Raw genomic sequence first — 72,089 nt, 5'->3', positions numbered from 1 at the left:
TTGCAGTGTTTTAACTAGAACATGTTTTTCCATTTTCCAGTTTTCCACAGTTCTTTCTCAATTTGGTTTTCTCAGTAAATTAGAAGAAAAACTAAAAATCAGTAATATATAGAATTTCATTATCTGTAGCAATTTAGTGATTTGAAGTAAATAAATTTAATTAATTTATATGTTTGAAAGTTCAATATAATTCATCTTAGTCTACAAATATCTGGACAGTTATAAACTTTAGAAGGCCTATATTTTTAAATTTTCTCCTAATTTTTTATTTCACTATATACTATTTATTTTTACCTACTGAGATAAGACCTTATCAAATTAATTCATACTAAAGAAGTAGCATTCATTTATTCCACAAATATTTATTAAATATCTGACATATGCCACACAATAACTAGACACTGGAATATGGTAGTAATATCTAGAAAGAAAGTTTGCCCTTACTAAATCTCTAATGATCCATCATAAACACAGACAAACAAGAAATCAAATAAAGAGTGCTATGTTAATGATAGAAGTGCTTATAAGGAGTACGTGTCAAAAACCATCTAAGTTTATGTGGGATCAGGAAAAGCATATAGAAGGTACATTCCACAAACATCTCCCTTCTGGGTATTTTTCAGTACCTAAAATTATTCATTTGTTTGTTTCCATGTTTATTGTCTTTCTGTTCCCAATAGTATGTAAACTTCTCAAGGACAGGGACTGTTTTTCTTATTCTATGTCTCTAGAGCCCACAATAGGCACTCAATAAGTATTTGCTGACTAAATGACTAATAATAAGAAATGATGCTGCGAAGATAAATGACAGCCTTCTAAGTTCATCAAATGTCATTTTCCAATCAGTGGAAAGCATGGAATGGTTTTCAGCACGGTACCAAACTAGCTCCTTGGGGAAAATGGATCAGGCAGGAAAAAAAGATGATGAACTTCAGTGAGAGGGTTATGCCCAGTGTGAGTTAAAACAGATGGTGGCCTAAAGTTCTTGATGGCAATGGGGTAGGAGAGAAGTGAAAAGATTCAGGAAACATTTAAGAAAGACAATCAACAGTGACTGGATGTGGTACAGGGACGGAGGGGATTAGTCAAGGAGTCTAGATCTGAATCCCTGGTTGGATGGATGATAGTGTTCATGAAGATAGGAAGCAAAGGAGCAAGAAGTTTTCTTAGAGAATACGAAGAATTCAGTTGTGAGCATGTGTACATGCTTTGAGGTGCCTGCATGATATCTAAGTAAAAATGTCTAATAGGTAATCAAACATGTGAGTCCAAAATAAAGAAGAGTGTCTGGACTAGAGATAGAAGTTCATAGAAGTTGAACTTCTAGTTCAACACAGACATTCAGTCGAATACCAAAACTTGTTAGGAAGTTGCAATCAGAGCAGAACACTTTTTCTTTCCATTTTCATGACACTTGGCATGCCACACTTGCTAAGCATTAGCTGTTGCTGGTGACAACTTCCTGGTGTCAGACTAGTCTTCAAGTTGAAGTGCTGAACTGAACTGACAGGGGCCTGGCCTAGTGCAATTTCAAAATTGCTTGGCAGCTGAAAGAGGTGAAAAACTCATTACCAAGCCATCTGTCCTAAGGTTCTGTCCTGATTTCTAGGCCAGAGAAATTTGAATAATTCTGAGAGAATTTAAATAGCACACACAGATCAGTAAATTCATTTGCTATCAGCTCCATACCCTAGTTTCTTGGGTTTTAATAAAAACCTCAGAAAGATGAGCAAGGTGGCAGTATTAGCAAGTTGATACTCTACAGGTAGCCTTCATTTCAGAAGATCACATTATTTAACAAAGGATGAGAGGTCTTTCAATCAGGTGTACTACATTTGTTACTAATGTTGTTTTTTCCTCCAATTTCTATTATCTGCTTTCAGTCCTATGTTATATTGGGGTATTCCTGTACATTAAAGGTAAAATATAGGTAGCACTAAAATTAAGGTAATGGTCAGCTTGAACCTCTTGCTTGTTGTAGAGAAACTTCTCTGGTTTCAGCTTTCCTCCTCCACTTCCTTCTAGTCCCTTCCTCTGCTTCTTTCCACTTTTCCTCACTGTCTCTCTTCTTCCTCCTTCCATTTCTTTCTTTCCTTGCATAATGAAAGAGCATGAGATTTTGAGTCAGATAGACATGGGTTTGAATCAGATCTCGACTTTTTTTAGTTAAATGTTCTGGAAGAGTTTTCTAAGTTTTAAATAATAATATTGATAATTTAGAATACCACGGGGTTACTATGAAGGCTAGATGAAAAAATATACATAAAATCCACTGTGTAAAGATGGCTCACAGTAGGTATTCCATACATATAGTTTGTATTCTCTTTCCATTTCTGTTTTCCTCCATTAAGAAGGTTACTGGACCTCAGCATAATGGAACTTGTTAAGAACTCTTAAATTAGATTCAGTGAGTGATGGAAGAGAAACCTGGATGATAATGGGTTCAGCAGTGAATGAAAAATAATGATTTATAGACAGTAAGTGACTTAGCCATTCTTTTAAAAGGTAGGTGAGGGCAAAGGGATATAGAACAATGAAGCAATACTATGAAAGAGAATCAGAATCAGGGAAAAAAATTTTTCGGTGATGGTTGGTTGTTTGATGGGAGGTTTGAGTATGCCTATAACAAGGGGAGGAGGGGACTGAGTGAGAGAAGGAAGATAAAAAAGAGAGATCAATAACAGAGAAAATACCCTAAGGGAATAGAATATAATAGAAGCACTGATAAAAGTTACTGTACCTATAAAAACAAATTGCCAAATGAACACAAACCCTTTTTGGAGAGTACTAGCAGGGCCTTTGGAGACCTGGGTTCACCATGACCTAGAACTTCAGTAACCTGTTATTATTAGCCAGCATGACCAAAGAGTTCAGTGTTCAAGGCTGAGGAATATTACAGGAGTGGCTTATATGTGGCTGTCTTTTCCTAATGCCTGAAATGACAATTACTCATTAGTTTGAATGTGAGCTCTGTAACATATTATTTATATAATCCTGGGAAAGTTTTAAAATTTCTCTGAGCCTTAGTTTCTTTAAAGTATAAGTAATTGCTCCCACCTATTATTGAAGACAATGTATGTCAAGTAATTAATAGTGATTAGCACACAGTAAACAATTTTCATTGTGGTATGTTAGAGTACCTGTAATTTTCCTATTTGCTTATTATTGAGTAATTTTTTGTTTTCTTTCCATAAAACATTAAGCACTTCTAAATATAATGTGCTTGCAGAGATTTGAGATGATATCATCATCAGCCGTGCTATCTTAGGGTTGTTGAATGAGATTCTCCCAGGATTCTGAACGTGGTCTGAGCCAATAGAACCATGACATTCCCCCAAAGAAACCCAAGCCTTTTATGCCACAGATTTGTGTAACACATAACGAATCCAACTATCTGGCTTCAAACAAAAGGAAATAAGGAAAATTTTCATTAAAACTTTTCAATGCTTAAAACATTATCCTCAGGAAGTTTACCTAAGACCTTGACATCTGTTCACCTATTTTCTTGAGATTTAAATCAAACTGATTCTTTCCCAATATGATGGCAATTATGACACCAATAAAAACACAAAATACAGAAATTCAGAGGTAAAAAGAATGTCTCGTTCTACTGTTTCATTTATGGACATTATTACTGTAATCATTATAATGTAATAAGTATTGTATTTATCCAGTAGTTTTAACTAGACCAATCCGTTAGGAATACACTTTTAAGGTAACAATCTCAGAATGTAAAAGACATAATTTATGAATAATCCAGTTTTTATATTGCCTTTCCTTAATCCTGAGTTCATATTCTACCTTGAAAAGGCAGAATCTAACATTAAGTCCCATCTACTACATAATTAAATTTAATAGTGAAGAATATTTAGAAGTGCTTGAAGTAATAGGGCAAAGGGTGGGGGCTAGAAAAGACCAAATAGAATGACTGTTTGATATAGTAAAGAAGTGCCTATCAAACTTTCATGTGGCTATAAGTCAGCCAGAGATCTTGTGCAGATTCTGTGCAGATTCTGATTCAGTAGACCTAGAATGGGAGCGGAGATTTTGCACTTCTAACAAACTTCCAGATGCCAAAGATGCTATTGTTCCCCCCACACACATACATTCTGAGTAGTAAGGAGGAAACTAGAATCCAGTAATTGAGTGGGGAGGGTTAATGGCTGCGTCTCTAGCTCAGCATCATAGAAAACATCTAAAAACTCAACTAGCAGCCATTTGCCATCTTGAATCTCTTAGCTTTTAAGATGACAACTCTCCAACATTCTGATGCTAATAACTGACTTATACCCATCCATAGGCAAAAGCCATAATCTCTGGAAATGTTTCTTTATCTGGAAACCTGATGGATATGGGTCAAATAGCCAGAGAAGTAACAATAAAGGTGACATCATCTCCTAAGTTGAAAGAGCAAAAACAAGACCAGGAACCTAATCAACTGCCTTTATCAGAATTGTGTCATTCCATATACCTAAAACTTTTATGTTTTATGTCAATCATATCTTGGTAAGGAAAAAAAATAACTGGGCCATTCTTCACAAACTCCAATGGCGATTCTAAATGTAGATCCTTTAGGAAAATTATAAAAAAATCTTTCTCTTTTTTTTTTTTTTAATGATGGACAGATCAGTATGAGTGGTTCCTCCCTTTCTCAGTATAAAACAATTTCAGATTCACATTCAATTTCAATAAGTTTTTAATTCTTTACTAAGTAATTTTATTTTAGAAGGGAGCACATGAGTAAAATACTTGAATATATGAAAACCTTAAAGACGTGGTATGCCCTACTTACTTTCAGAATTATTTGCTTCGCTGAACACAACACAAGAGTTATAGTGGAAATCAATACTCTGGTTTATCTCTTTTTAGAGTGTCTCTTTTCATTAGAATTTTTTGTTTTTAAAAGCAGACACCTTCTTTAGGAAATGAAGGCAGGCTTGTTGTACCCATTTACTTTTCAACTGTGGTCAGAGGCAGTGCACACTCTCTAGTGAACTCAGGAAAGATTTTCAAATGTGTACTGTCCATGAAGATGTTTACTCAGCAAGGAGCTATCAAACATATTTAAATGTTTTATCTTTAACAGCCAAAGAGAATATCAGAAGCCTCATTTCCTGGCTAGACAATAAGCATCCTGTCCTAAGTTAGCTGAGTACACAGCATATCATTTCAATTGTTGTGTGAAGGATGGCATAAGTATGACAGTTGATACCAACACTAAACCATATTCTTGGAAACAAGGCAGTTTATAAACTCAGGAAGATTTTGCTAGGTGGGTGTTTATATCTGTATTTGCCACCTGAGGCAAGTAATAGATTTATTTTGGAACATGTTGTATAAGTAGAGATATATCCTAAATTTTACAAAGGAGTAAGAGATGTTTTTGTTTTGTTTTGTTTTGCTCTGTTTTCAGTCATTGCAGTTTTGTTTACTGGGTGTCTTAATGTAAAATTACTCCCGAAAGAGTTTTGCAAATTTATCTGTATCTATCCTCTGGGCTAAAGAGTTGCTGCACTTGCTTCAGAAATGGAAACCCTGATTTCTATCTCACAGGTATTTTCGAAGGCACAGCAGCACAGTGGGAACCTATGTTCACTTGTCTTTGTTCCCCTGATAAGCAGGAAAGCATCCTGGAGGAGAAAGACAGGCACAGGGTGTCACTGAGAAGCTAAGGTTCATGTTCCCTGTGAGAACCATTCCTGTCACTAACATGATGCTTTACTTAAACTACCCAGACAAAAATAGATCTTCACTTGAGCTGGAAAAGCAGTGGGAAGTTAAATATAAAACTACAAGTTCAAATATTTCCACTCTGTCTATGAAAATGACTACCTGTTTGTTGGTAACCTTGATTAGATTAATTCACTTAAGCTGCCACAAATTGATCCACCCTTCCTGTCAATCAAGTGAACCTCTTAAATAATGAACGGAGTCAAAGAAAATGTAGCAGATTAACTTGAAGCTGACACAGTATCAGTTTGGGTCATCACTGATGACATTTAGACTGGAAACAAAACATTGAATTAAAATCACATTTACCTTTTTTTAAATAAATGATAAATTTCAAAACAAATAACCAATTTCAATAATAATGATTTAACTAAATCAATTAACTTTGTCCAAGATGTAGCTATTAAAATAAAAGCCACAATTTGACAATTACCTTTTTTTCATTAGTTTCCAGTTGTTTTAAAAGGGTTATGCTATCTTTTCAACTAGATTACAAACTCGTTAAGGGCAGCAATAATGTGTTTTTCATCCATGATTGAGGGCTAGCTACATCACAAGATCTCTGCACTGCTCATGAGCTCAACATGGATAGAGAGATGAGAAAGTATTCCAGGCTAGCCTCTAAGAAGACCCTGTTTGCATTAAGGGAATAAAATGTCCTCTGTGTCACCAAATTCCTAATTACTCTATGCCTTTGTGCCACAGCTAGATTAAGCTAGAAGTATAATGGAGATTTGGAGGCAGGGGGAGAAGGCTAGAACATTTCATAGACTTGTCTCACCTTACAGTTATGGCCCTAATGCTACAGTACCAACTCATTTGTCCTACTCCTCCTAAGAACTGATTAGAGTAAGTTTTACCTTCCCTGGAGTTTCAATTTCTATTCCTTTACTTTAATAAAATTGAAGTATCTCTATGCAGTGATTCTTGGTGCAGTGATTTATTTTGTAATCATAATATCACTAATATTTACCATTTATTGAGCATGTATTAAATGATGAGTACTCTACATAGATTATGTAATTAAATATATTCAAAAAGCCTATGAGGTAATTCTTGTTAGTCTCAAAATAGAGATAAGGAAGTTGAAGCCTGGAGAGCTTATCTAACCTCATACATCTGAAAGGGGAGGGAGGAAGTTTGAAACTGGGTCTGACTACAAAGTGGTGCTCCTAATGTGAGAGTCTTGACTTAGAAAATAAAGACAGCATCCCTATGTTTGTCAGGTTGTGTGGCTACTGAATACATGCTGTACAGTGGGATAGGGAAATAGATGAAGCCATTATTTGCTTCAGGCAGAGCTAAAACACTACCACAAAATCGTTTAATGAAAACTGAGATGCAGCTGAAAGCTCAGATGTAGCCACTACCTTCAATTGATAGAAAAATGACTCAAACTTGCTGGATGACAGACCCTGGATAACTTAGGAGACAAGAGATAGACTCGATTGAGAAAACTAAGTATTTTTTTCCCCTTCCCTCATGACTTTATCCATAATAGAAAGTAAAAGAACGGTTCATCAGACACCAAAAAGAGGGTGAAAAGAGAAGTCACAAATTGGGAGAAGAGACTTGTAATGCACATAACTCACAGAAAGAACTTCTGTAAGCTAATCAGAAAAAAAAAAAAAAAAAGAATCCAATAGAAAATGAACAAAAGGGTTGAACAGACTCTTCACAAAAGGTTAAATACAAATGGCCAATACAAAGAAAAAGATATACTGTATTATTAGAAATCAGGGAGATAAAAAAATCTCTGTGAACTACCATGTTACATATACGAGACTGAGAAAATACTGCAAGTCAGGTGAGAATATGAAGAAACTCGAGCACTTACACTAGTGTAGTGGGAGGATAAATATGACAACTTTGTAAGGCACATTGACATTATCTAGAAAGTTGTTTTATTCCTTGATATATGCCATAGGGACAATTTTGTCACATATACAGAGAGGAAGAAAGGATAGTAGCAACACTAGTTTAATAACTTTAAAAAAGGGGGGGTAAAAAGAGAAGCAACTCCAATATCAATCAACAGATCAACAATAAGTAGATACATAGATGATGGTATAGCTGTGTGATAGAATATTACATAACAGTGAAAATAAATACATGTACAGCTACATGGAATAATATGAATGGATCTTAGGAATTAAAGATTAAACAAAAAGCTGTTACAGAAATATACATGAAGTAAAATTCCATTTACAAAACTCTGACATGTGAGACTAAGTGATATAGCTAAGGAATGATAATGCAAAATTCAGGCCAGGACAGGGATACGCTATACAGAGAAAAGTGAGTTGACAGCAACATTAAATGTAGTGTTTTCTTCTTAACTTTAGTGGTGGGTGTCCAAGTGAACATTGCATAATTATACTTTTTCTAATTTTTTGGGGGGGGCTTTTTAAAAAAACTCTATATATAACACAAAATTGACCATTTTAACAATTTTAAGTGTTCAGTTCAGTGGCAATCATCCTTAGATAAAAAGAATTGTTCTTCTTATCTAATAATATTTGATTAAAAGAGTTTATAGCAATGCTTGGTGATAATTACATCACTTTCATATTGTTGGTGAATTTTAGCCAGTTCATGATTGTAAGAAAAAGTATCTCATTTTGGTAAGTTACCAAAGTCAAAAACTTGGTTTTCTTTGCTGAGAAAAGTACACTGAGTTAGTCTGGGGGAAATTAATATAATATGTAGAGGAAGATTAAGAAGTTTCTTGTCCTGAAGTAAATAAAAAATAGTGACATATTTACAATGGGATCTGAAGGTTCAATGACACCTCGAGTTAATCTGCCTCTTTGTAGGGTTGATTGTAAAACAAATTTTAAGTCATATAGTTGTTTTATTGCATTCATTAACTTTCAGTTCTCTTTCTAATTATTATTACTATTAATTATTACTAGCCCAGTAATAAAAAAGATTGACAGTTGCTTCTGGACACTTTCTAAGTATTACATAGTTAAAAGTAGTAAGTAATTATTTTATAATGCTTTCCATAATACCAACCATTCATGTGTTCTGTGAAGAGCAAGGATAAAACAGCAGGTATGAAACCCAATGGAATTATTTCAAATTTTCCATCGAGTCACACTTTTTTAAAAATTTTTTTTATTTTCAGCATAACAGTATTCCTTGTTTTTGTACCACACCCAGTGCTCCATGCAATCCGTGCCCTCTCTAATACCCACCACCTGGTTCCCCCAACCTCCCACCCCCCGAGGCTTCAAACCCCTCAGATTGTTTTTCAGAGTCCATAGTCTCTCATGCTTCACCTCCCCTTCCAATTTTCCCCAACTCCCTTCTCCTCTCTAACTCCTCTTGTCCTCCATGCTATTTGTTATGCTCCACAAATAAGTAAAACCATATGATAATTGACTCTCTCTGCTTGACTTATTTCACTCAGCATAATCTCTTCCAGTCCCATCCATGTTGCTACAAAAGTTGGGTATTCATCCTTTCTGATGGAGGCATAATTCGAGTCACACTTTTGAGCATTATTGATCTCATTTTTTTTCTCTAAAGCTAGGATTTCAGACCCAAGCTTAGCAATTTCTTGTTGTGGTTGTTCATTTATTTCTCATGCCTGTTGCAGCATGACTTAATCATTGTTTAAATGCATTTGTAACTCCAGAAACTGGCAAGGAAAAAGAAGGGGGGAGTAGGGCTGTATTAGGCAAGAATTCTGTTTTATAATAAAAGAAGCCATTGAGCACCAAAGCTGATTATGAAACAAACCCAATCACGGTCTGAAAATTCCACCAGAGAATGAAGCATGATGGGCATTTTCAAGTCCTAATTTCTTTTCTGCCTATAGGAGTTCTTCGTTAAAAGCAATGTATAAACCCATTTAAAAAAAATCTGGCAAGACTTAAAAAAAAAAGTAGTTTAATCTGCTACATTTTATGACATTCGTGTTTCAAAAAGTTCATTCACTTAATAATTACAATACATTATCTGATACATTTCCCTTTTATAAGCTAGTTTTTCTCATGAAGTATTATTTGTTCAGATTTTTTAAAATCTCAGTTTCTTTATGAGATAGTTCCATCAATATTCACAATGCATAATTTATGTTACACATTTATTATAAAGGACTTAGCCAACAATGTACCATGAAGAATAATGATAATACACTTTGCTGGTTCTGCTTCTTTAGGATTTAATTAAATGTAACCACATGGCACTGAGAAGATGGCATAGATGATTTGTGAGAAACAAGATGGCAAAGTAAATTAAAATTGTAAACAATTGTTTCATTGTACAAATAACTTAAGTTTCACTGCATTCTGAGAAGCAACAGTGCTCAATGGAATCAATTGGATGACAGATCCCAACTTGTACGTTCTCAATTGCAGAAAGAAATTAAACACTAAATGTACTATCTAAGCCTATTATAATTTGTTGGAAGCACTCACTTAAGCATTTTCTGGAAATTCATATCTAGGGTAATACATAAAGACCCAATTTGATAAGCTTGCACATGGTGAAGCTGCATTAAATGTCTGTAACTCTCAGATATTCTTTCCTTTAAAAAGTATAAATATGTGGGGGTGCCTGGGTGGCTCAGTGGGTTAAAGCCTCTGCCTTCAGCTCAGGTCATGATCTCAGGGTCCTGGGATCGAGCCCCACATCGGGCTCTCTGCCCAGCAGGGAGCCTGCTTCCTCCTCTCTCTCTGCCTGCCTGTCTGCCTGCTTGTGATCTCTGTCTGTCCAATAAGTGGATAAAATCTTTAAAAAAAAAAAAAGTATAAATATGTGTATATTACAAATATATGTATGTGTGTTTGCCCACTCCACCCATGCTCTAGGTGGTCCATTCTCAGTCAATGGAATCTAGCCAACATACCATATGGTACATATACTTCTGGCTAAAGGGCATTAGTGCACCACCATCACATTACAAAGACCCTCTGCCAAAGAGTACTCTACCTGATTTTCCTAAGTTAACTAGGTTCCAAAACATGTATTGTTTACTGTGTTGTAACTGCTCTTTCTACTATTTTTTATGGTGAAGTTTTGACCCATAATGAATGACAATAAATCAAAGAGTACAGAAGTAATATGTACACAAAGGTGGTGATGGGGGTAAGCAGGCCATTAAGTGTTTTCAGAGAAATGACTTAGGAACCAGAAAGTAAGATCATAAAGCAATATTAATTGTTGAAGGTCGTCCTTTGACCTTCATAAACATTGTGAGTATCACTGCAACCTGGAGAACTGATGAGCAAAGAGATTTTCCATGTTAATTGTCTGAAAAGCAACTCCAAAAGCTGTCCCCCAAAGAACCCATATGGAAATGAGCCTGTCATTTCTGGGAATTCATCCCCAGAATTAAACCAACTTTGCTATGTCCAGAAGTTTTCCAGAGACATGGTTTCCTTTGGAAAGTAATTTAAAAGATATGGCTTTTCATGGACTAACAGTATTCAAAAAACTAGCTGAATCACAGCAGGGACATTTCAGAGTGAAGAGATGGACCACATCTGGTGAAAGTGAAAGAATAAAAAGGAGGACAAAATATCATGAGAGAGAAAATAAATAACAAACTGATATAAATTTAAATGTCAAGTCCAACCTGGCACACTTAATACAAAATGGAAGCCACTCTTCTGAGGTTGTTGAGAGGCTTTCATTTCCACATCTCACAGATTGGGAGAGAAACTATGTGAACTCTTCCATACAACTCTTTCCTACCTTCTTCACCTTTCCCATATACACATAGATTCAGGGGAAAAGAAAAGTTAACAAGACATAAGAAAATCCTCTTTGCAGTAAATAAAACTGTTTAACCTCTATCAATTATTTTATCTACACCTACCAAATATTCAGATGTTCAAGGGGTGGGGTTGTGGGAGAAGAAGCAGATAATGTGGGAAGGACCCATAAAGCTCACTGACCCACTGGAGACACTACTGTCAATAAGATGCAGCTCCACTACCATGGAACTGTCATTCTAAAGATAGGAATGTGAACAAATAAATGGGCAATAATAAGTATAAAATTGGAAATTTTATGAAAGAAACAAATAAGGGCTAGAAGGTAGCAATGGCTGTTGTGTGTATTGATGATGGAGACCAGTTTTAGACAGCATATTCAAGGTCAAATGAGGAGTTGGACATAGGGACACGGGGAAGCATTTCCTGGGGAAAAACACCAACACTACTGCTCCTGAGGTAGAAAGAGTGTGAGGGCAGTAAGAAATTACGAACAAACACCCACAGTGACCAATTCCCTTTCTGCAAAGATTGTTCTGGTTGTCTTACAGAGAATGGACTGGAGGAGTCAAAAGCCAAAGTGGAAGGGTTGTTGCAGAAGTCTTGGTAAGAGAAGTGGCCATTAGGACCAAATAGGACCAAGGAAATGGAAAGAGTAAAGAGATGTGGCTTGCTGATGGAGTGGGTATGGCGACGCAAGGAAAGGAAGACTCAGCAGTGACTTCCAGGTTGCAGTCTTGAGCATTTGGGTGGCCGGGGGTGGGATGCTCTGACAAGAGTAAGAACAGACAATGGAAAACAGATCTGGGGGGAAGGACTGGTTGACTAAAGTTAAGAATTCTATTTAATGCTCTTTTTATGAATTGATTCTATAGATTTTTTCTGTCAGAAGTGGCAGAAATTCACTTACAAATAACGTCATCATTGATCATGTTTGAGCCACGAAATGTCTGCTTTATAAAATGAAATTACAAAACTAAATACTGTAATTCCTCTCAACCTGGTATAAAAAGTAACCATGTGAGAACTATAATGTGTCTCAGGACACAGCACATTTTGAGCTTCTCATAGGAAAGTACTGGTAATATGTGGAAGGGTCATTAATTTAGTATCCAGAAATACATTGTTGGATACCATAGTGCTAAAAATAAGAGTAGAGGTCTAAAAATACTAGCACAGTCTCCGCCCCCATAAATGCTTTCTCTAATGGCATTGCTCCTTTTCATGTATCCTGTCCTAGTTTAAGCCTGTGAGCTTTGAAACAAATAATTTGACAAACTCACAATCTGGAAAGGTACTAATGCAGTATTTCAAGTAGAGTCCATTATATTTAGAGAGGATATTCTCCCTGTTTTCCTTGGACTTCTGTGCTATTCAAGTTGAGGAGACTTCCAGAAGTTATACATGGGATTTCCCTATTTCAAATTCTTTTTTTTTAAATTTTATTTATTTTCAGTGTTTCAGAATTCATTGTTTATGCACCACACCCAGTGCTCCATGCAATACATGCCCTCCATAATACCCACCACCAGGCTCACCCAAACCCCCCATCTCCCTCCCCTCCAAAATCCTCAGTTTGTTTCTCAGTTCCCAGTCTCTCATGGTTTGTTTCCCCTTCCAATATTCCCCAACTCACTTTTCCTCTCCTTCTCCCAATGTCCTCCGTGTTATTCCATATGCTCCACAAATAAGTGAAACAATATTATAATTGACTCTCTCTGCTTGACTTAATTCACTCAGCATAATTTCTTCCAGACTCATCCATGCTGATACAAAAGTTGGGTATTCATCCTTTCTGATGGAGGCATAATACTCCATTGTATATATGGACCATATCTTCTTTTTCCATTCATCCATTGAAGGACATCTTGGCTCTTTCCACAGTTTGGCGACTGCGGCCGTTGCTGCCATGAACATTGGGGTACAGATGGCCTTTCTTTTCACTACACCAGTAGTTTTGGGGTAAATACCCCGTAGTGCAATTTTAGGGTCACAGGGTAGCTCTATTTTTAATTTCTTAAGAAATCTCCACACTGTTTTCCAAAGTGGCTGCACTAACTTGCATTCCCACCAACAGTGCAAGAGGGTTCCACTTTCTCCACATCCTCTCCAACACTTGTTGTTCACTGTCTTATTAATTTTGGCCATTCTAACTGGTGTAAGGTGGTATCTCAATGTGGTTTTGATTTGAATCTCCCTGATGGCTAATGATGATGAATATTTTTTCATGTGTTTGTTAGCCATTTGTATGTCTTTTTTGAAGAAGTGTCTGTTCATGTCTTCTGCCCATTTTTTGACATGATTATCTGTTTTGTGTGTGTTGAGTTTGAGGAGTTCTTCTTTATAGATCTTGGATATCAGCCCTTTGTCTGTAGTGTCATTTGTGAATATCTTCTCCCACTCCATGGGTTGCCTCTTTGTTTTGTTGACTGTTTCCTTTGCTGTGCAGAAGCTTTTGATTTTGATGAAGTCCCAAAAGTTCATTTTCGCTTTTGTTTCCTTTGCCTTTGGAGACATATCTTGAAAGAAGTTGCTGTGGCCAATGTCAAAGAGGTTACTGCCTATGTTCTCCTCTAGGATTTTGATAGATTCCTGCCTCACGTTGAGGTCTTTCAAATTCTTGACTAGAGGACTAATTACTAATTGTTTAAAATTACTCATAGAAAGCTAAATATGGGTCTTTATACCATATCAGTTGTTTTATTGCATTGATTTTTCAATGTTTGTATGAAATAGTGTATGCAATTACAGCTATTGCCTAAATTTCATTATCTTCTGAGGCATCCATGAGCCAACCTTCAGAGATCCAAAGTGTTGAGATATATAACTCATTCTTGAATGTTTCTAGAGAATTCCCAGGTGGACCAATTTAATAAACATTAAGAAAATGTGTACCATATGTCAGAAACTGCAAGAGGCTGAGGATACAAAGTCAGTATTTTTATAAACTGCCTCAAATCCCCATTTCTTTTTTTTAATAGTAGCTAATATTCATTGAGCTCTTAGTGTGTTCCAATAAATGTTTTAGATAGTTTCAAGGAATAACTCACTCAGTTTTTTTTCATACAAATTTTCTCACATTACAAGGAATAGGATGACCAATTTGTCCCAGTTTGCTTGGGACTGCCCCAGTTACTTTTTAAATTGAGGTGAAATTCACATCACTTAAAATTAACCATTTTAGATTGCATATTTGGTGGAATTTAATACATTCAAAATGTTGTGCTATCACAACCTCTATCTAGTTCCAAAACATTTTCATCATCCCAAAAGAAACTTCTTAACCCATTACAGAATCACCCACTATGCCTATCTCCCCCCAGCTCCTGGCAGTCATCAATCTGTCTTTTGTATTTATAGATTTACCTATTTTTGACATTCCATATAAATAGAATCATACAATATATGACCTTTTCTGTCTGGCTTCTTTGACTTAGCATGTTTTTGAGGTTCATCGATACTGCAGCATATGTCAACACTTTATTCTTTTTGTGGCTAAACAGTATTCCATTGTAAGTATATACCACATTTGTTCATTAATTGTCAGTGGTCAGATATTTGAGTTGTTTCCACCTTTTAGCTATGGTAAATAGTGCTTCCATGAACATCCATATACAAGTATTTGAGTACCTGTTCTCAAATCTTTTGGATAAATACCCAGGAATGGAATTGCAGAATCATATGGCAATTCTATGTTTAACTTTTTGGGAAATCACCCAACTATTTTCCACAGGGGCTGCACAAAAGTTCCAGTTTCTCCATATCCTTGTCAACACTCACACTTCTTATTCTCCATTTTATGTCTGTGCACATGTGTGTGTGTATGTTTAATTATAACGATCCTACTGAGTGTGAAGTGGCATCTCTGTGGTTTTAAGTTTCATTCTCTAATGCCTAATGATGCTGAACATCTTTTCAGGTGTTTATGACAATCTGTCTATCTTCTTTGGAGAAAAGTCTATCAAATACTTTGTATATGTTTTCCTTGGGTCGTTTGTCTTTTTGTTGTTGCGTTCTAAGAATTTGTATGTATTCTGAATATTTAACTCCTTATCAGATGTATAATTTGTAAATATTCTCTCCCATTGTGTAGGTTGTCTCATCACTTTCTTCATAACAAAAGTTTTAAATATGATGAAGCACAATTTCTCTATTTTTTCCTTTTCTCCTTTTGGTATCATGTCTAAGAACACATTGCCAAATCCAAGGTCACAAAGATTTAGGCCTACATTTGCTTCTAAGAGTTTTATAGTTGTAACTCATATATTAGGTCATTTCATTTTACATTAATTTTTATATATGGTATGATGTAGGGGTACAATTTCATTATTTTGCATGTGGATACCCGGTTGCTCTAGTACCATTTGTTAAGAGACATTTTTTTCCTACTTAATTGTCTTGGCACCCTTGATTTAATTGTCTATGTTTGGCAGTAATTTCTGTGACATTGGCTGTAGAAACATTTTTCTAGATGTGTCTCCTCAGGCAAGGGAATCCAAAGCAAAAATAAACCATTGAGACTACACCAAGATAAAAAGGTCTTACGCAGTGAAGGAAACCATCAACAAAACAAAAGACAACCTACTAAATGGGAGAAGATATTTGCAAATGATGTATCTGATAAGGGGTTAATATCCCAAAATATATAAAAAATATATACAACTCAACACCAAAAAAAAAAAAAAACAAAAAAACAATTAAAAATGGGCAGAGGACCTGAATAGACATTTTTCCAAAGAACATATACAGTTGGCCAACAGATACATGAATAAATGCTCAACATCATTCATCATCGGGGAAATGCTAATCAAAACCACAATGAGATATCACCTTATAGCTGTCAGAATGGCTAAAATCAAAAACACAAGAAATAACAAGTGTTGGCAAGAATGTGGAGAAAAAGAAACCCTCATGGGAATGCAAACTGGTGGGAATGCAAACTGGTACAGCCACTGTGAGAAACAGTATGGAGGTTCCTTAAAAAATTAAAAGTAGAATCACCATATGATCCAGTAATCTTCTACTGAGTATCACTCCAAAGAAAATGAAAGCACTAATTTAAAAAGATACATGCACCCCTATGTTTATTGCGGCATTATTTACAGTAACCAAGGTATTGAAGTAACCCAAGTTTCCATCAATAGGTGAATGGATAAAAGAATAAGTGATACACACACACACACACACACACACACACAATATATTACGTATTATATGGTATATGGTATATATGTAATTATATATATAATGAAATATTACTCAGCCATAAAAAAAGAATGATATCTTGCCATTTGCAACATGGATAGTTTTAGAGAGTATAATGCTATAAAATGAGTCAGTCAAGAAAGACAAACAGCATATGATTGCACTCATGTGGAATTTGAAAAACAAAACAAAGGAACAAACAAAGAAAAAGAAGATACAAATAAAAAGACTCAAATACAGAGAATAATCTGGTGGTTGCCAGAGGGAAGGTGGGTGGGGGGATGGGTGAAAGGGATAAAAAGAATGAAGAGTACACTTATCTTGATAAGCTCTCAGAATGTAGGAATTGTTGAGTCATTGTACCATATACATACACTAAAATAACACAGGATGTTAATTACTTCAGTAAAAACCCAAAATAAATTAAAAATAAAACAGTAAGGAGTTACATTAAATACAAATTCAGCACAGTGAGATTTCAGTGTGTGTTACACATACACATTTTGTAATGTTTGTACCAAATAGTTTAAGAACACTTCGTATAAGAAGAAGCTACATTAAAGACACAATAGTACAGTGTAATGGAACAGGTTCCTATTTTGTAATGCTTATATAGAACTGTTTTTTCAAAAAGACTTTAAAAAAGAAATTAGGAAAATCAATTGGCCATAGATGTTTGGGTTTATTTCTAAACTCAGTTTTATTCTGTTGGTCTATATGTCTCTCTTTATGTCAGGATTCAAACCCTCACTTCTTGAAGTGGAGGTGAGTAAAGCAGAGAGAGATTCATACCAAAAAACACATATATCTACAAAAATGTAAAATTTAGAGTTTCTGTCATTGAAGAGCTCACAGCCTAAATCAGGAATGTGCAATCCCTTGAAATTACACAAAATATTTTCATGAATGTATGGATCACATTTATCTAGGGAGAGGGATCAATAGTTTTCCTTAGATTCCCAGAAGTGTATATAAAACAAACACACGGGTAAAAATTAATTAAGAGAACAGTCATTCTCAATCCTAAGTATATATTTGAATCTCCCAGGAAGCTTTTAAAAACTACTAATTCTTGGAAGTCATACCTACAGTTTCAGATTCAATTACATGGAAGTGAAGTCCATGTATTAGTATGTTTTTTAAAGCTCCCAAGTTATTCTAATGTGTGGCCAGTATTGAGGACTCCCTGTCTAAAGGGAGAATCATTATTATCATATAATGATAAAATTTACTACACATTTTATAAATAATTGCAATATAATGTGATAAATATCAAATACAGATATCTATAATAACTATTCTCTTTTCCCTTAAGGTATCACAGATTATGATTGGGAAATTTCTGATATAATATAAAGACTGAGAAAAAATTTTAAGAGAATTTTTAACCCAAATCCTTATATATATTTTTATTTTCTCTATCTGTTTCTGGATGCTGCCTCAAAATATCCCACTGAGCCATCTTTGACTGCAACCTCATACCGGTTAAGCCACTCCTGGTTTCCTGACCCTCAGAAATTGGGTGGGACAATGTATATTTGTTGTCACAAATAGGAAAGTCTTGGGATTACTTGTTATTCACTAATAGAGGACAATGCAGAGGGCAAATAAATATTCAAACGCTCTATAAAATAAGCATGCTCTCCATGAGTGTTCCCATGTGTAGAAGAAAGACAATGGTTGGCTTTGTGGTAAGGCACCTAGGTTCCAGTTTAGCCTCATTGATTGCTCTGTGAAATGGGAATTACAACACTTACCTCCTTGGCCAGAATTGGATCACATGTCCATAGCTAAATCAGTTATGGCTCATCCCTTTTGGCTCAGGCTGGGGCTGTGACTGGTTAGAGGAAAGTAGATACATATACAACATTAGGGTCTACTCAGACAAGGGTTTAATTTTTTTTAATAAGAATAGAAACCATCTCCTACCATCATATATTAACACGATGACCTTAAACAAATAGCCTCCCCAAGCCTCCCAGAACAGAAGCACTGATGACAAGTCTTGAGTGTGTATAGTGGGATAAGTAAGAGAAACAAATAAATACAAAAGTTATAATTTTTTAAATGTTACATTGAAAAGAAGATTTGGAAAGATAATTTTGACATAACTGCCAAAAGTATTCTGTATTTATTGTATACAATTTAGACTTGAAAATTAGCCTTCCCTAAGGTAACCGACTATAGCATCGGTAGGAATGAACCATCATGTAATGTGATGGTAGTATTACAGGAAGTTAATAGTATCTAAAATATCTTCCAGTTAGTACAAAGGAAACATATTTTTCATAAGTTGCTTAGGATTTCTAAGAGTAATCTGGAGGTTTAATGAGGAGATTTTTTATTCTAGTTCATTGATAACATGGTACCAATAAAGAATGATTTCCTTATACCAACAGATGGACACAAATAAAAAACACAGAATGATAAAAATTTTACTTTCTTAAGCAAATGAACAAATAGCAAAACAGCAAAGCAGTTTCCTGTAGTCATAACTGAAAATAAATTATAGGAGAGTTTTATCAAGTACTTAAAATCTTCAATTTCTATAGATTTCCAAGTTTGTTGAATAAGTACAGGGGGCCCATATTTTTTTAGACTGCATTTTTTCTGTACCACAAATGATTTTCTATATATCTTTTTTCCAAAGCTAGTGAGCAATTTATTAAGGTTCACTGTCCCTTTGTATGACCTGTATTTTATAATATGGGTAAAGAAAACAACAATAACTCTTTATAGGCTTTATATGAAGTAGCGGAAAAGAGATCATCTGGGTAGTTATTATTTTACAGCTTCTCTTAGGTATTTGGTAGCTCCCCAAAGGCAATGAACCATGGAAGCAAGAGTTCGTTTTAACCTTTTATTGTAGTTTCCCCCTAGATCCTGGTTTGGACTTTCAAATCAGAGTTCACACTTGAACTCCTATAAAATGCCAGGTGAGGAGTTGGGAACACAACTTGGGTAGGTGAGACTCTTGTAAGTACCAAAATATCACAGTATTGGATTCTAGACATTTTAAATTCGAAGTTTTAAATGTTTTCTTGATATGCAAAAGTTAAATGATGTAGTTGAGTTACTTTCAGGTAAACTCCTCATTAAAAGAGTACTGTGGGGGTGCCTGGGTGGCTCAGTCAGTTAAGCATCCAACTCTTGATTTCTGCTCAGGTCATGATCTCAGGGTCCTGGGATCCAGCCCCACATTGTGCTCCCCACTCTGTGGAGAATCTGCTTGTCTCTTTCTCCCTATGCCTCTCCCCATCTTTCACTCTCTCTCAATAAATTAATCTTTTCTAAAAATTTAAAAATAAATAAGAGTACTAAGTTTCTACTATATAATATGTTCTGACTGCTTCTGCATATAGATAGCAACATAGATATTTTATTTTTAGTTTTTAGTTTGAGTTAGAATCTTTGGCTCACAACTCATTTATTATTTAACCACTTCATGCCTCAGTTTCCTTGCCGATAAGTACTTACTTGACCTCTGTAAAATGAGGATAATATCTACCTTGTAACTGATGTTGGTATTAGGATTAAATGAGTTAATACATGTCAATAGTTAGAACAATGCCAGGTACAAATATTAACATATTTTTAAGAAAAAAGTAAAACTGTATATATTTTTACTCATCTCTAACGCTTATGTGCAAAAGCTATTGTTTTTTATAGCAGTGGCTGCTGTGGTTTCTAATCTTATCATGGGCAGTTTATTTAGCTGGATGTAGGAAGTCCATGGATTTTTGGGGTTCTGATCCTTTTATACCCAGGCCTCTGGTTTACACTCTAACTTCTTATGACAATGACTCAAATCACTGCCATCCAACTTGCCTGGCAGCTTCTACAAAACGACTTCTCTGTGTCCAGCTCATGGGGAACAGATGTTAAAGTGAAAAAATAACACCATAACAATTTCCCCTAATTAGCACCTTTGTGAGTAAACTGAACAAGAAGACTGAACTGTCCTAGAAACTAAATTACCCTCTCATCTGTGGGAGAACCTTCCAGCTCAGCAGCATGAGTCACTACAGCAGAGATAACTCCTCTGTGCCTCTTCTGTGAACAAATGGGGCCTTCAGTCTTTCAGGTTATAAATCTGGCCATTTCTTCTTCTTCTTTTTTTTTTTTTTTTTAAGATTTTATTTATTTACTTGACAAACAGATCACAAGTAGGCAGAGGGGCAGGCAGAGAGAGAGCCGGGGAAGCAGGCTCTCACCAAGCAGAGAGCCCGATGCGGGGCTCAATCCCAGGACCCTGAGATCATGACCTGAGCCAAAGGCAGAGGCTCAACCCACTGAGCCACCCAGGTGCCCCTAAATCTGGCCATTTCTAAAAGCAATTTAATCATTCTCCATTTTTAAAAAGCCCATGTTTTTCTACTATCATCTCCTTCTTCTCCTTCTCCTCCTCCTCCTCCTCCTTCTTATTTTTGCTTCTCCTCATTCATAAACACAAAGACATTCATAAACACATTATGACTGACTCAGAAATTCCATTATTTTTATGACCTCCTATCAGGAGTAGCATAAAAATATTACCAAATTAAGAACTAGCAAGGCAACCTCTAGAAGGAAGGAAGGAAAGGAGGGAGAGAGGGAGGAAGGAAGGAAGGAAAAAAGGAAGGAAGGGAGGAAGGAAGGAAGGTAGGTGGGTGGGTTGGGGGGAGGGAGAAAACCCTATTTTGTCACAAGAAGCTCCCAATCAAAATCACATGATACCGAGTCAAGATGGCGGAGAAGTAGCAGGCTGAGACTACTTCAGGTAGCGGGAGATCAGCTAGATAGCTGATCTAAATATTGAAAACACCTACAAATCCAACGGGAGATCGAAGAGAAGAAGAACAGCAATTCTAGAAACAGAAAATCAACACGTTCTGAAAGGTAGGACTGGCAGAGAAGTGAATCCAAAGCGACGGGAAGATAGACCGCAGGGGTAGGGGCCGGCTCCCGGCAAGCGGCGGAGCAACGGAGCGCAAAATCAGGACTTTTAAAAGTCTGTTCCGCTGAGGGACATCGCTCCAGAGGCTTAACCGGTGTGAAGCCCATGCGGGGTCAGCGTGGCCTCAGGTCCCGCAGGGTCACAGAAGGATCGGGGGTGTCTGAGTGTCGCAGAGCTTACAGGTATTAGAACGGGGAAGCCGGCTACAGAGACAGAGCCGAGGAGTGAACTCTAAGCTCGGGGTTACCTTGAACCGGTCGCAGGCTCGGACACCTCGGAGCGCGGCCGGAGGCCAGCGTGACGGGAGTAATTGGGCGCTGTTTTACGAGGGCGCACTGAGGAGTGGGGCCCCGGGCTCTCGGCTCCTCCGGGCCGGAGACTGGGAGGCCGCCATCTTCATTCCCGTCCTCCGGAACTCTACGGAAAGCGCTCAGGGAACAAAAGCTCCCGAAAGCAAACCCGAGCGGATTACTCAGCCCGGCCCCTGGTAAGGGCGGTGCAACTCCACCTGGGGCAAAGACACTTGAGAATCACTACAACAGGCCCCTCCCCCAGAAAATCAACAAGAAACCCAGCCAGGACTAAGTTCACCTACCAAGGAGTGCAGTTTCAATACCTAGGAGACCAGCGGCATTCCAGAGGAGGAGAAAGCAAAGCACGGAACTCAAGGCTTTCTCCCCATGATTCTTTAGCCTTGCAGTTAATGTAATTTTTTTTTCTTTTTCAATTTTTTTTTCTCTTCTTCTGCTAAATTTTTTTAACTTTTACCCTTTTCTTTTTTAACGTTTTTTAACTAGTTTATCTAATATATATATATTTTTTTTCCTTTTTTATTTTTTCATTATTGGTTTTCTTTTTTTATTTGTTTCTTTTTTCTTTTTTCTTTTTTTTTTCTTTCTGAACCTCTTTATATCCCCTTTCCTCCCCCTCACGATTTGGGATCTCTTCTGATTTGGCTAAAGCATATTTTCCTGGGGTTGTTGCCACCCTTTTAGTATTTTACTTGCTGCTTCATATACTCTTATCTGGACAAAATGACAAGGCGGAAAGATTCACCACAAAAAAAAAAAAAAAAGAACAAGAGGCAGTACCAAAGGCTAGGGACCTAATCAATACAGACATTGGTAATATGTCAGATCTAGAGTTCAGAATGATGATTCTCAAGGTTCTAGCTGGGCTCGAAAAAGGCATGGAAGATATTAGAGAAACCCTCTCGGGAGATATAAAAGCCCTTTCTGGAGAAATAAAAGAACTAAAATCTAACCAAGTCGAAATCGAAAAAGCTATTAATGAGGTGCAATCAAAAATGGAGGCTCTCACTGCTAGGATAAATGTGGCAGAAGAAAGAATTAGCGATATAGAAGACCAAATGACAGAGAATAAAGAAGCTGAGCAAAAGAGGGACAAACAGCTACTGGACGACGAGGGGAGAATTCGAGAGATAAGTGACACCATAAGATGAAACAACATTAGAATAATTGGGATTCCAGAAGAAGAGGAAACAGAGAGGGGAGCAGAAGGTATATTGGAGAGAATTATTGGAGAGAATTTCCCCAATATGGCAAAGGGAACAAGCATCAAAATCCAGGAGGTTCAGAGAACCCCCCTCAAAATCAGTAAGAATAGGTCCACACCCCGTCACCTAATAGTAAAATTTACAAGTCTTAGTGACAAAGAGAAAATCCTGAAAGCAGCCCCCGGAAAAAGAAGTCTGTAACATACAATGGTAAAAATATTCCATTGGCAGCAGACTTATCCACAGAGACCTGGCAGGCCAGAAAGAGCTGGCATGATATATTCAGAGTACTAAATGAGAAAAACATGCAGCCAAGAATACTATATCCAGCTAGGCTATTATTGAAAATAGAAGGAGAGATTAAAGGCTTCCAGGACAAACAAAAACTGAAAGAATTCGCAAACACCAAACCAGCTCTACAGGAAATATTGAAAGGGGTCCTCTAAGCAAAGAGAGAGCCTAAAAGTAGTAGATCAGAAAGGAACAGAAACAATATACAATAACAGTCACCTTACAGGCAATACAATGGCACTAAATTCATATCTCTCAATAGTTACCCTGAATGTTAATGGGCTAAATGCCCCAATCAAAAGACACAGGGTATCACAATGGATAAAAATACAAAACCCATCTATATGTTGCCTACAAGAAACTCATTTTAAACCCGAAGACACCTTCAGATTTAAAGTGAGGGGGTGGAAAAGAATTTACCATGCTAATGGACATCAGAAGAAAGCAGGAGTGGCAATCCTTATATCAGATCAATTAGATTTTAAACCAAAGACTATAATAAGAGATGAGGAAGGACACTATATCATACTCAAAGGATCTGTCCAACAAGAAGATCTAACAATTGTAAATATCTATGCCCCTAACGTGGGAGCAGCCAACTATATAAACCAATTAATAACAAAATCAAAGAAACACATCGACAATCATACAATAATAGTAGGGGACTTTAACACTCCCCCACTGAAATGGACAGATCATCCAAGCAAAAGATCAACAAGGAAATAAAGGCCTTCAATGACACACTGGACCAGATGGATATCACAGATATATTCAGAACATTTCATCCCAAAGCAACAGAATACACATTCTTCTCTAGTGCCCATGGAACATTCTCCAGAATAGATCACATCCTCGGTTCTAAATCAGGTCTCAACCAGTATCAAAAGATTGGGATCATTCCCTGCATATTTTCAGACCACAATGCTCTGAAGCTAGAACTCAATCACAAGAGGAAATTTGGAAAGAATCCAAATATATGGAGACTAAACAGCATCCTACTAAAGAATGAATGGGTCAACCAGGAAATTAAAGAAGAATTGAAAAAATTCATGGAAACAAATGATAATGAAAATACAATGGTTCAAAATCTGTGGGACACAACAAAGGCAGTCCTAAGAGGAAAATATATTGCGGTACAAGCCTTTCTCAAGAAACAAGAAAGGTCTCAGGTACACAGCCTAACCCTACACCTAAAGGAGCTGGAGAAAGAACAAGAAAGAAACCCTAAACCCAGCAGGAGAAGAGAAATCATAAAGATCAGAGCAGAAATCAATGAAATAGAAACCAAAAAAACAATAGAACAAATCAACGAAACTAGGAGCTGGTTCTTTGAAAGAATTAATAAGATTGATAAACCCCTGGCCAGACTTATCAAAAAGAAAAGAGAAAGGACCCAAATCAATAAAATCATGAATGAAAGAGGAGAGATCACAACTAACACCAAAGAAATACAGACAATTATAAGAACATATTATGAGCAACTCTATGCCAACAAATTTGACAATCTGGAAGAAATGGATGCATTCCTAGAGACATATAAACAACCACAACTGAACCAGGAAGAAATAGAAAGTCTGAACAGACCCATAACCAGTAAGGAGATTAAAACAGTCATCAAAAATCTCCAAACAAAAGCCCAGGGCCAGACGGCTTCCCGGGGGAATTCTACCAAACATTTAAGGAAGATCTAATTCCTATTCTCCTGAAACTGTTCCAAAAAATAGAAATGGAAGGAAAACTTCCAAACTCATTTTATGAGGCCAGCATCACCTTGATCCCAAAACCAGACAAGGATCCCATCAAAAAAGAGAACTACAGACCAATATCCTTGATGAACACAGATGCAAAAATTCTCACCAAAATACTAGCCAATAGGATTCAACAGTACATTAAAAGGATTATTCACCACGACCAAGTGGGATTTATTCCAGGGCTGCAAGGTTGGTTCAACATCCGCAAATCAATCAATGTGATACAACACATTAATAAAAGAAAGAACAGGAACCATATGATACTCTCCATAGATGCTGAAAAAGCATTTGACAAAGTACAGCATCTCTTCCTGATCAAAACTCTTCAAAGTGTAGGGATAGAGGGCACATACCTCAATATTATCAAAGCCATCTATGAAAAACCCATCGCAAATATCATTCTCAATGGAGAAAAACTGAAAGCTTTTCCGCTAAGGTCAGGAACACGGCAGGGATGTCCGTTATCACCACTGCTATTCAACGTAGTACTAGAAGTCCTAGCCTCAGCAATCAGACAACAAAAAGAAATTAAAGGCATCCAAATCGGCAAAGAAGAAGTCAAACTATCACTCTTCACAGATGATATGATACTATATGTGGAAAACCCAAAGGACTCCACTCCAAAACTGCTAGAACTGGTACAGGAATTCAGTAAAGTGTCAGGATATAAAATCAATGCACAGAAATCAGTCGCATTTCTCTACACGAACAACAAGACAGAAGAAAGAGAAATTAAGGAGTCCATCCCATTTACAATTGCACCCAAAACTATAAGATACCTAGGAATAAACCTAACCAAAGAGACTAAGAATCTATACACAGAAAACTATAAAGTACTCATGAAAGAAATTGAGGAAGACACAAAGAAATGGAAAAATGTTCCATGCTCCTGGATTGGAAGAATAAATATTGTGAAAATGTCTATGCTACCTAAAGCAATCTACACATTTAATGCAATTCCTATCAAAGTACCATCCATTTTTTTTTAAAGAAATGGAACAAATAATCCTAAAATTTATATGGAACCAGAAAAGACCGCGAATAGCCAAAGGAATATTGAAAAAGAAAGCCAAAGTTGGTGGCATCACAATTCCGGACTTCAAGCTCTACTACAAAGCTGTCATCATCAAGACAGCATGGTACTGGCACAAAAACAGACACATAGATCTATGGAACAGTATAGAGAGCCCACAAATAGACCCTCAACTCTATGGTCAACTAATCTTCGACAAAGCAGGAAAGAATGTCCAATGGAAAAAAGACAGCCTCTTCAATAAATGGTGTTGGGAAAATTGGACAGCCACATGCAGAATAATGAAATTGGATCATTTCCTTACACCACACACGAAAATAGACTCAAAATGGATGAAGGACCTCAATGTGAGAAAGGAATCCATCAAAATCCTTGAGGAGAACATAGGCAGCAACCTCTTCAACCTCAGCCGCAGCAACATCTTCCTAGGAACATCGCCAAAGGCAAGGGATGCAAGGGCAAAAATGAACTATTGGGATTTTATCAAGATCAAAAGCTTTTGCACAGCAAAGGAAACAGTTCACAAAACCAAAAGACAACTGACAGAATGGGAGAAGATATTTGCAAACGACATATCAGATAAAGGGCTAGTGTCCAGAATCTATAAAGAACTTATCAAACTCAACACCCAAAGAACAAAGAATCCAATCAAGAAATGGGCAGAAGACATGAACAGACATTTCTGCAAAGAAGACATCCAGATGGCCAACAGACACATGAAAAAGTGCTCCATATCACTCGGCATCAGGGAAATACAAATCAAAACCACAATGAGATACCACCTCACACCAGTCAGAATGGCTAAAATTAACAAGTCAGGAAATGACAGATGCTGGCGAGGATGCGGAGAAAGTGGAACCCTCCTACACTGTTGGTGGGAATGCAAGCTGATGCAACCACTCTGGAAAACAGCATGGAGGTTCCTCAAAATGTTGAAAATAGAACTACCCTATGACCCAGCAATTGCACTGCTGTGTATTTACCCTAAAGATACAAACGTAGTGATCCGAAGGGGCACGTGCACCCGAATGTTTATAGCAGCAATGTCTACAATAGCCAAACTATGGAAAGAACCTAGATGTCCATCAACAGACGAATGGATAAAGAAGATGTGGTATATATACACAATGGAATACTATGCAGCCATCAAAAGAAATGAAATCTTGCCATTTGCGATGATGTGGATGGAACTAGAGGGTATCATGCTTAGCGAAATAAGTCAATCGGAGAAAGACAACTATCATATGATCTCCCTGATATGAGGGAGAGGAGATGAAGCATGGGGGTTAAGGGGGTAGGAGAAGAGTAAATGAAGCAAGATGGGATTGGGAGGGAGATAAACCATAAGTGACTCTTAATCTCACAAAACAAACTGAGGGTTGCTGGGGGGAGGGGGGTTGGGGGGTGGGATTATTATGGACATTGGGGAGGGTATGTGCTATGTGAGTGCTGTGAAGTGTGTAAACCTGGCGATTCACAGACCTGTACCCCTGGGGAAAAAAATATATGTTTATAAAAAATAAAATTAAAAAAAAATCACATGATACCAAATGATGATTTTTGATGTTCTAACATGAAATCCAACATTCACTTGAGAATATTTTCTCCTGACTTAACATGCAGCATCCTCTGATAGCATTAGTTTTAATATCACAAGAGGAAACTCTAGCATCTCAACTCCTTCATTTGCATACTATAATTTCTATATGATTCAGTTCCATTATCAATTTGAAGCCCAGGAGCCCAAAATAAATGTATCATTATCACCAAATTACAGCATTTTTCTCTCCTTATGAAAATAAATTTATTCTGAAATTTATTCTAATCCAGCTCAAAATATCCAGCCACTATCACAGGGGTCTATTCTGAAGGCTAAAAGAAGAGTTAAAGAGTCCTCTGGTCTAAGGCCACTTTTAGAATCCATCAGTGAGAGAGGTTTCAAACCCCATCTTAAGGGTCCTAAAGGAAAGAAATTTTATAACATCTCCCAATAAATTCTTCTGAAGCTTTGGCTACACAGGGTGTGACAATACAGGAAAAAAAAATTCATAAATCATTCTTGAAAATCTTTCCTTTCATAGTCATATTCTACAAAGTGAATTTCTCAGGTCACCTGACTAACATCTTACTTTTTGCACAGTATACAAGTTGTTAGGATGAAATTTTTAATGTGTTGTCTTTTATTCAGCCTCTTATTTTCTCTTACCTTTAGTATATTTTAATAAGTGATGTAATCCTTACTAAAAAATCTTTATTTTGACTTAAGAAATTTATTGTTACATTGTCTTTCTGATAATCTTTAATCATTATAGATAATGTTGCTGTCTATGATTTCCATATTTATTATCTAATGTAACAGAAATAAGGGAAAAAGAAAGAGAGAGAAAGAAGGAACAGACAAATACACATTAGTGATTGGTCATGGATAACTTTGGAATATTTTTGCTTCAAGAATACAAACCAAATCAGTCCCTTTAAGCATTAAGTACAAATGCAAGTTTATGAAAGTCTATCAGTTTTTATAGCTTATAAGATTGAACGTTCCCTTTTCAAAAGGACTCATAAATGTTTTTGTTTCACAAGCAATGTTTATCTTCCTGAGTTCCTTTCATATGTTCCTAAAGAGCAATGTGGTTTTGTTTAGTAGGTATTTATTAAGACCCACTATCGACCAGACACTGTGTTCAAGGATGGGAAAACAAAGATGAGCAAAACCAGGTTCATAGCTGTGGAGTCTGAAGTCTTGCAGGAACTACCAACACATAAAACACATTATTTCCATGCAAGAGGCAACTACCATGAGGAAAGCTTCTACTGGATTACAGGAGGCCGAAGGGATATGAAGTCAGGGAAGGCTTCCTAGAGGAGTGGCTGTAACTAGAAAATTTCTAATTTAATTTTTAAGAAAATAGTCTGTATAATAGAAAGTTAAAAAAATACTCAGTATTTATGGCATAGACTCTGGGATGGCACGTATTAGAAGATGAGAGTGAGTAGGAGGCAAAGTATAAATCAACTGTGTCACAGACAAAAAAAAAAAATTTCTTCTAAAATGCTTAAGCAGAGTTGGTGAACATTCACAGATACGCTTCTAAAATTCTGACACAATTCCAATCTGTGTGTCTGTGTGTGTGTGTTTTCCACACCAAGCAATTCTCTGACATTGGCTGAATGTCCTACAATTTAACTCAATTCTGATACCATCTGTCTGGAGATAGCATCAGATTCCACAGGTTAAAGGCTCAGTGCCACAAAAACGCCCCTCCACCCCTCCAACACACACACACACACACACACACACACACACACACACACATACACCTCAAATCCAAGTTGTCATTTGTGTTTCTGACCAACCAGCTATAAACTGGAGATTCCCAAGACTCCCTCCTTGGATTTGGTTAATTTGCTAAAGCAGCTCACAGAACTCAGAAACATTTGCTTATACTTGACAGTCCATTACAAAGGGATATAACTCAGGTATAACCAGATGGAAGAGATTTATAGGACAAGATATAGGAAGGGGCATACAGCTTCCATGGTGTGAGTGTGACACTCTGCTCGAACCTCCATATGTTCACCTACCCAGAAGCTCCTAAACCCCTTCTTTTGGGTTTTTATAAAGGTTTCATTACATTGGCATGATTAATTAAATCATTGACCATTGGTGACTGAACTCAATTTCTAGCCCCTCTTCTCTCGTGGAAGGAGGTCCTCCTGGCAACCAGCTCTCATCTTCAGGTGTTATCCAAAAAACACATAACATAAACTCGGGTGTGGCTGAAATGTGTTTTTTATGGCTATCAAGACACTTTTATCACTCTTATTGCTAAGGAAATTTTAAGAGTTTTAGTAGCTCCCTGCCAAATATGGGAGTTAGAGCAAGTGCATATTTGTTATAAATCACAGTATCACTGCCCCAACCCTGATCTTCAAACATAAATCCCTAATAGCAAAATAATCATAAAAATCAAAAGATATTGGCATATTACTAGAATCTCATTCAGTCATTAATAACTATCCAGGACATTGTCATCATATCATGCGAGAATGTCTCCTAAGCTGAGGCCACTCAGGTGTTTAGGCTTCCATCCCATCTTGTCAGGTTCCAAAAAACACTAGCAGTGTCAGCAATATATGGCTTCACCTTAGCAAGAGACATATCATTTCTTGCTCTGAGCCTTTTCTGAGGTGTTAATGTAATATTGGATTTCCTTCATTACATAACCCATTTATTCATTCTTTTCCCACAGCTACTAATTTTCCTTCTCTCCATTTATACCCAGACTTCCACCTTGGGAAGGGACATTAGGTTTGGTTGCTGTTCTGGTGTAGATTGCAGGCAGCAAGCAGTCCTGGTCTAGTACGTGCCTGCCCCTCCATCCACACTCATTCAGATAGGTAAGGTTACACAAATGCTGACCTAGTGGATTTTCATGACCATCAACCAATTCCCTGTTAATCCCAATTTTGCCAGATGGGGTAAAGGCACACCCCACCCCACCATGCCCTTAGGTATTCTAACATAAATATTTAAAACATAGTTACAGTTTCTTGCTTAGAAATCATCCCTGATTCCAGTCCCTGTAGTTTCAGCCCTATGACCATTACAACAAGTAGCTCTATTTACTGTTTTGCTCAAACCAGACCGTGGGTTATTATCACTTGGATGCTTTAAACAGACAAATATATCTGAAGCCACATGTCTGGAGAAGAAGGCATGGAGAGCCTCTCTGGATCTATTTTTAATATAATAACCCTAGGTAATTTTCTCATAATAAACTTCCCTCTATCCCTTGGGTGGACCAGTATTTGGGAATTACCTTCTAAAGAAATGATGCTCAAGTTTTGATATAGTTAAGAATAAGTGGGGTCAGGGCAACTGACTTCTGCCCAGGTCATGATCTCAGGGTCCTGGGATCCAGCTCTGAGTCCATCTCCCAGTCACCAGGAAGTCTACTTGTCCCTCCGGCCCTCCTCCCTGCTCATGCTCCCGCTCTCTATCTCTCTCCCAAATAAATAAAATATTAAAAAAAAATAAGTGGGGTCTCTGGTTTTTGTGTTTGGAGCCATTTTCCTATGAGATTCTAACACCTACCTAATGTAAGAAACCCTGGCCAAGACAAAATGTGATTGGTTTGCGTTTGGTTTCTTTAGGTAACCTGCACATGCTGTATAAGAAACTGGGCTTTTTAGACAAAATAGTAATACTAGTGAAATACTCCCATGTTTGGTGAAACTTTTAACACACAGCAGACATTGGTCAGTGCCCACCCTTAAACCCGTACTCCTCTACCGGCGGCCGATATTATATCTCTGGCCTGAGATGTAAATCTCAAACCTGAGGGCCAAAGGGCCTACATAAGTAACAAAATGGAAGAGCTAGGATGAGCAATCTCAGAGGCAGCCCTCAGCCAACATCTCTCAAGGACTCAGGTATAAATGCCCCAGCTCCCTCTCTCTTTGGCAGGGTAATTCCAAGGTATGTGTTTGCCGCAAGAGTAAGCCCTACTAACTCATTGTGGCTGGCTTAATAATGCATATTTTATGGGCTGCCTTCCCTTCCCCGTATTCCCGCCCTGCTCCCTTATTAGTGTTCCCTGCACCTCTAAATTACAGCAAATCTTTATCTCAAGGTCTGCTTCCAAGGATTAAATCAAGGGGACATGTCCCATTAAGTACAATGATATCTTCAGGTTCGAAGAATATCTTATAAATACCCCAAAATAAAGCCAAAACTGCAAAGATAATGAACAAGACAGGCCAGTTTAACAATAATGTTTTATAAAGCATATTAGAAAACAGACATTTGTTCATGATTTTGGTACCAGGAACATAACATGGCTTGCACACACATGGAAGAAAATCACAGTAAGGCGTATCACCAAGTAAGGACACGTCAGTTATCATTCTAGGTACACGGCCAAACAATGGTAGAGATGGCAAGGGAGGTGTCAGGTGGAAACCTGAAGAGAGGTATCAGTTTTTTTATAAGAATGTAAGTGTAAGCATACATACTGAAAAATCCTGGGAGACTTCAAACCCACTGCTTCTCCAGCTGACTCTGATCTGAACAGTATAATTAATAAATCATGACACACTGATGTGCTGAGGCTGGCTCAGACCAGCTCATGAAAGCCTGAAAGCTGATTGTTAATTTCAGGAATTTTGCAAGCCGGATTACTTCATATAATAGTTTGAAATAGGCCATAGTGGGGGTATTTATACCACAGAAATAGCCAAACACTATAAATTAGGCTTCCTTCTTTCCCAAGAGCCCCAAGTTTGAAATAGGCCATAGTGGGGGTATTTATACCACAGAAATGGCCAAACATTATAAATTAGGCTTCCTTCCTTCCCCAAGAGCCAATTGTTAAACATTTACCATCATAGCACTGAATCATGATGTTGTCATTATTCACCTGCTCTATTAATTAGTCAGTCTTACTGCAACAGGTAGACCAAGGACTGGCAATAGATCAAGATTCACTTCAAGGAATGCCTTGTAAAATTCTACTCAATTGTAGGAGATCAAAAAAGATATTGTCCAAGTAGGTAGTCTTTACATTGAGCTTTGCTTGGGGGTTTACATATAAAAATAGTTTTAGGGGATTAAATTTTCAAATCTTCAACTTTCATATATGCTCTTTCCAAAAACTAATTTGCCTGAGAATGAGGCTACTTCTCTCCATGGTCCTTCTCCCATTTTATAGAAAAAAAGGTATGCCTTCACACACACACAAACACCAAATCTCACTACTGGGCATTACTATGTGTAAAAGTTTCCAAGGCCCCAAACAAAGGCATACAGGAAAAGACTGGTTTGGAAGAAGACTCTTTCCATGATTAATCAAGGCTTCTTAAATACACAGAAGCTGCTGTCTTCTCCTGTTTTACAGATATGTATAAAATACATATTTTATTTTATTAAAATATTTCAGAATATTAATGTTTATATATTTTATAATATATACATATTATAAATGAATATAAATATATATAAATATATGTTAAGATGAAGTTTGCATTAAAAACAAAAATATTTTGACCGGTTTTTAAATTTTTCTGAATTTAGAACAATTGAGGAAATATAGATCAATAACGCTGATTCTTTTTGTTGTAACTTGGAGTGCTTTACAGGACTACCTAAAAACTTAAGATACTTTGAAAATCCCATAGCTATAAATTTCTCATGCCTGCTTTCCTATTCAGGGTGCTTTATCCAGTAACGTAATAAAAACACATTTAATCAAATCATATCATGAAATATTTATCCAATTACAGTCATTTCATTTTATAAGACATTCAATATTTTCTACTTCCTAATAACAAAAACCTGAATTTACTTAAAATTACAATTAAAGTAAATTTAGATGTCAAGTCAAAACTGACCGAAAGGGCGCATAGTTTTTAGGAAAATTCCTTTCCCAGGCACAGGAGCAAAGAAGTTTGGCATTTCAAGCTGAGGTTACTTTCACAGCCCTTACTATTAGCCTGGGAAGTCCCGTCTCTCCACAGGTGGACTGGATGGGGGCAAATAAATGCCCATCCAGAACATCCAAAAGAAAAGAGAGGGAAAAAAATTCCTTTGAAGAATTTACTCACTGCAAGTGTTCATTATAGGTGCTATTTAACATAGAAAGTACCATCACTGATGTGTGGGGGGGAAAAAGTTTCTGAAAGGAATCTAGAAGACAGTATTTTTAAAGCATTGTGATCTTTGAAAAAAATTAAATGTGTGAGTGTATTCAAATATATACATGTGCTCACGTCAGTGAGCACATATACTCAAATATACACATGTGAATGTTGACTTTTGCCATTTCATTTAAGTAGAGTGGTGAGCAGAAAAAAGGAAAAACCTCTGATTCCTATGAAGAGTCACTAATCCCCAGCCAAGAGTATATCTCATTGCTTTATTTTTTCAAGTGTACCAAAATGTTGGCTTTTTTTAGATCCTGTGATCTAAGTGTGCCTGATGTAAGTTCTACTGTTGAGTCACACCAGATAGTAAATGTCTGTTATTCATAGTATCAAAGTAGTAAATGCGCTCCTGATATAGGCTAAGCCTGGGCATTTATGAGGCACCTGCACTTTTAAGAGTTCATATTGGCAGAACACACTGAATCGTTTCTTCTAAAACCATCTACTAAAAACAACCCTCTTTTCCCTCTTTATTAAGCATTCCAGAAGTTACAGTATCCCATAAAATCGAAATCATGTGGGAGTAAAATTTATATTCTTCCACAAAGTTCCTCCCAGCATTACAAATGATGTATTTGTGGCCCTTCAAACTGGTGTGGCAGCCATCTATGGTGACTGTTCTAATAAAATTCTCAATTTAAGGGTAACTTGTTTTGGCAACTAGACAATTTCATTTAGCCAGTTTGGAAGTGTGGAAGCAGATAAAAACCTTATTGATCAAGAAAAGAGAAAGTTTGTGGATGTGTATTTTATGAAAAAACAATTTTGGGGCACTTGGGTGGCTCAGCTTGCTGGTTTCCGCTCAGGTCAAGACCTCAGGGTTGTGAATCAAGCACCCACCTGCTCCTGCTCAGCTGAGTCCACCTGAGAGTCTCTCCACCTCCCTCTGCCACTCCCCCACTCTCCTACGCATCAACGCCCATGTATACTCTCTCTAAGTCAATCAATCCGGCAAATCTTAAGGAAAAAAAAAACAAACAAACAAAACTCAGTGGCCACTTTTGTTCAACCAACTGCAGATACTGCCTTGCCTTTTTTTTTTTTTTTTTGGCATATACTGTATAAAGAATGGCAAGAAATAAACTCTATTTTAATGAAGAAAATCTATACCTATTTTGTTTTCTAGAAATGGGACAAATAATCTATCCTGGCAGTTCATCCATTTGTGTTCATTGGGAAACTTACTTAAAAACTCTCTTCTTTTGCAAATGTGTTCAGTAGTATTGATTTAAGCTTCAGCTTCTCACATTCAAGATATGAAATGAAATGATTACTTATGTGCTTGAAAGGAAATAAAAGACAGAAAATGATTACTGTTAAAAGATATATATTATATATTGTTAATATACATATATTATATTAACATATTAATATGTCATTAATATGTATTAATATATTAATATAATAGAAATATATATCTTTTTTTAAGCCAAAGGTACCACATTTTAGAGAGCAAGAGAAAGGGAATAAAGATAATCAAAGATTTCATTGTGTATATATACAATGGAATACTATGCAGCCATCAAAAGAAATGAAATCTTGCCATTTGCGACGACGTGGATGGAACTAGAGGGTATCATGCTTAGCGAAATAAGTCAATTGGAGAAAGACAACTATCATATGATCTCCCTGATATGAGGAAGTGGAGATGCAACATGGGGGGTTAAAGGGGTAGGAGAAGAATAAATGAAACAAAATGGGATTGGGAGGGAGACAAACCATAAGTGACTCTTAATCTCACAAAACAAACTGAGGGTTGCTAGGGGGAGGGGGGTTGGGAGAGGGGGGTGGAGTTACGGACATTGGGGAGGGTATGTGCTATGGTGAGTGCTGTGAAGTGTGTAAACCTGGCGATTCACAGACCTGTACTCCTGGGGATAAAAATATATTATACATTTATTTAAAAATAAATTAATTAATTAAAACTAAAAAAAAAAGATAATAAAAGATTTCAATGGTGAAAAGAACTAGGCATGTTCAATCCAGAGTAAGACACATATGGTTAAATGACAATTATGAAAGGGAGCAGCCATTGGTTTTACTTACAGTTGAACAATTAGATGAAGTGCAGCAGAATTAAGAATTCCCCTCTTCACTCAGGCCCCATCGAGGGCAGTTCCCCCGGCCCATTATGAAGTCTTCCACAGCCCTCAATTGGGTAGAAACAGATAAAGGCCTCTATTCCCTGCTTCCCTCCTCCCACCTATTTCCTTTTCTTCTTTTTGCTTGTCTCTCTCCTTTCTTGACAGCACCCAGCTTAGCTGGTGCAGTGTTTTTGACCATCTTGAGTCTGTCCAGTTATATTTGCCCCAGTCTATTGAGGAGCTTCAATTTGTTCTGTGTGTAAACAAAAACGTCTTATTTCTTCCAATAAATAACAGCATCCAAATATTTCTGTCAATGCTCCCCTTTTCTCCTTGCTGATTAATGCCCTTAAAAATACGTTTAGCTGGGATGCCTGGGTGGCTCAGTCAGTTAAGCATCTGCCTTTGGCTCAGGTCATGATCCCAGGGTCCTGGGATGGAGTCCCACATCAGGCTCCTTGCTCAGCAGGGAGCCTACTTCTCCCTCTGCCTGCCACTCCCCCTGCTTGTGCTCTATCTCCAACAAATAAATATATAAAATATTTAAAATTTTTTTCAACCACTTTTACTTATTACAACAGTCTAATTCCAGTGTTTAAGACACAGTACTATTTGTTTTGAGACTTTAAGTTGCTATATTGAAATTATTTTTCCTTTTCTTTCTAGCTCAGGCTGAGAGTATGTGAATGTGTGTGGTAGGGACAAGATACGGTTCTTAGGGACAGGTGTTTCTGACCTGCTCTAGCAGGACTCACCTCGTCCTCTTTTTGGTGCTGGCTCCTCCAGCATTGGAGCAGTGAGAAATGAAGGAATGGGGCCAATGCCTCCTTACTTGACAGAGCAAGCTTGCAGTTCTGACTGCTGTCAATTCTGTTTCTCCAACCTAGAACAGCTGGCTTTGTTTCTGTTTGTGTGTCTCGGGGCAAAATGCCGGTCTGGAAAACATGGGGTTCTTTGAAGGACCAGCCTTCCTCCTGCAAGGTTTCCAATTTGGGAGCAGGGCTCTGGCCAGACTACCCATCCACTGCTAGTTCCCACCCCTAGCCATCAGCCCCACAGCCTCTTGCTTCAGAGAACTCCTCTTCCAGGAAACAGCCTATCCTCATCCCCTATCCCACTCAACTTTCATGTCACTTTCAGCCTAAGTGAAAAAAGTAACACTGTGTCTCTGCAACCGGCTCTCCCAGCATATTTCTTTGCAGACCTTTCTCTACTTGTCCCTGGAACAACGAGTACTCAGCAGGTCAAATGGGTCTCAGATTTCAATGAAGAGATCCCTAGTTTCTGACTCTGTGAAGGTGGGGAGGGCAGAAGAGTTCAGGCACCCTGTTCCCCACCGTCTACCATCTACTCACACCCAGCATGGACCCACCCCGCCCACCCCAGCCCCTCAAACTCTCTTGGCAATTATTTTGAGGTCTCTCTTTGGTCTTGGGAAGGGATAATGTATATATATGGAAAGAATAACTTCTTTCTACAAAGACAGCACCTTTTTAGGGGCAGCATTTTCTCTCCAACTACTCCCACCAACCCCACGCCACCACCCCCCACCCCTGGCCCCACACAGATACATGCAGTTTACTAGAGGACCTTATCTGGGAAGGGAAGGCAGGGACGATGGTTGGTTTTAGGGCTGGTTCTCAGCACCAGCCCCCCTCACTATACCCTGGTATCACACTAGTTGTAGAATGTATGGCACTTGGTGCCTTTAATCTCTCAGTAATACAAAAGGAATAACTGCATTTCACATTCCACTATGCATGGACTGATCTAGGTAAGTCACTGAAGCAACTTCCTGACCTTAGATCCACTTAGAGTCCTGGACTCCTGCTCCCACCTTGTTGGATGTTCAATCTTCCTTACTGATTTCTGGTACCTGTCAGGCAGCTCAGTTGTCCTAATCAGCCCCAGAATAGTACCTGGTATATGGGACATTTCTTCTTCTAATTACAAGATACAGACCAAAACCTCTCATTAACTAAGGTACCCCAATAACATAAAAATATACAACAAACCAAGTGAAGGTTAAGACCTAGGAGCAGAATGTCTATTGTCAGCTAAGCTCCTCTTATCATTTTCCCAAGACATGTGCATGTATCCTAGCTCACCTCTGCCAGAAACAGCCTTCTCTGTGTACCCATTTTATACTATCAATCAGAATATTCTTGAATTATTCCACATCCTTTCCCAACCCTGAGGGAAAGAACATCCCACATTCCCTTGGGTTATGGTTACTTTCATGCTTATCTAAAAGATGTATGCTTTTCCCCAGGTGATAGAGTCTTTTTGATTTCACTGACTGTGCCATATTATCCAAATCCCACCACCTCAAAGCAGAAGTCCACTGGCAAAGTTTTAGCAGAATCATTCTAAGTTGCACCCAAGTTAAATGTGTAGAACTATCATTTTTACAAAAATCAAAATGTATATGTTAATGCAAGGTCAACCTATGGCAAATTGCAAGGCAACTGCCCAAGGCTCCGGTGGTTTGGGAACCAAAGAAAACAGATGCCTGTGTGGCAACTGAGATGGTATCTATTGGAGGAAAAGCAACAGCTGAGTAGTTGGTGAAAGAGAAAAACCACAAGTGTCTTCAATACACAACTAACCTATAATTTCTAACAGTATCACCAAGGAAAAGGGATAAAATTGCCCCTTCCCTAAGACACAATCTGCAAGAAGTCCCTAAGACTTCTTTTCCCTACAATGCTTACAACAGCCTTGCCCTTTTAGAGGTTTTAGAGGTTTTATACTCTGCCTGTTTCTGAATGTGGATGAAGGAAGGAAAACAGATGAGGCATATATGTGGATGGAAGCAACTTCAAAATTCTGAAACTATGGAGCTGTTAATAAATGAACTTCTAAGTGGATATGACTCCAAAATTATTTTTCAACTCTTTGAATCTATAGGCATGAAATTTATTTTTCCATGGCCACAGATAAACAACTGGAAATGAAAGTGAGCTTTAACACATGTTTCCATGTTTTTTTTTTCTCTAGGGATTTATGTCATGAATGAGTAAGGGGGAAAAGAAACTATCTAGGAAATCCAATGCATGGTTCCACCTTCTTTCTAAATATCACAAATACAACATTATACCATTCCTTAATTATATCCTTACATCCAAGACACACAGAAGATTTATAATTGATTTCTTAATTTACCTGTCTTGATAACAAATTTAGATAGTTATGACTCATTGTATTATACAGTGATAATTTCTAATTTGGTTTCCTGGTAGACTACAAGAATTAATCTGTCCTTCCCCAGTTGAATGTGTCAGTAACTCCTTGGAAGTAAATTGCTCTTCATAGGAATATTTAGAGAGAAAACAATCTTATTCCCTAGGAATTTTTCCTTCCTTCCTTCCTTCCTTCCTTCCTTCCTTCCTTCCTTTCTCTTTCTCTCTTTCCTGCTTTCTTCTCTTTCTCTCTTTCCTGCTTTCTCTCTCACTCTCTCTTTCCTTTCCTAATACCTAGGAATTTGAAGCACAAGTTCAAGCAAGTCACTTTGCTTGAATCTTAATGTCATCATTCATTTAATGAAGATGATGATGATGATGTATTATAACCCAAAAGCTCTGTTGTAATAATTGTTGTAGAAGACTTTATAAACTATGAGATCTGATGTAGACATTAGTTACCTACAAAATCCCTCTATAGGGTTCTGTACTTCTCCACATCACCCTATTTTATAATCAAGAGTAACTGACATTTGGATGTGTATTCCCAAATATATAATTATGTATGCAGATTGTCACAAGTTTATCAAGATTATTTCTAAACACTGCCCTTAAAGTAGTATGTAAAATGTGTGGCACATTTTAACTAAGTTAACCACCCTCCAGCTTTAATGGGTTCTATAACTCCTGTACTGCTCAGCCATTGCTAACTGCAAAATATAAGATCTGAATCTTATACTGCAAAAGCCATATTAGGAATTAACCAGCAAGTTCCAAGCACACAATCCTGTGTCTTCTCCAGAGAAATGAGAAGTTAAAATAACATCAATAAGCGGCTCACCAGAGCCCTTACAATGCTGGGTACAATGCTAAAGTCTTCTCATACATTTCCCACTTAATTTTTGTGGCAACCCTATGAGGTAAGAATTATTTTCCCCCATTTTAGAGATGTGAAAATTCTTATTTTCTAATAAGAAAAGTGCATGGACTGGACTTTTGATTGCTTCAATTTGGCTCACCCAGTAAACAGGGGTTGTTGGACCCTGAGAAGCAGAGGTAAGGGCAACATCAACCTATTAGTTGATCAGGCCCCAAGAAAAAGATTTTGCTTGGGCTTTTGCCTCTTTTTTACACATATGACTAGGAAAGAAAGAAAATAAAACATAAGGCAGGTCCCTAGAAATTTTTTTCTGCTCTACATCAAGTTTTTGAAAGGTTTGATTAGGGGTCCTTCACGGTCTCAGTTCTAAAGGGAAGATGGGACAACCTTCTAGATTTAGTTTGCTTTGACTCTCCTTAACACTAGGATGTATGCAAATTGAAAGATCCCTCATGAATATGTAAGCAGCACATATTCTCCCAAACACAAGTGTCCAAGTGCATTAATAGCTAAGGCTGCATTCCCTAGGAATCTTTTGAAAATCTGCCTGATGTTAGAAAGGTTTTTTCTTTTTCCTTCTGCAACACCCCAATTTTAACAGTCTGTGATGTATTTTTGTTTTTACCTTTTCTTTCATAAATGAGAAGAATTTCAGGGAGTGAGTGACAGGAAAATCTCAACTAGTCAGGGGTGATTTCCCTGCACAGGGCATCTGGTGAACATGACTTCTGCATTCATAGAGCTAAATCCTGCACCAGCTGTACACAATTAAGTGTAACATCATTCATTCCAAGCTGTCAGAGAGGAACACACAGAGGTCTCCTCATACTCCTGTGCCCCACAAAGTAGAATGTATGCTAATAAACCAATGTGATATAAGATGAAGCCACAGGATCATGGACATTTAGAATGAATGCCTAGACAAGGTTTATTCCATCACTCAGGCAGGAGTCTCATTTGCCTAGACGTAACAGCTAACATTTATCTATTGCTGTGTGACAAACTGCCACCAACTAGCAACTTAAAACAGTGCCCATTTATTATTTCATAGTTCCATAGGTCAAAAAGTCTGGTGGTCTTGGCTGGATCCTACAAGGCCAAAGACGGAGTATCAGCTGGGCTGAGCTCTCATGCAGATGCTCTGGAGAGGAATCTACTCCCAAGTGCATTCAAACAGTTGGCAGAACACAGCTCCTTGTTACCGTGGGACAGGGGCTCCATCTCCTTGATGGCTGTCAGCCCAACACTCCTCTCAGTGTCTCAGGTTCCTGGAGCCAACCATAGCGCATGAAATCCTTCTTGTGTCTTGAATCTCTTTGTCTTCCTCTTCCGCCACTAGCAGGAAAAAGCTTGCTGCTTTTTGTGTCCATGTGATTAGATTAGATTAGATTAGATTATATAATCTATCTTTTAAAAGGTTAACTCTGCCATATAATACACAACTTTCAGAGGTTCTTTGGATTCTTGGGAGGCCATTTGAGAATTCTGCCTACCACGCCTAGCAAGTAGAACTAATAAAAATATTGTCAGCCTTGTCCTATCCTCAAAAGGTCAAGACATTATAAGTATAGGTGAAGCTGGTGGAAATAACATCGAGAATCATGTTTAAATTTTGGGACATGAAGTTTCAAAGTTTAAAACTTAGACTGAAATGGTAAAGAGTCAATGTCCTTTGAAGAAAGTTGCAACATTACTTTAGCAACCAATTTTCCTTAATACATAGTTTTAGAAGACACTAAACTATCTGAACTTGCCTTACAAAAAATAAGAAACCCTAGCTGTCCTGCTGACTATGTACCTTTAATTCAGCAATCCCTTGATATCCTCTCCTTCATTCACAGCTGATGTCTTTAAATTAGCCTCGAGTCATACTGCCCTCCATCCCCTGACCTGCTCCCCTCAGTTTCTGAGCCCTTAGCACAGCCCTTGATTCCTGTTTACTGCCTTCTATCCCCCATCAGGCTCCACTGGAGCAAACTGCTGTAGCTCTTGCCTAAGGTGGTCTGTACTGCTTCTGGCCATTCTATAAGCAACTTCTCAGGAGCCATCTCTCTCTGCCAAGCCAAAGGGCCCCTGTGATTGACTTCTCCCAGCATCATATCACCTGCCAAGGAAACCTGCTCTATCCTCAAAGAATAACTAGTTCTTTCCTGGCTAAACTTATAACTCTTGAATTCCTTTTGTTTGTCATCCTGTTTTTATGCACTTTGTTCTTCCATTTACACATGATAAAAATATATCACCTATTATTTATTTTACTCAATTGCTTGTTTAGAATGACTTGTGTCTCCTTCACATTTAGGTCAATATTCACTCTTGGATTAGGCATGCTTGCAGATGGGCAAGATATGAGCAAATGTTAAAATGCTTTGTGATGAATTTGCCCAGGGATGATGATGTTCATGAGGTTGAGATGTTCTGGGTAGCCATCCCCAATTTAATGCCTGTGTATCACCCAAATGCCAAAACCTAAAAGGTTACGATGAGCCCAGGTTTATAAATGGTAAACTGCCAACCACACTTTTGGAAGCTGAGAGGTTAACAGAAGTTAAGAATTTTGAAATGCCTTTTCCTATTTAACTGGAACAAAAGTTGTTCCAGAGAGTTTCCTGGTTAAGTACATTCCCTGGTCCCTGCAAACTCAGAGGCCAATGTCAGAAATCTTTTTGCTGGCTATTAAACATGCATTTTTTTATCTTGATTTTTACTAATAATTGATATATTCATGAAAGTAAAATAAAGTATTTTTCCTTAGTCACTGCATTCAATTTAACATGTGTTGGACCTATCATGGTTTCCTAAGCTAAAATGCAAGTTGTGAAATTCCTATTTTTTTTTTAAATGAGTAAACTTCATCCAAAGCAGAAAACTTTGCTTTGAAAATAAATTTTGGGAATCTAAATGTAAGTATAATTTTATTAATTTCTAAAAATATAAATATTCTAAGTATTCTTGGCCCCAGGTTAAAAATTATTTTTTAACATCATTAAAAATGTTTTATTTCTTTTCCCTCTGTGCCATTAGGCAAGTCGTCCCTGATTCCAGATAACAAAGATGAAGCAGTATAACAAATAAGGGAATCAATTCCTGATAATATTTCCCAGATGATCACAATCAAATTGGGTGGATAGCAGCCATGTGCAAGCCCTCGGGGGTGGGAGAGAAGGGTTTTCACTCAGCAGCGATGTCATTACCATGGACTTTTTTTGCCATGGACTTCACCCTGCAGAATCCCTGTCAGGTCTTTTTCCTGCCTACTGGATCCAAAATAAAGCTTTGCAGCCAAAATATTCAGTGACAGATGGCTCATTTCATTGCTGTAATGTCACCCTTTGGGTCTCTGAGGGGGTGATTCCAGGAATAGAAAGCAGGGCAAATACAGAAATGGACTTAGAATCTAACAAAATCAGGGTTTCTCCAGTTACTGATGGAATAAAGAACTTCTAAATTCTTTTCATCTAACATGAGAGGCCCCTCTTCTCTCAATAAATGGTAATTAGTGCACAGAGTGTAGTATGGGTTCATCCCTCCTTTGACCCTGACAAGTTCAATGATTTTGAGTCTGTTCCTCAGTTTCCTCATAAGTAAAATGAGTATCATAACAGTACTTACCAAAGGCAACAAAAGCAAAAATAAACATGTGAGACTACATCAAATTAAAAGGTTTCTGCACAGCAAAGAAAGCCATCAACAAAATGAAAAGGCAACCTACTGAATAAGAAAATGTTTGCAAACCATATATCTAATAAGGGGTAACTATTGAAGATACATAAAAAACTTATACAACTCAACATAAAAAAAATAATAATCTTAGCCTTAGCTAAGAACCCAATAAATGGTGACTAACATATTCTTCCTTCTCTTTGATGAATTTGATTTTGTATAAAAAACAATACATAATAGAACATAAAACAAGAGGCACAACATAGGAAACCTATTAACAGAAACGATATTTTGTTAATATTCTTAATTCAGAATGGACTTAGACTAAATAATACCAAAATCAAATTGTGTTATTCTAAAATGGGGATGGGAGGTTGCTCCCCCTGAAACAGTCCATAAGAGACAATTAGTATTCTTTCCATTGTTGAGATCTCTAAGGCTATGGGAGATTATGACTTATTTCTAGTCACAGCTAGGTTCCCTTGATAAAATTTCTTACAGTCTCACTAGAATTGGTTCTAGATTTCATTTTTTAGCCACTTCCCTTTTTGAGAAAAGGTATGAACTTTTTCCATCATACACATTTACAAAGTTATAATTCACAAAGATTCTGGGCAGGTTTTTTGTTCTGTTTTTCATTTTTTCCCAAACTTGGCACATCCTAGTCTTTTCCCTAAGGTCTGTATCTGTACTACTATTTTCCAGTTTGTCTTGGTATCACTGCTTCACCATTTGGCCTCTGAGTCAACATAGTTTCACCACCATTATCTACACAGCACCACCTCCTCTGAATGGACTCACAAATGTCCTTCTCTGTTGCCTGCCTTCGCTGGGTCTGCTTTCCCATGACGTTACCTGTTACCCATCTGTCTACTCCTAAAGAATGCCATGAGGGAGTGACAGTGCTTCAGACAGAGTCTTAAGAATCTTGACACTCATTTGAATTTAGTGTCACTGTGTATCACTGAATTCCTAACCTCCTTTCTTCAAGACTTTTTCCAAACTGAAAGTGAACCAAGTTAATCAGATTCATATTTTCTAAAGCTCACAAGCTTTCTCTCTAATTATGATTAATTTGGTCTTGATGGCATTTATAGTTAATCACTGGGTACCAGAATCTTTATATATTTTACTTTTAATTATGAGTCTTTATATGTTTTACTTTTAATTATGGATATAATTAATTATATCCATTAAACATACTCATGTGTTAACAAGTGCTATTGTCCCCATTTTATAGGTGTGGAAACCAAGAATCAGGAAATATAAGCAACTTCCCCAAGAGCCTACAATATGAGGCTGCATTTCCCACCAAGCAAGATGTCCAAGAGTCCTTTGGAGGACACAGCAATTATTCTCAAGTGCATGTATGTATAAAAGTTATCTGACATGTTTATTAAAAGTGTATCCCATAGTCCATCACCCAAATTCCAGGCTCCAACCTCCAGATTCTGCTTCAGTCGGTGGATCTAGGCTTTGCCTTTCAACAAACTCTCTGGGAGATTTTGATGCAGGCCTTCTGCACAGCACACCCAGTTCAGGAGAGACCCAAACTGACCACATTACCAGCCATGTCCCACATGAAGAGACCCAAACTGACCGCATTACCAGCTATGTCCCATATGAAGCACCATATTTCCTGCTTTGCTTCTCCTTAAAGCCATAAATTAACCAAGTGCTGAGGTTTACTTTTATAACAAAACTTAGGCTGAATGGGATTTTCCAGAATTCAGGTTTTGTTGGGAGGCAGAATTATAGCCTGAGGATCAATAAAACTGGATTGTCTTTTTCCTTTACTGGCTTCTTGCCTGTCATTTGATAAAATAACCATATTGTGTCTCATTCTTCTCAATGGAATGTGAAAATTCGTGTCTGCTACTCACTGAAAAGACCTCTAAAGAGGAAAACGGACCATGGGAGGACCATGAAAAGCTCCAGGCAAAGAACACTGTGTGAGTCCTCAAGACTCAAATACTCTCTTATCTACATGGGGCATACTGATTTTATTATGGCTTTGATTTATTGCACAAAACATAAGGGATGACATATTCAGTTGGCATCTATGAGACTGGCAGGTAGAGACTTTACAATGTGCAGGTTTTGTGTTCTTGGAAAAGTTGTTTTAAGTCCTTGCACCTCCTTTTCTTCATGTGAGACGGGAAGACATACTATCAACTTCATGGGGTGCTGAGTTGTCACTTCATGATTTGCATAACTGAGCTTTGATGCATTATTCAGCCCAAATATTTTCATTCTCAACAGCTTACCTTCAAGCTGTTGTTAATATCAGTATATTCACTCTTATGTTCCTCTCTGTTTTATAGAAAACAAATATGACACTGGCCCTGCTCTTAGGAAAGTTACTCTCAAGCAGGTGAGACAATCTAATGTGATACCTAAAACCAGAAATTTGGTAGGATTTTCACAAATGGGGAAAAAGGGAGGAAAGCCAGGAAAGTGTATATAATGTGTTTTTAAAACATATTAGTTTTTAAAAACTAGTTTTTAAAACAATTTTAAAACAATTACAAATTTTTAAAACAATTTTAAAACAATTACCTAGTTTTTAAAAACAATTTTAAAACAATTACCAATTTCTCTATAGTTTTATATATATCCATTCAACATACCCACATAAAACATCTGTATACATATTTACATAACATGTAATTTACTAAAGATAAAATATACATATATATATCATTAATATGAGACATTTTGGAGAGAGAATAAAGAAAAGAAAGGAAACAAAAAAGAAATATAAGTAAATAATGTGTTTTTAAAAATACATGGATGATTGGGTGGCTCAGTGGGTTAAGCCTCTGCCTTCGGCTCAGGTCATGATCCCAGGGTCCTGGGATCGAGCCCCGCATCCGGTTCTCTGCTCAGCAGGGAGCCTGCTTCCTCCTCTCTCTCTGCCTGCTTCTCTGCCTACTTGTGATCTCTGTCTGTCAAATAAATAAAAATCTTTTAAAAAAGGGGGGGGCACCTGGGTGGCTCAGTGGGTTAAAAATACATGGATGTCCCATGATAAAAAGAGCATATGTGATATGACCTCAGCTAAGTAAATGTGCATTTGTGGGTGTATATGTGTCTGAGATATGTGAAAACATAAACAAAACACTAACAGGGGCTAGTTCAAGGTAGTGAGACTTAAGAGATTATTACTCTTTTTCTGTATTGTTAGACTATTTTTTATAATGTCATGTTATTTATAACTGGAAACATTATTCAAAGGATAGACTGTGTCAAAATATTTATTATTGTACATGATGTATTGTTTTATTTTGTCTTTTCAAGTGGTCTCTAAAAGGTATGAATTATTTTGAAATGAGAAAAATTATATTCTTTGAAGAGGTATTCTCAGTAGTAACAAAATGCAGTGGAAGAAAGATATTCTTAATAGAAGGCTATGGTTGCTTTAAGGACCCAAGTAAAGCACAGTGCACAATGAGCTGGTTTGCCAGAGCAAACTCACTGAACTCTTCTTTTTCTTCTTTCTTTTCTTTCTGTAGATGTTTTGAATTATGAAAATCTCAGATTTGTTGAAAGAATGTATTTTTTTTATCTTTACAGAATGGTTTTACTTATGTTTTTCCAATTCATTATCATTTTCTACAACTCAGCATGTCCCAAGCTGAATTTGGGATTTCTTTTCTGCCTCAACTTACTTCTCTTCCTGTCTCCTTTTTAAAGAGGTATGTCACCACCTTCAGCTGAGTCACCCAAACTGAATTTCAGGGATCCACCCTGGATTCCTCCCTCTGTACCCAGGGAGTCAATCATTTCTATACATACTATATCCATCAGCTTTCTCCTTATCACTTCTCTTCTCCATAGCCACTGTCCTCATTGGTCCTACCCAGATTGCAGCAATTATCTTTAAATTGGTCCCCTTATCTCCACTTAGAAAATTTGATAAAGCAGGAGAATGTCTAAACTTCTTTACATGTTTTGCAAACAAATGTGAGTTGCTTGCTTATCTTCTTTCCTTTAATGAACAGTCTCTCCCAAAACATGCTGTTTTGGGGGCTGTCAATCACAATATTCCCATGCCCCTTGATATTATAAGCTAGACAGTGAGAGCTTCATCCCCAGAGGCTCAATAAGTGGTTCAGGGATGGGCTTATGATAAGTAGGGGTAGACATTCTGTCCCAGGACTCCTCTGCTAGACATAGAAGAAAAATTCTTTCTTGCTTTTTTGGCAAGTCCCAGATTAATTAAGCAAACTCTTCTGTTAGACTTACTTCCTTGCAACTTTCTAGCAGGCCATATTCAAATAGTATAGACATAGAGCAAGTCAATTCTTTTAGTTGTCCCGTAAATAGGCAAATATTTTCATCTGGCTTGGGAACTAACTCCAGTTCTAAAAAGGTAATCAAATCAGTGGTGATTTATGATGATTTCTACTTTATTATCAGTGTGGTGGGTCCAAAAATTAATTAATTCCAATTTCTAATTCCAACTAGGCTATAAATGTCTTTTTTTTATTATCTCACATTAGGGGATTGTCATAGCAATTATCTATTTCTTATTCTTTTTATTGATTAATATATGCATAAAGAGTACACAAATTATATAGCTTAATAAGTTTTTACAATAGAATACAACTTTGCTACTACATATTTTTATGCACATAAATAAATTTTAAGATGTCCAAGGTCAGGACCATGCTTTCATTTTTCTCAACACCTGGTTCAATTCCAGGCTCAATGATAATGACCACTATTGATGTCACTGTACTTCACCTGCCAGACATTTTATGCTTGAAAGTCATCAGGTAAGACTATAGGAAGGCTACTGCAAAGCATTCATTTAACAATAATTCTGCCAGTATCTAAAAATTATTAAATGCTTATGGATACTATTATTATTTCAGTTTTACAGATTAGGAAACTGTGGTAGATGGAAATTTAAAAAGTGTCTGAGATCAAATAGCCAATAAGTGGAAGAGTAAGACTCCAAGAAAAAATTAAATTTCCAAAATATAATTTAAGCAATTCAGTCCTTCCACTGTGATAATAACCTTTTCCACTGAGATAAGAAAAACTTAACAATCTTTCTAAAGACCAAGAGACAACACACTTTTCTTTAGTAAACACTAGCAATGATTCGGTCTTGGAGGAAGAAAACAGTTGAATGAATTATAATAGCATTTAAAATTCTGCAAAAAAGACAAATAAGAGCGCATGTTATAATTAGAGACTTACTTTTTTATTACAGGCATTTTCCATTTCTTCTTGGATCCAGATCACCTCTGCCACACTGGCTTCTTCTTCATATTATTGGTTGTTTGGAATCTCTGGAATCCTTAATTTGGGTTCTCTTCCTATGGTGTGGGGTGATGCTTCTGAGTGGGCAGCCTGTTGCTCAACTTGTGAAATGCCCTGTACATTTTATTATAAGAGAATAAATGAAAAGGTCAGATTGTCCTTGAGGCCATTGAGAAAATCCCAACCAAAAAACCCAGCAAATCACATTTATTCAAATTGGTTAAGGTAAGAAATTCTTCAGATTCCTTAAGATACGTTAGAAATAGAGAGTGTGGTCCAAGATGATAACATAAAAAGATGGTAACATAAAAAGAACCTGAAGTTACTTAGTCCTATGAACACACCAAATCTACAATGACATATGGATTAATTCCCACTTGAAAACAAGAAAACTAGCTGAACAGTTTCCTCTACAACAAGGGATAAAAGGGCTGGAGAGGGTTAGGGAGAAGGAGGTATAAGAGAGGAAGAAGTCTTACCAAAACCTACACATGCCAGCACAAACCAGGGAGAGATCTCATAGACCAGAACCTCTCCTTGAAAAGTGAAGGGTTTATACCCGACACTGGGCACCCTAACCCTTGGAACCTGCACCAGAGAGGAGGCATGAAAAATGTCTGGATTTCAAAATCAATGGGGCTCACATCCAAGGGACCCAAGGAGTTGTGGGAATCTGAGATACTCCTTTTGAGGGGCTCCTGTGTAAGCTCACTCATTCCAAGAATCAGGACAAAGGCAGCAGTTTGAGAGGGGACTGGATTATTTGTGAGGGTGAGTTATTTTTAAAAGCATCTGCCAAAGGTGCATTAATTAGTTGGGATTTTCCTTGGGGGCAAAGGCACTGGAGAGTGACATTTTTTGCACTCCCCCTCTGCCTTGCTAACGCAACACAGGCAGGCACTCATGGACACAACTTAATAAAGCCACAGGCTTGCCTTGCCCCCCACGGAGCACATCCCAGTCCTCACTAAAGACATCAGCATGCTGTACTCCTAGAGCTCTTCTCTGGCATCACTAAAGCTGTAGGCATGCCTGCACCCAATGCTCTCTCCTGGACTCAATAAAGCCACAGGCAACTACAGCCTCACTGAAGCTGGTGGGGAGTACAATCCACACAGAAAAGTCCTCTTGGTTGTCTGGCTCTGGTGGTCAAAGGGGCTTGTGCTTCTGGACTCCAGGGTCTGTAACAATCAGAAAGACAATTCTTGGCAGCAGACAGCACACTGAAACAACACCCCCAGTCTGTACATGAAAAAGTCCCACTTAAATGTCCTGGAGTTTCAACCTGAGGGACGGGATTCAAATTTGCCACACATTTAAGGCTACAGAGCTGTTCTTAGGGAATATAGGTAAGGACATAACATCTGTGCACCCTCCCTTGACCTCACCAGAGCTCACTGGTACCTCCCAGAAAGGTGCTTAAACACTTTTCTGAAGCCTCAGGTCTTGCAAATGTTTCTCAGGGAACACCTCCAGATCCTGTTTAGGGTTCAGCAGGATCTATGATTGTGATCCCACAGGACTGTATATATTTGCACACTTTAAAAGTTGTTTCCTGGGGCACCTGCGTGGCTCAGTGGTATAAAACCTCGGTCTTTGGCTCAGGTCATGATCCCAGGGTCCTGGGATTGAGCCCCGAACCCCACATCAGTCTCTCTACTCAGCAGGGAGCCTGTTTCCTCCTCTCTCTCTGTCTCCCTTTCTGCCTACTTGTGATCTCTGCATACTTGTGATCAAATAAATAAATAAAATCTTAAATAAATAAATAAATAAATAAATAAATAAATAAATAAATAAAAGTTGTTTCCTGAGGATCTGGCTTCTAATCAGCCTGCATCTAGGTACTGACTGAAATAACTCCCTTTGGAACACTGTTGGCACACAACAACTGATACCTATAAAGAACAAATTAGGCTACTCAGATAATCACAAAGGTTTGGAGGACAACCAAGAGCCAGGGGAAGGTTAAAAGATAAGGTTCATCTACTACACAAGGACACTCCTTCCAGGAGGAGAGGTAGCTGTTTCACCTAATATATAGAAACAAACATAGAGAGTCAAGCAAAATGAAAAACTCAGGAATATGTTCCAAATAAAAGAGCAATAAACATTGGAAAAAGACTTTAATGAAATAGGGATAAATGGTCTACTTTATAAAGACTCTAAAGTAATGGTCATAAAAATGCTCACCAAATTCAAGAGAAGAAAGAATAAATATCATAAGAACTTCAACAAGAGACAGAAAAATGAGAAAGTACCAAACAGAAGTCACAGAGCTGAAGAATACAATAACTGAACTGAAAAAATTCACTAGAGGTGTTCAACAGCAAGCAGATTAGGTGATGGAGAAAAAGGGATCAGTGACCTAGAAGACAGCACTGTGGAACCTACCCAAATAGAGCAACAGCAAGAACAAAAAGGAATTCAAAAAGTGAAGATAGTTTAAAAGAACTATGAAACAATAAAGCAGAATAACATTTGCATCACAGGGGTCTCAGAAGGAAAAAAGAGAAAGAAAGGGGAAGAAAACATACTTGACAATATAAAGGCTGAAAATTTCCCTTAGCTGGGGAAGGAAACAGACCTACAGGTCCAGGAAGCTCAGAGAATTCTAAAAAAGATACACTCAAAGAGATCCACACCAAGACACATTGTAATTAAAATGTCAAAAGTTAAAGATGAAGAATCTTAAAAGGAACAAGAGAAAAACAGCCTGTTACATATGAGAGAACCCCCATAAGACTACCCACTGAGGGGCGCCTGGGTAACTCAGATGTTTCAGTGTTTGCCTTCTGCTCAGGTCATGATCTCCAGGTCCTGAGATGGAGCACCACATCCGGCTCCTGACTGGACCACCAGGGAGCCTACTTCTCCCCCTCCTTCTGCCTCTCCCCCTGCTTATGTGCTCTCTCTGTCTCTCTCAAAGAATAAATAAAATTTTTTAAATAAATAAATAAATAAGACTACCTGCTGAATTTTTAGCAGAGACTCTGCAGGCCAGAAGAGAGTGGCATCATATATTTAAAGTGCTGAAAAGAAAGAACTTCCAACCAAGAATACTATACCTGGCAAGGCTAGCATTCAAAACTGAAAGAGAGATTAAAGATTTTCCAGGCAAGCAAGAGGTAAGGGAGTTCATCAACACTAAACCAGCCATATGTGAAATGTTAAAGGATCTTCTTTAAGCTGAAAAGAAACAGCACTAATAACAAGAAAATATAGAAAGTAATGATCACTTATAATGCTAGTATGAAAGTTAAAAAACAAAAGTAATAAAATCAATTGTAACTACAATAATCAGCTAAGAGATATACGTAATAAAAATGTAAAATATGACATTGAAAACATAAAATATGAAGGGGATAGGCAGTAAAAAAGTAGACTTTTCTTAAGAATGCTTAAGTTACCACCAACTTAAAATGGACTGTTCTATATGAAACTCACAATAACCACAAAGCAAAAACCTACAGTAGGTACACAAAAGATAATGAGATAGGAATTTGAAATAACACTAAAATTCATAAAACCACAAAGAAAGCAAGAAAGAGAAGAAGAAAGGGACAGAGAGGAACTACAAAACCTCTAGAAAACAATGAACAAAATGGCAACAAGTATATACCTATTCAATAATTACTTAAAATATAAATAGACTAAATTCTCTAATCAAAGATATAGAGTTCTTGAATGAATAACAAAAACAAAAACAAGAGTCATTACATGCCCAGAATAGACTCACATCAGATCTAAAGACATATATACAATGAAAATGAAGGGATGGAAAAAGTTTCCATGCAACTGGAAATAAAAGAAAGCCATACTTATATCAGACAAAATACTTTAAAACAAAGACTGTAATAAAAGACAAAGGAAGGCATTACTTAATGACAAAGGTGTAAATCCAATAAAAGAACACAACATTTGTAAATATTTACATACCAAACCTAGGAGCAACTAAATACACAAACCAAATATTAATAGATCTAAAGGGAAAAATTAACAGCAATACAATGATAGTAGGGGATTATAATACCCCACTTATATTGAGGGATAAATCATCCAGACAATAATTAATAAGGAAATATCAGCCTTAAAAACATTAAATCAGAGGGACTTAATAAAAAATGCAGATCATTCCATCCAAAAGCAGCAAAATACATATTCTTTGCAACTACATATGGAGCATTCTCCAGGACAGATGACATGTTAGACCACAAAACAAATCTCAATAAATTTAAGAAGATTGAAATCTTTTCAAACATCTTTTTTGATCACATGGTATAAAACTAGAAATCAAGTACAATAAGAAAACTGAAAACTTCACAAGTATGTGAAGATTAAACAATGCGGTACTCAACAACCAATGGATCAATGAAGAAATCAAAGGGGAAATTTAAAAAATACTTTGAGATAAAAGAAAATGGAAATACAATAACCCAAAATCTATGGATACATCAAAAATAGTTCTATGAGGGAAGTTGGGACCAATACAGGCCTACATCAAGAAACAAGAAAAAGCTCAAATAAATAATCTAATCAGACAAAAAAGAACAGGTAAAGTCCAAGGGTAGTTGAAGAAAGGACATAATAAAGATTAGAATGGAAATAAATGAAATAGAGAATTAAAAAACAACAGAAAAGATCAATAAATCTAAGAGCTGCTTCTTTTGAAAGGTTGAACAAGATGGACAAAACTTTAGCTAGATTTACCAAGACAAAAAGAGAGAAGTCTCAAGTAAAATTAGAAATGAAAGAGAAGTTACAAAGATACTACAGAAATACAAAAGATCATAAGAGGCTTACCGTAAATAATTATATGCCAACAACTATACAGCATAGAAAAAAATGAATAAATTCCTAGAAATATATGCTTTTCAAAAAATAAATAAATTCCTAGAAATATATAACCCATGAGAGACTGTGAACTCTGAGAAACAAACTAAGGGTTTTGGAGGGAGGGTTCGAGGGTTGGGTAAGCCTGGTGGTGGGTATTAAGGAGGGCACGTATTGCGTGGAGCACTGGAAATGGTTCATAAACAACAAATCTTGGAACACTGAAAAATAAAATTAAATTTAAAAAAGAAAAAATAAAAATGAAGAAATAGTCTGGATGGACTGATTACTAGTAAGGCAATTGAATCAATAATAAAAGAAACCTCCCAAAAAACAAAAGTCCAGGACCAGACAGCTTCACTGGGTAATTCCAGCAAACTTCTAAAGAAAATTTAATACCTATCCTTCTCAATCTCTTCCAAAAAATTGGAAAGGAGGGAAAGCTTCCAAATTCACTTTACAAGGCCAGCATTACTTTGATACCAAAACCAGACAAGGACACTACAAAAAAAGAAATTACAGGCTAATATCCCTGATGAATGTAGATGCAAACAAAAATCCTCAACAAAATATTAGCAAACTGAATTCAACAATGCATTAAAAGGATCACACATTATGATCAAGAGGGACTTATTCCAGAATGCAAGCATGATTCAACATCTGCAAATCAATCACAATAACAACATGAAGGATAAAAATTATATCATTATCTCAATAGATGCAGAAAAAGCATCTGACAAAATTCAACACTCATTTATGATAAAAACTTCCAATGAAATGAGGCTAGAGGGAATCTACCTCAACATAACAAAGGTGGTATATGACAAACCCAAAGCAAACATCATACTTAACAGTGGGAAGCTGAAAGCTTTTTGTCTAAAATCAGAAACAAGACAAGGATGCCCACTTTCACCACTTTTGTTCAACATCACACTGGAAGCTCTTCCCACGGCAATTAGGTAAGAAAAAGAAATAAAAATCATCCAAATAGGAAAGAAAGAAGTAAAACTGTCACTATTTGCAGATGACATCATTCTGTATATACAAAACCCTAAGGATTCCACAAATAACAATTAGAACTAATAAATGAATTCAGTAAAGCTGCAGGACACAAAATTAGTAAATTAAAATTGGTTGTGTTGCTACATACTAATAATGGAAATTTATCAGGAAGAGAAACTTTAAAAACTATTCCAATTTAAATGGCATCAAAAGGAATACAATAACTAGGAAGAAATTTAACCAAGGAGGTGAAATACCTATACACTGAAAACTATAAGACAATAATAAAAGAAATTAAAGATACAAATGCATGCAAGTATATTTTGTGCTAATAAACTGAAGAATTCATATTGTTAAGATGTTCATATTACCAAAGTAATCAACAAATTTAATGAAATCTCTATCAAAATTCCAATGGCATTTTTTTCACAGTACTAGAACAGATAATTCTAAAATTTGTATGGAACAAAAAAGACCCCAAATACCCAAAGCAATCTTGAGGAAGAAGAATAAAACTGGAGGTAACATGCTCCCAGATTTACAACTATACTACAAAGCTATAATAATCACAACAATATGGTATTGGCATTAAAACCAATGCTTAGATCAATGGAATGGAAAAGAAAATTCAGGAAAAAAAAACACACATAAATAGTCAATGAATCTATGACAAAGGAGGCAAAAATATACAAGGGGGAAAGGGCAGTCTTTTCAACAAATGGTGTTGGGAATACTGGACAGCCACAAGCAAAAAAATGAAAGTGGACTCCTATTTTACACCATACACAAAATAAACTAAAAATGTATTAAAGACCTAAATGTAAAACTGAAACCATAAAAGGAGAAAATATTTGCAAGTAAACTCTTTGACATCAATCTTAGGAATATATATATTTTTTAAATCTGGCTTCTCAGGCAAAGATAACAAAAGCAAACAAAGCAAAAAACAAAAGGGACTACATCAAACTAAAAAGCTTCTTTCTGTACAGTGAAGGAAATTTTTATTAAAAAAATAAAACTTTTATTTTATTTCAATAAAATAGAAGGGCAAAATTCTGAATGCAAGAAGATATTTGCAAATCATATATAAGGTAAGGAGCTAATATTCAAAATGCATAGAGAACTCAATAACAACAACAAAAACAGTCTGATTTTTAAAATGGGCAAATAATCTGAAAAGACATTTTTCCAAAGACATTCACAGGTGGCCAATAGGTACATGAAAAGATGTTCAATATCACTAATAACCAGGGAAATGCCAATCAAAATCACAGTGAGATATCACTTCAGACCCGTTAGAATGGCTATTATCAAAAACAAAAGAAATAACAAGTATTGGGAATAATGTGGAGAAAAGAGATCCTTTCTTCACTGCTGGTTGGAATGTAAATTGGTGCCACCACTATGGAAGACAGTACAAAATTTCCTCAAAAAAATTAAGAATAGAACTACCATATAATCAATACCAATTCTGGGTACTTATCCAGAGAAAATAAAAACACTAGATTTTATCAGCCAAAGCTGAATTTAAATACACAAATCTCATCTCCAATATGGGTTATAGTATGTGACTCTCTCCAAAGGGCAAGGCTATGACATTTACTTAATAGACAACAATGAAAAAAAATATTCTAAAGTGTTTTTCATCTGGGACAGACTCTTATTTCAGAATTGTTCTTGCTTAGTTATTTTCTCTAGTAAGAAACTGAAAAGCTGGTGGAAGTCCAAGATGAAACAGAAGTAGGAGACCTTAGTTTTGTCTGGTCCCTGGAGGTCAGCTAGACTGCTATCAAATCATTCTGAACAGCTGTGAACCCAACTAGAGAGCTAAGAAAAGAATAGCTGCAACTTTACAAATAGAAAAGCGACCATTTTCTGCAAGAATGAAAAGATGGAAAAACTCACCTCAAAAAGGAGAACAAGAGGCAGTACTGACTGCCAGGGATCTAATCAGTATGGACATAAGTAAGATGTCATAACTAGAGCTCAGAATGATGATTACAAAGATACTAGTTGGGCTTGAGAAAAACATAGAAGACACTAGAGAATCCCTTTTTGGAGAAATAAAAAAACTAAAATCTAACCAAGTCAAAATAAAAAAAGGCTACTAATGAGATGCAATAAAAAATGAAGGCTCTAACTGCTAGGATAAATGAGGCAAAAGAGAGAATCAGTGATACAGAAGACAAAATGATGGAGAATAAAGAAGCTGGGAAAAAGATAAACAACTATTGGATCACAAGGGGAGAATTCGAAAGATAAGTGATACCATAAATCAAAACATCAGAATAGTTGGGATCCTAGAAGAGGAAAAAAGGGGCAGAGGGCAGAAGGTATATTGGAGAAAATTATTACTAAGAACCTCCTTAATTTAAATTTAATCTGGGGGAGGAAACAGGAATTCAAGTCCAGGAGTCAGAGAGAATCCCCTTCAAAATCAATAAAAATTGATCAACACCCTGACATATAATAATTTTATACTACAAATGTCAGGGACAAAAAGTAAATCATAAAAGCAGGTCAGGACAAGAAGTCTGTAACCTGTAAAGGTGGAAATATTAGACTAGCAGCAGATTTACCCACAGAGACCTGGCAGGCCAGAAAGGACGGCATGATATAGTCAGGGTGCTAACGGAGAAAAATATGCAGCCAAGAATACTTTATCCACCCAGGATGTTATTCAAAATACAAGGAAAGGTAAAAAGCTTCCAGGACAAAGAGAAACTAAAAGAATTTGTGATCACTAAACCAACCCTGCAAGAAATATTAAAAGCGATCCTTTAAGGAAAGACAGCCCCAAAGTAACATAGACAAGAGGACACAGAGACAATATACAGAAACAGTGACTTTACAGATAATACAATGGCACTAAATTCATCTCTTTCAATAGTTACTCTGAATGTAAATGGGCTAAATGCCCCAATCAAAAAACACAGGGTATCAGACTGGATTAAAAAAACAAGACCAATTGATATGCTGACACCAAGAGACTCATTTTATACTCAAAGACACCTCCAGATTGAATGCGAGGGGGTGGAAAAACAATTGACCATGCTAATGGTCATCAAAAGAAAGCTGGGATGGCAATCCTTACATTAGACAAATTAGATTTTAAACTAAAGACTGTAATAAGAGATGAAGTAGGACATTTTATCATCATTAAAAGGTCTTTCCAAAAAGAAGATCTAACAATTGTAAATATTTATGCCCCTAACATGGGAGCAGTCAATCATATAAACAAATTCATAGCAAAATCAAAGAAACACATTGATAATAATACAATAATAGTAAGGGGCTTTAACATCCACTCACTGAAATGGACAGATCATCTAAGCAGAGGATTAACCAGGAAACAAAGGCTTTGAATGACACACTGGAACAGATGGACTTCACAGATATATTCAGAGCATTCCATCCTAAAGCAACAGAATACACATTCTTCTTGAGTGAACATGGAAAACTGTACAGAATAGATCACATACTGTATTGCAAGTCAGGTCTCAAGTAGTACCAAAGATTGGGATGATCCCCTGCATATCCTCAGACCACAACACTTTGAAATTGAACTCACTCACAAGAGAAAACCTCCAAACACTTGGAGGTTAAAGACCATCCTGCTAAAGAATGAATGGGTCAACCAGGAAATTTAAAAATTAAAGAAAAAAAATCATGGAAACAAATGAAAATGAAAACACAACTGTTCAAAATCTTTGGGATGCAGCAAAGGCAGCCATAAGAGGGAAATACATAGCAATACAAGCCTTTCTCAAGAAACAAGAAAGGTCTCGAATATACAACCTAACTTTACACTTAAAAGACCTGGAGAAAAAAAGCAAATAAAGCCTAAAACTGTCAGATGAAGAGAATTAATAATGATTAGAGCAGAAATAAATAAAATAGAAACCAAAAGAAAAATAGAACAGATCAACTAAACTAAAACCTGGTTCTTTGGAAAAATTAAAAAGATCAATAAGCCTCTTGTCAGAAGTATCAAAAAAAAAAAAAAAGAAAGAAAGAAAAAGGACCCAAATTAATAAAATCATGAATTAAAGAGGAGAGATCATAATGAACATAAAAGAAATACAAACAATTATAAGAACATATTATAAGCAACTATATGCCAACAAATTAGGCAATCTGGAAATAATGGATGCATTCCTAGAGACATATAAACTACCAAAAATTAACTGGAATAAATAGAAAACCTGAGCAGACCTACAATCAGCAAGGAAATTGAATCAGTAATCAAAAATCTTCCAACGAACAATAGTCCAGTGCCAGGTGGCTTCCCTGGGGAATTCTTTCAAACATTTAAAGAAGAATTAATACCTATTCTTCTGAAGCTGTTTTAAAAAACAGAAATGGAAGAAGAACTTCTAAAGTCTTTCTATGAGGCCAGTGTTACCTTGATCCCAAAAATCAAAGACCCCACCAAAAAGGATAATTACAGGCCAATGTCCCTGATGAACATGAATGCACATGAAATGAACATGAAAATCTCACAAAATACTAGCCAATAGGATCCAACATTACATTAAAAGGATTATTCACCATGACCAAGTAGGATTTATTCTAGGGCTGCAAGGGCACTTCAATATGCACAAATCAATCAAAGTGATACAATACATTAATAAAAGAAAGGACAAGAACCATATGATACTATCAATAGATGCAGAAAAAGCATCTGTTAAAGTACAGCATCCTTTCTTGATCAAAACTCTTCTAAGTATAGGGATAGAAGGTACATACCTCAATGCCATAAAAGCCATCTATGAAAAACCCAGCGAATATCATTCTCAGTGGGGAAAAACTGAGAGCTTTCCCCTAAGGTTAGGAACACGGCAGGGATGTCTACTAAAACCACTGCTATTCAACATAATACTAGAAGTCCTAGCCTCAGCAATTGGACAACAAAGAGAAATCCATCAAAATCCTAGAGGAAAACACAGGCAGTAACCTCCATGATCTCAGCTGCAGCAACTTCTTGCTAGACACTTCTCAAAGGCAAGGGAAATAAAGGCAAAAATGAAGTATTGGGACTTCATCAAGATAAAAAGCTTTTGCATAGCAAAGGAAATAGTGGACAAAACCAAGAGACAACTGACAGAATGGGAGAAGGTATTTGTAAATGCCTTATCAGGTAAAGGGATAGTATCCAAAACCTATAAAGAACTTATCAAACTCAACACCCCAAAAAACAAATAATCCAGTTAAGAAATGGGCAGAAGACATGAACAGACATTTCTCCAAAGAAGACATACAAATGGCCAACAGACATTTGCTCAACATCACTCAGCATCAAGGAAATACAAATCACAGCCACGATGAGATACCACCTCACACCAGTCAGTATGTATTTCTAGGTGGTAAATCTATGTTCTGATTCTTATTTTATTGTAAATATTTCTGCTAAAAAAATAAACAGTAGGCATTAGTGATTTGATTACTGCCTTTCTTTGGTTGTTTTTATTTAATATATCTAAGATGAAAAGAGAAAACTTGGTGTGACAAATATATATTCTATTTTGATGACCATGCCATGAAATGTTCAAAAGAATACAGTGGAATTAATATATCTTGATTCTGGACTAGAAGAGACCACACATGAAGGTTGTACACATTGGATCTGTAGTCAAGAGGAGATTAGATAGATTAAAAGCATGAGTTTGAAGTTCCCTTATAATTAAATATAATGAATCATTGTAACTTTAAAAGCAAAAGTAAATCTAAGCAATTTAAAAATCAATTTCTTAAGAAAGTTTCATTTTTTCATTGAGTAAAAAGTTATTTTAGTTGTAAAAGACTGTGATTCACAATCCATATTAGGGAGAAACACGGTCCTAACCTTTAGGAATTATGTCTTGCTCTTTCTTTCCCCAAACAACTATCTTAACAAATGTCTTTCAAATCAAGTGGTAGAAACCACAGAAGTCATGTCAGTCTGCATTTGCTTTACCTAATTGAGGATCTCAAGAATGAGGAAGGGATGATGTCTCCATTAAGCTGTCAGTGCCCGCCAATGTGCACACAGCATTGTAAATTGCCCATTTCTTCACTGTGCTCCCCCCATTTTAAAATATTAGAATAGGAGTCAGTCAGGCCCAGAAGGATCCCAGGGGAATATTTTCTGCCCTTGCCTGCTCTATCTCCCTGAATTCTGCAACCTCACAATGACATAATGCTTCAAATCTCATTTTGTGGGAGTCACAAGGCCAAACTGGTCAGTTCTATGCAGTTCCAAACAATAGGTGCCATTTAATATATAGTTTTTCCTGATTCATAGCAATTTTAATACTATCACAAATAGGAATGAACGTTATTTCTTTCTAAACCAGTAAACCAGGCAGATACCCCTTCATGGCCAGAAAACAACATAAAACAATAACATTTGGTTAGGCAGAGTGATCTTTCCCATCAATACAATACTCATCAGGTGGATAATGACTGAGTTAATGGCTATTAGATGGTTTGTATTAAAAAAATAATATCAACTGCTGAATATTTGCTGTGTTCCATTCACAACGCTTATTTCCTATCTTACAACTTTTGCAACTGTTTTCCCAATTTTGTAGATGAGGAAACAAAAGCTTACAGAACCTATGACACTGCTAGCAGCAGAACCAGGATTTGAACACTGCTTCACATTTTAACTTTAGAGTTAATTTTAGACTTCACATAGGAAGCTGTGCAGGACAAACACACAGAGAAACCATGCTTGGTCCACCATGAAACTATGACATAGAGAAGAAGAAAATATTATTTTTTCCAAAAATTTGATATGTGTATGAGGGTGTTACACAGGAAATTTACCTAAATTCCATTATGAAAAACAAAAGAAAAACTAAAGAGCATGGAAAGTTGGTACTCTTTCAGGAATAATAATAATAATAACACCTTAAAACCCCTACTAAAAGCCCTGCCTTTTTCTTTTTAAGTTTCCCATCTGTGCTTCTATAAGCATGAAATTGAAAGAAGACACCCATACGCCAAACAAATCTAAATTTCCTATATGAATTCTCTAGAATGTCTCCTTTTTCAACCTCCTTATTTTTATTTTATTCTTTATTTTGTTCCAGTGCATTCTACATCAAAGCAATAGTTCCCAGCCTCCCTTTCAAATCTCTAAATCTCATTGCCTTTATTCGATTTCTTCTCACTCTATTCTACTATTTTCATTTTTATGGCCCATCTTACTCTTTCTATTTTCTTCTGTGGCTGTGAACATTATGAATACCCCTGCTCCTGTCCCTGTGAATGTTATAAATCCTCTGCCTATATCATCTTTATTTTTCTCACTTTCTGTCTGGCATAGCTAAAATAAACCCCATATTTACATAATAGATAATATCTATATAATCTCTTGTGCATATATTTGCCAAAGAGAAGCAAAAATATGTCTGTTAATTCATGAATTTATTTGTAGTTGAGATTATCATTTTATTCCAGAGTATATATTAATTATATAGATTCTTTGACATTTAATTACACATCTAGCAAGGATTTTTTAAAAGAATCATTAGAAAATGAATTATATTAAATGGCAAATACACAAAAACCTCCCATAATAGTGATAATTATGACTGATAATTTATCACCTTGATAGAGATAATAAAGATGGCAATAATGATGGTAAATCTATGAACTAAATATTATTATCCTTGTATACACACAAAAAAACCCTATCCTCCCTAAGTCATGGTAAATAAGCCTAAAATGAATAAGCCTACAGTGGTGGTTGACTGTAATCATGCCACTAGTATTGTCTCTTGCACAAATCTTACTTAGTGATTTTGAATTTTATGTATTTCCAAAGGCATTGCCAGATGTCAGTGAATACATAAAGAATACAAAAGATTTAAAAAAATAGAAAAAGTGCCTTAAAATATTATCAACTACCAATACTTTTCTATTAACAACTTCCAGAAAGCTGAAAAGTAATTCTCATTGTACTCTATATCGTAGATAATCCAGGTTCACATTTGTTTACATAACTGCTGCTGTAAGGAGGCTCTGTTATTACCATTTATTATTCATGGCAACAGGAATTTAAGACATTGTCCCTATATGTTGAGTCACACTCAGTCTAGATAGAACAAGTGAGACGAAGCATAAAAACCCAGGAGTAGGTGGGAGCATTAAATTCTTGCTTGATTTGTTTGTTTATTTGTTTCTATGCTACTTTTCTGGATGACAGAGAATAAAAGCATCACTGTTCTTGATCAAGGAAGGAGTGTAGGAAAAAGAAGAAAATGTGTCTAAAGTCAGAACATGTCATAGAAATGGCCAAAAAATGCCTTAATTCATCTATTATAATTCTAGCTTCAGTAAGAATAAGAAAAGCATATTGTTCTTTTGAATCCCAGAAAGAAAAAAAAAATCCAACAAATGAGTTTGTGAAGTCAAACTTAATTTAAGAAAATAAATTGAGTAAGAAAAGCTAAGATTTGCTTTGATGCTTAATCAATTGTATTGGTGCTCTTTTTACCGTGAATTATGGGACACATTAAAATACTTAATTCATATTCATTTGCCATTGATTTAGTTAAATGGCTGTTGGCCACTGTTACAATAAAGACTAATAATAATGATAGAACTGAGAAAGATATATTGTGGCCCATGCATCATTTTTCAATACTAGAGGTAAAATAGATTCCAGGATTCTGGAGCTGATCTGTATGGGTTCAAATCCCAACTCTGTCACTTATTAAATGTGTAACCATAGGCAATTTACCTAACCACTCTATGTCTCAATTTCCTCATGTTTAAATATGGATAATAATAGTATCTACCCCCATAGAGTTGTTATAGAAATTAAATTAGTTAATAAATGTAAAAATTCAGAAAAAGTCCCTCCCATATATTAGGCACTATTTAAGTATCTGCTGTTATTTGAAAGCTATTTTTGAAAAAAATAGGTGACTAATTATGACATTCACTTCTGGGTTTTTTGTTGTTGTTGTTGTTGTTGTTGTTGTTGTTTTAAGATTTTATTTTTTTATTTGACAGAGAGAGAGACAGTGAGAGAGGGAACACAAACAGGGAGAGTGGTAGAGGAAGAAGCAGGCTTCCTGCAGGGAGCCAGAAGCAGGCTCGATCCCAGAACCCTGGGATCATGAGCCAAATGCAGACGCTTAACAACTGAACCACCCAGGCACCCCTCACTTCTGGTTTTAATAATACTCATAAAACCAGAAAAGAAAAAAAAAATTCTTAATTTAAGGTATCAGTTAAGAATGCTTCTGGTGGAGGGGCGCCTGGGTGGCTCAGTGGGTTAAGCCGCTGCCTTCGGCTCAGGTCATGATCTCGGAGTCCTGGGATCGAGCCCCGCATCAGGCTCTCTGCTCGGCGGGGAGCCTGCTTCCTCCTCTCTCTCTGCCTGCCTCTCTGCCTGCTTGTGATCTATCAAATAAATAAATAAAATCTTTAAAAAAAAAAAAAAAAAAAGAATGCTTCTGGTGGAAAATAACGGAAAACTCCAAGAATGGTGGTTTAAGCTACAAAAACATTTTGTGTTTATTTTAGAATAATTTCAGAAGCAGAGTCTCAGAACTGGGTCAGTGAGCCAAAAATATCACACAGGACTCTGGCTCATTCCAGCTTTGTGTTCTGACCATGCTTAGCTGTCAGCTCTTCATTCTCATGCTGGTTGCTTATGATTAGAAGGGCTGCCACCACCACACACCAAGATTAGATGTAGGGAAAGGAGAATTGCCAACAAGTTCTGTACTCACATATAAACTGACACCTATCCCCTAAGAGGATTCAAGTTATCTCTCTCTCAAAACACTAGCAGATTTCTCTAAGAGAAGTTAACAGACTCTCCAGAGTCCATAATGAGAGGCCACAGAAAGGCTTTTGGGTCAGCCCATGAACAACAGTCTTTGACAGACAGTCTATCAGAAACCAACAACAAATGTCAAACATATGGTGAAACACTCAAAAGTATTCTGATTGAAGCTCGGAACAAGAAAATCTGCTTATTTACAGCTATTATTCAATATTTTTATGGAGGCCATAGCCAGTGGCTATAAGCAATGAAAATCAAAGATAATCAACTGAAAAATTTATATTTGAAATGAAATAAAATTATAATTCAATTCCTTGGCTCACTAATGGTAATAATCTACTGAAACACACAAGTACACAAAGATGTGTGTATAAAATTGCAGCATTATTAGCAGTACTCAAAACCTGGAAGTGATATAAGTACCCATCACCAGAGTGGGATTTAATAAATTACAGTCCATTCATAATGTAACATACCATGGAGATATTTGAAAGAATGACATATATCCATACATAATAAGGAAAAATGCTTGCCATATATTGTTCAGTGAATTAAGTAAGTTATACATGTAGAGGATGATCCCATTTTGATTTTAAAATATATGTAAATTTATATAAATTATATATATACATTTGCATATGTTTCAGGACCAGGACTAGGGGGAAGTAAGTGAGGTGCTTAGAGCACAAAATGTAAGGTGCTCACTCTCAAAGCCTCTTTAATTTTACATACTAGATGCCTCACTCACTGTACCAGAGTCCTGGCCTTGATGAGGGCCTTGAAAAATCCTTGAGAAGAACCATACATGAGTAAAGGAGTATTTTCATTTTAACCCTTTTTACTTATATGTTTATTTGAATTTTTTTTTTTTAAGGAAAGATTGAAACAAATTGTTTAATGAGGCCTGTATCCAAGGGACCAATGGCTACCACACAGCAGTAAAAGACTTTCTTTAGCCTGGGGCCCCTTACAGTGCAACAACACGTTAATATTTGAGCAGCCTTTCCTGTTCACTTCCACATAATTTTTCCGAATTTTCATTTATTTTATTAATTCTCCAATCCTTTGACAGAGGAAATACTATCAACACTGAATGTATGAATGATCATACTTGTTTCTAACTGTATTTTTTAATGTTCTCAATGCTTATTAGTAAAAGCTCTTCCAGGGTCAGTTTCTGTATAATCACCATGTAATCGACTGAGCAAAACTTTAATGACTCTTTAACAGCACAGAAAGTGGTCAGTCATTTGCCAAATAATTACATTAGCTGAAGTCACTGGTCTATGTATCAATAGATACTCCGCTGACCATGGAATCTCTACATGAATATGAGTGATTTCAGTCTTTTCATTCAGTCTATTTATCTTTCCTTCTGATCAAAATTCATTCCCTTTGTTGTTTTGTTTTTCCAAGTTTTGAGCTTTACATGGTTCTTTAAATGTGATTTGATAACCTTATTTTTTCAGGAGAGCATATTTGTTGTAACATAGTAACCTTTAGTAATTAAAACTAACAATTGGCTTAGCTTTATTCATTATGCATACTTTTTATTTAATTATGCATACAAAATGTAAAGAGTAGAAAGTGTGCCCTGTTTTATACTAATAATAAATTGACACAATCTTCTTGCTATTTTTATATTACCTCCATATGGTGTGAAATGTTTCCATTGTGTTTTGTTTTTCAAAGACAGGTCTAATAGCTTTCTTCTCTGTTTTAAAACCTTCCAAACCCATCCATAAAATATTCTACCCATAATTCCACCATCCAGATTCACAATTATAGATTAGCAAATGGCTGAAATAAACAAAACATATTTCAAAATACAGATTACCTGGTTTTTATTTTTCCCAAGTGTAATTTTAAAAGCAAACGCAGGGTTCCCAAATCTGCTGTGATACCAGCATGTCACAAGTCAGTTTATGGAAGAGTAAAACCTTTATCTAATTCAGCCAGCTGTTTGGGCTCCATTATGCCAAACAATGGATTTGATCATTTTTCCTAATGACTCGATTAACTTTGGTAACATGAAAATACTGATAGTTGCTTAGAAATTAAAGTGATATCAATTTATAATTTGAACCAAAGTTCCATTTCAATAGGATAGGTGCTTATTTATTCCTTTAGAGAGTAAATAAGCTAAATTAATATTTTAATATGGAATAAACTGGTTCATGTTTTTGGATTCATATCTGTTTATAAATTTTATCTACATTTCCTACTTGAACAAAGAGTGAACTCACTTTTAAGGAAAAGAGATTAACTATTTTTAAATTAGTAGACCATCCTATTTCAGTCATGTGGCTCTTTTTTTGGCTAGATTGAGTTGTATGAAAAATAATATTAATTTGGTTCCTAATACAGTTAGTAAGCCTTGAGAAATTTAAATCTCTCAAATTCCTTCAGCAGTCCACTGTTTGTTTCCATTACTATAATTACATGGAAGCATCTGTCAATAATCTCTATTGAATATTTTAGATGTTTCTTTCCAGACCTCCGTTTACCTATTTATAAACAAATGTAAAATTAGAAAGTTAAAAGAAAAAAATCTCTATCATTCCAAAATTCTACAATTCTATCTGAATTTTGAAATGGTCTAATAAAAATATATTCTTGCTTCATGTTATTTGATGGGCATAATTTTTTTCTTTTAAAATTTCTGCCTAGGGTGCCTGGGAGGCTCAGATGGTTAAATGTCTGCCTTTGGCTCAGGTCATGATCTTGGGGTCTTGGGATTGAGTCCCACATCAGGCTCCCTGCTCAGTGGAAGCCTGCTTCTCCCTCTGCCTCTCTCTCTCTCTCTCTGTCTCCCATGAACAAATAAATAAAAGCTTTAAACAAATAAAAAATAAAATTTCTGCCTAATTACCACATTTCTCAGCCACTGTTACAAAGTAACTACTTATTATTAGCACGATTTGAATTAGATGTCTTAATAAGATAGCTTATTTGCAAAGGATGGAAGCATAGTATCACGTTACTGTAAGCAAAAACAAAAATGATGGTTCGTATATCTGGGAGATTCAAGGGCTTACGAGCTTTGGGTGGAACAAGCGTAATCCAAATGGTCAAATGTTGTCAGGCATTTGGATGTCTCCATGTACTTTCGTTTGGGTTTATTTCCAGGCGTATTTTTCATGCATAACATAAAAATTACTGCCATTAGCTTCATTTGTCTTTACATCCAATGAATTCAGGCAATGAAATTGTTATGAAAGTGCACATTTTTCCTGATAGCTCTAGTACGAACTCTGTTTGGCCTGACATGACTCATGTAGCCAAATCTGAACTAATTCCAGCGGCCAAGAGGATATGTACGCTCATTGGCCAGACCTGGATTACACACACCACCCCTGATATCAACTATTTTAATCATGGAAATCACTCAGATTGGATCTGTGTGGACTCAGAGTGGAGGAATGATTCCCCTCCAAAATCAGGTGTGCCACATTTAATGAGAAAGAACATAGGGCTACCCACCGTGCCAACTTGCAACAGCATTCCATCAACCTGAGTCCCTAAACAGTATACTCTACCATCCAATCTATTTGTGCAGCTGTTGTTAATGTAGTTGAGTGCAAAATGTTTATGACATTGACTTGATATTTTCCAGAATCTAGGATCTTACATGAAGTGATGAAACATTTTTAAAAACAAGTATAAAATATATTCCAGTCTAGTATAGAAATGTCTTTTATCAGTATTTTTCAATTAGTTTTTTTTATTTTTTCAACTTTCCTATGTATTATCAAATTTATAATTTAATATGATAATGAATAGAAAACAATTAGATAACAATTGTTCAAAATACATAACATTGTTTAGTATACTTGCTTTATTAAATCCACTTACAGTATCTATCTACTCAGAGTAAAATCTTATTTTATCAATTAAGACCCTGATATAAGATCCAAGATAGACACACAAGAGTCAGCAACTAGATTCTAACATGCTTATCCACTTCTAAAAAAATTAATTTTAGGCAATTGAAACTTTCAAGTAATTTTCTTTAATAAATATTTAAAATTATCAATAATAAAAATAAATTCAGCACTTTGGCTCAAAGTCTTACTTGTACTTCCCCCAGCATTTTAATTGTATAAAATTAATCATCTTCATTTATCCAAAATATATTTACTATCAGGTAATAAGCTCTTTGGAGAATTCTTCACTTAAGTAAGCCTTCTCAAACAAGGTGTACTGTGCTTGAAGTGAACGTATCATTTCAGGTGCAAATTGAGTAGACTGGAGCATAATGTGACTCACAAAGCCAGATATCTTGCTCCTCCAAACAGTCTTACGTAGGAATCAAGCACCACTGGCTACCTTTAGGCAATTAGGGAACCAATGTACCAGGTTAGTCAGCCTAAAAAACAAGTAGCACTTTTTCCTTCCTCCCTTCCTCCCTCCCTTCCTTCCTTCCTTTCTTTGTTTCTTTTCCTTTTCTTTCTCCCTTCTTTCCTTCCTTCCTCTCTCTCTCTCTCTCTCTCTCAGTTTCTTTCTTTCAAGAAACATGACATTTATTTCTCCTGGCAGTTTAACCAGGTTCTGAGTAGGTGACTTTTTGCTTCTTCAAACATATTATGTAAAGACATTCAATAAATCAATGACTCTAATTTGAAATATTTGTAATGCTGGAAAAAAGCCAACTGCTTCCTTTTCGTGGAACTGTAACACTTTTACAAAAGTAACAGCCATTGCTTGCCTTTAAATATATATATGTATGTATACATACATATATATATTTAATATTTGATTATAAAAATTGTAGGAAGACCTGATCTGATTATGGATAAGGCTCTTGGGGCTTTGTTATGAAAAAAAATCTTTTGTTTTTTAATTTTTTATTTTTTTTATTATTTGTTTCAGGGGTAAAGTTCTGTGATTCATCAGTCTTTTATAATATGGGAAAAATCTTAACACAAATGTTCAGCTCCATTCCATGAAGGAAAGCCTAATGAGAATCAGAAGGTGACCCTACCCTCCTTTCCAAGCAATAAGGAGAGATTATTGCTGAGAGAGACCAGTGCAACATTGGAAAGGCCTTTAGAGCAAAGCCAAAGGATATGGGCACCAGGCCATGCTTGATTTTCACACTTACCCCATTTTTCCTTTTGGTGAAATTTCCCTAGATGCCACATATCCTGGGTGTAATATCCGTGGTCATGAGAAGTGATCCATGTAGTAAGGAGTAAGAAAACAAGGAAGTGTTCTGTTTTAGAGACCCGGTAAACAGGATCCGACTCTAGTGGGCAGTAGCCCAAAGTATTACCTAGGAATTCATCCACAGTAAAAGAATAAAGGAGCTAATATAGTGCTTAAGAGCCTGACTTCTTAATTAAATTGACCTAAGGTCCAAGTACCTTTACCACTCATGAGCTGAGTGACTGGGGAAAACTGTCTTGCATTTCCATCACCCTCTTTCCTTATCCAGAAAGTGAACATACTAATAGTATCTATAGTGTAGGAGTATTATGAGCTCCTGGCACAAAATAAAGTATGCACTCTAAAGTAGGGGTAAAATAGTGGCCCAGAGACTGGTGATGGTGTTGTGAAAGCTGACTGACAAAGGAGAAGGGCTGAATAAGGAAACAGAGTGTCCCTTTACTGAAGTCAGCCACACTGTCACAGCAGGCAGGGAATGGGCATCTGTCCACACCCACACTGGGTGGCCCCATAGCCAGTTGGCCATCCTTCTAAAAATGGAACGTGTGGTTGCAGTGCAAGACACTATCAAACTGACTTCAAGAGTCCTTCAGCAAAGGTTAATCATAGATTAAAAGTAAAATAAATAAACCCTCTGGTTTGAAAATAATTTCTCTATGTCCTCTAGTGTGTTTCCCTTCCCCTAGACAGAACTCCATTTAAACATCACAAAAAATGTAACATGACTTTAATTTCAAATATCTGTAGAGAAATAATTTTCACAACCTCACCTGAAAAACTATTTCAGCAGCTCACAATCTTTACTTCAGAAAGATAAAAAAAAATGTTGCCTGGGTATACAACAATCATTTCTAATGCATAACGATATTCTGTCTCTAATGGTCAATTCTTATTCTTTCTGAAGGGTTTACTTCCTTTAACCAATTTCCAGATTAGTACATTGAGTCCTTAATGAAAAAAAAGTATAATATTTTAAGTTAGAGTTCCACATACAATGTCATATTTAGAGCATTCTGATTTGAAACCACGGGTGTGAATTTCAGTTCCAGCTTCTCACTACAGTTTAGTCTGACTCTCATAAGAGACTAGTCTCCTCTCTCCCCTCCAAAATATGCCTTGGTTTCATTGTTCTCAGCTGTCCCATCCATTAGACTCACCTGGGGAACATTTAAAACCTTCTGATGCTGGGGCCCCACCCCAGAGATTCAAGTTAATTGGCCTGGGGTGTGGATTGTCATTGCTTTGTTCCTTAAAATTCTCAGAGTGATCCTAGCAAATTGAGAGTCATTGCTCTTTGAGGAATTATGTATGCAAAGGCACCAAATACCCCTTTCTCTTTCTTTTGTTCCTTAGTTTCACAATTTAGTCATTTTAAGAAAGATTATAATATGAACACGATCTCTTTAATTAAGAATACGGAGATGATTGCATAATGATTCTGTCTTTTGAGTGATTTGGAGAGCAATGATATAGTAACTCCTACAGTTACTATAAAATGGTCTCATAAATTCTATTTTAAAATTATTGAAACTGTTCACCAGCTAGTGAACTTTTTTTCCTATAAACCAAACTAGACACAAATTTCTATGAAACTAAGTAATAACCATTTTTCACCTTCCATAGAGAGAGGTATCTGTTCCTAATAATGTCACCACTACTCTCCCAGGCATCCAGACCTGACTCTTCCTTCTCTACCACAGTGCCTTGTAGTGAGTTAAATAGAGCTCATTTCATTTTCAGTTTACAAATAAAAACACCGTATTTGGTGGTGGTGGTTCAGGTACTCGATGCCTCCTCCTGTTTTACAATGATTTTTTAATCTGTGATTATTTCTGAGAACACTTCCTCTGCTGTTTCTAGAGCTGTCAGATTCCTGCCTCTCCATATTGTTCACCAGACCTTCATTTAACAAATATTTCAGAGGCACCTAATATGCGCAAGACATGCCAGAAGATCCAGTTCTGTCATGGAGATTGCTCTTCAGAAGGAGAGACAAAATAAAGGACAAATAAATAAACATGAAAATGTCCTGTATGTAGTACAGAGAATGTAATAGTCACAATCTCGTATTCCATATAATACACTTCGGAAATTCCCCCTCCCTGGTTATCACCAACTCTAAAATGACTTATTTAATCCCAAGAAATCTTTCACTTCCCTCTTACCAACAAAATCCTATAGAATTAGGTCTAGCTTAAGTTTCCAGAATTTCTTCTGTTGAAATCTCACTCTGACTGTTTTCTCTTAAAGCTCAGGAGAGAAATGTTGAAAGAGGTACGCTGTAACATTTCAAATGAACTTACTCTTGCTTGGAACTCCCAATACG

This window comes from Lontra canadensis, unplaced genomic scaffold (assembly GCF_010015895.1).
Source record: "Lontra canadensis isolate GAN:19392208 unplaced genomic scaffold, GSC_riverotter_1.0 scaffold9, whole genome shotgun sequence".
Classification (NCBI taxonomy): Eukaryota; Metazoa; Chordata; class Mammalia; order Carnivora; family Mustelidae; genus Lontra; species Lontra canadensis.
Note: the sequence above shows the minus strand (reverse complement) of the source record.